This window comes from Plecotus auritus, assembly GCF_963455305.1.
Source record: "Plecotus auritus genome assembly, chromosome: 8".
In the NCBI taxonomy this organism is placed as follows: Eukaryota; Metazoa; Chordata; class Mammalia; order Chiroptera; family Vespertilionidae; genus Plecotus; species Plecotus auritus.
In genome coordinates, this window is record NC_137782.1 from 64583038 (window position 1) to 64654089 (window position 71052).

At 46.3% G+C, this 71052-nt stretch overlaps 2 protein-coding genes across 3 annotated transcripts; one reads left to right on the plus strand and one right to left on the minus strand.

Moving 5' to 3' along the window:
• Positions 1-27790: 27790 nt before the first annotated feature.
• On the minus strand, positions 27791-37531 carry REM1 (RRAD and GEM like GTPase 1). Its single transcript, XM_080684100.1, has 5 exons — positions 37364-37531; positions 35985-36363; positions 34671-34753; positions 30813-31014; positions 27791-29615 (listed from the first exon to the last, which is right to left on the minus strand). The coding sequence occupies exons 2-5, from the start codon at positions 36325-36327 to the stop codon at positions 29344-29346; spliced, it is 900 nt and encodes a 299-aa protein (XP_080540226.1). The 5' UTR covers positions 36328-36363; positions 37364-37531; the 3' UTR covers positions 27791-29343.
• On the plus strand, positions 36006-44935 carry DEFB124 (defensin beta 124). Of its 2 annotated transcripts, none has more exons than XR_013961408.1 (2): positions 36006-36143; positions 44585-44723. XR_013961408.1 is itself a non-coding variant. In XM_080684101.1 (2 exons), the coding sequence occupies exons 1-2, from the start codon at positions 40951-40953 to the stop codon at positions 44740-44742; spliced, it is 216 nt and encodes a 71-aa protein (XP_080540227.1). In that variant the 5' UTR covers positions 40563-40950; the 3' UTR covers positions 44743-44935. The 2 variants fall into 2 exon arrangements, 1 of the variants encoding a protein (XP_080540227.1); XM_080684101.1 differs by lacking the exon at positions 36006-36143 and adding an exon at positions 40563-41008 and having other exon boundaries at positions 44585-44935.
• The last annotated feature ends 26117 nt before the right edge of the window (positions 44936-71052 follow it).

Below are 71052 nucleotides of genomic sequence, written 5' to 3' on the forward strand. Positions count from 1 at the left end.
TAATTTAGAGAGGCCTCCCTCTCTGGAACCTACTACACGTCTGTATATGGCTTGGGCCAGGGTGGTTCCAGACAGTTCCACAGGATGAAGTTCAGGTGGCTGTCTCTGTAGACGAACAGCCCTGTGGGGCTCCCGTTGTGTGTGTGTCCAGCGATGAGGAGCAGGTGTGGGCCTGGACTTCGTTGCAGACCCATGTTGTCTGGGGCTCCTGGCTATGTTACTGCTGCCCTAGTTAAGAGCTGGAGAAAGTGTGCCAAACTGGAGAAAGCTGCAACGTGCAGGCACTTAGCATTGGCGCAACTTTGAGCCAAGCAGTGGGCAAGAAAGCACGCTTTCCAGAACCCAGGAAATGAGCCACCTAGAACCAGGAAGGGAAGATCCGTTCTCCTCCAGGGCCTTCTAGTATACTCTACTGAAAAGGTTTATCGTGCCCGCTGGCAAAGGAGAAATCTTTTTTTTTTTTTTTTTTTTTTACTGTAAGAGAACATTTATTTGGTAAATTTCAGAGGTAGAAGTAATTCCTGGAAGAAGCCGGTAACCGGAACGGTGAGCCGAGGTTTTTTTCCCCGGGGTCGTGTCTCGAGACACCAAAGAATGAGCTCCGTGGACCAGAAGATTTAAGCAAAAGTGTGGGAAATTATTACAAGCTGATTCAGACTCCACAGTAATGGACTGTCCGTTAAAGCCTTGTAGTCCGGGGGTAGATATTTGCTACAAGCCTGTTTCTATATCCATGTCATCACCTGACTGAGTCCCTCAGTTGTTCTTGCCCAGCAACGGACCTGAACTTTCCCTGTTTCTGTATGTTCTTTCTCTGTCTCTATGCTGAACTTCCCCTGTTTCTGTATGTTCTTTCTCTGTCCCTATGCTGAACTCTCCTGTTTCTGTGTGTTCTTTCTCTGTCTCTATGCTGAACTTCCCCTGTTTCTGTGTGTTCTTTCTCTGTCTCTATGCTGAACTTTCCCTGTTTCTGTGTGTTCTTTCTCTGTCTCTATGCTGAACTTTCCCTGTTTCTGTGTGTTCTTTCTCTGTCCCTATGCTGAACTTTCCCTGTTTCTGTGTGTTCTTTCTCTGTCTCTATGCTGAACTTTCCCTGTTTCTGTGTGTTCTTTCTCTGTCTCTATGCTGAACTTTCCCTGTTTCTGTGTGTTCTTTCTCTGTCCCTATGCTGAACTTTCCCTGTTTCTGTGTGTTCTTTCTCTGTCTCTATGCTGAACTTTCCCTGTTTCTGTGTGTTCTTTCTCTGTCTCTATGCTGAACTTTCCCTGTTTCTGTGTGTTCTTTCTCTGTCTCTATGCTGAACTTTCCCTGTTTCTGTGTGTTCTTTCTCTGTCCCTATGCTGAACTTTCCCTGTTTCTGTGTGTTCTTTCTCTGTCCCTATGCTGAACTTTCCCTGTTTCTGTGTGTTCTTTCTCTGTCTCTATGCTGAACTTTCCCTGTTTCTGTGTGTTCTTTCTCTGTCTCTATGCTGAACTTTCCCTGTTTCTGTGTGTTCTTTCTCTGTCTCTATGCTGAACTTTCCCTGTTTCTGTGTGTTCTTTCTCTGTCTCTATGCTGAACTCTCCCTGTTTCTGTGTGTTCTTTCTCTGTCTCTATGCTGAACTCTCCTGTTTCTGTGTGTTCTTTCTCTGTCCCTATGCTGAACTCTCCCTGTTTCTGTGTGTTCTTTCTCTGTCTATGCTGAACTTTCCCTGTTTCTGTGTGTTCTTTCTCTATCTCTATGCTGAACTCTCCCTGTTTCTGTGTGTTCTTTCTCTGTCCCTATACTGAACTTCCCCTGTTTCTGTGTGTTCTTTCTCTGTCTCTATGCTGAACTTCCCCTGTTTCTGTGTGTTCTTTCTCTGTCTCTATGCTGAACTCTCCCTGTTTCTGTGTGTTCTTTCTCTGTCTCTATGCTGAACTCTCCCTGTTTCTGTGTGTTCTTTCTCTGTCCCTATGCTGAACTCTCCCTGTTTCTGTGTGTTCTTTCTCTGTCTCTATGCTGAACTTTCTCTGTTTCTATGTGTCCGTACACCTTATTGTTGCAGGCCCTCCCTTGGTTCCCCTTGCCTCCCACTCTGAGTCCAGAAACATTTTGTTACTCCTGCTTGTTTGGTTTCTGTGATTGGGCTGCTCAAATGGCCGTGTCTGCCCTGGCCTATGTCCCACCTGCCTTTGTTTTCCACTGGACCCCTGCCCTGTCTGCCTGCGTTTCAAGTTAACCCTCTCAAAATGGGCTTAGGAAACGAGTTATGGAGGAAAAGGAAGGGCCCTTGGAGCTTGGGAGAGAGGAAGCTAAAGGTGATGTGCCTGGGGGAAGGGAGAAGGGGGGAGGGGAAGGGAGAGAGAAAGGCGTGGGCAGGCCTGCTTCTGGGAGGGAGGGAAAGCACCTAAAGGAGAAATCTTTACAAGACTCAGCTCCAGTATCACAGAGCTGGCAAAAAAGTGGGTTTAAAGTGGAGAGGCAATGAATTGATAGACGGCACGGATGGTGTAAAATCATGTGGCTTGGTCCAAGCTTAGCAGGTGGTGAGGAGGGGCTGGAGCAAGGGTTCATGGTGAGGGGAGACAAAGGCAAGGAGTCAGACTATAGAAGTTTGAATAGTAGGGTTGTTTGCCGAGTGTTTTTCCAGGCACTGTACTGGTAACTTTATGGGTGTCTTCTTTGATCCCAATAATGCTAGTAAGGGATGATTGGTCCACTTTTACAGATGACTAAACTAAGCCTCACAGAGGTAAACTAGCTACTCCAGGTCATACAGTCAGCAGTGGGAGAGGAGAGACTTGAACGCAGGTCTGTAAGACTCCAAAGACTGCTCTTTCCGACATTCTAGCTACACAGAAGGCGAAGAAGTTTGGACCATGGTAGCTTAGTTCTGGGCAGATGGTGTCAATAAGCTGGACATATCTTAGTGAATGGGAGAAGGCAGTGTGCCTGATGAGTTCATTCATCAATAATTCAGGCAACTGGCCCTCATGGCTCTGAGCCGCCTCATCTGAGAGCATAAATCGGAAATCAGAGACACCCCTGCGTCGCGCTAGGCCGAGCACTGGATTTGGTTTGGCCCAGGGCAGATCTGGCCATCTCCCTTTACACTCCAGGGTGGGAGATTGTGAATATGACCCAGGGAACTGACGGGCTGACCCAAGTTCAGAAAGCTCCTGTCAAGGGTTGGATTTCCGGCTTGGGTCTACCTGTCTTGATATTTTCCAGAGATAGGGATAAGACAGTCTGAGGCTGGGTGCCTCCTGTATAAGGCTGCTTTTCCAGAGGAGATCTGAGCTGACATCAAGAATGGAGGTTGTTTAGAGCCTGGGATAGATAAATTACCAAATATTTGTTCCAAAGAACAAATGCAGTCCTTCCCCCACCTCTTTTCACTTATTATTATACTAAGCTACTCAGCAGATAGGCCATTGAAAATTCATGCACTCGGGGCGGGGGCAAGGAGGGGGGCATCCCTTAGCCTGGCCTGCACCCTCTTGCTATCCGGGACCCCTCAGGGGATGTCCACCTGCTGGCTTAGGCCTGCTCCCCGGGGGATAAGGCCTAAGCTGGCAGTCAGACATCCCTCTGGCAGCCCTCGGGGGACATCCTTAGTGCTGCCGAGGAGGCGGGAGAAGCTCCTGCCACTGTTGCTGCACTTGCAGCCATCAGCCCCGGCTTGTGGCTGAGCAGCGCTCCCACTGTGGGAGCGCACTGACCACCAGGGGCAGCTCCTGAGTTGAGTGTCTGCCCCCTGGTGGTCAGTGCGTGTCATAGTGACTGGTCATTCCTGGTCATCCTGCCTTTAGGGTCAATTTGCATATTACCCTTTTATTATATAGGATTCAGTCACTATGAATGCATTTACAATTTTAAAATTTTTTCCTCATACACACACACACACACACACACACACACACACACTTGGCACACAGTATTACATGCTTAAATAGTTCTGAAAATAAGAAGCAAGGATCATCAATGGATACTAAAACTATTGAGAGAAAGGCTGTTAAGGAACAGGAGATTTGTACCATTTTAAAGTGTTGCCCCACAGATTACTTATTAATTATAAAAGAAAGATGTTTCCTTGACATGGAGTGATCTGGTGGGCACTCCCCTAACAAAAGGATCAAACTTAGCATCACCAGATAGGATGGAACAAAATGGCAAAATACAATGCAATGTGGGGGACACCACCTGTGTAATCTTGCCAAACATGTTTAAACTGCATCTACACATGAGGAAACCAGAAAAGTCAGGATTGTGGCACATTCTACAAGACAGCCTGGACTCAAAAAAAAATGCCAGTGCCGCCCGGCTGGTGTGGCTCAGTGGTTGACCCATGAACCAGGAGGTCACAGTTCCATTCCTGGTCAGGGCACATGTCTGGGTTTCAGGCTCGATCCCCAGTAGGGGCTGTGCAGGAGGCAGCCCATCAATGAATCTCTCACATTATTGATGCGTCTGTCGCTCTCTCCCTCTTCCTTCCTCTCTCTGAAATCAATAAAAATATATTTTAAAAAAAGTCAGTGCCATGAAAGAAAAAATCAATCCATGAGATTGTTGTAGATGAAAGGAGACTAAAGAAAGGTGAAAACCAAGTGTAATGTATCATTCTCGATGACACCATTTTTCTGAAGAAAACGCTCAGACAAGTGGGGAAGTTTGAATATGGATTGTTTGGATGTGATAATGGTATTGTGGTTCTGCACCCCTTTTTAATCCAGGTGTGGTCCCCAGATCAGCAGCATCAGCATTACCTGGGAGCCTATGCAGACTCTCAGGTCCCCCCCAGACCTACCAGGTCTCCAGATGATCCACATGCACTTTTAGCTTGAGAAGTGCTAGTGTAGGAGAACTTCCTTGATTCATAGAAGGTATATCCTCTCATGAGCCAGGTGGTGCTGGGTTTTGATCCTTGTGAGAGAATGGGCTTGACAGCAGTACAAATGTTTACTATTCTTATTACCTGTTGAGACCACAGGGCCTTTAAATACGTGTGCTCAGTAAATATTTGTATAAATGAATGAATACATTGTTTCCTCCACTAAACCTTTTTCTCACCCCACAACCCTGGTTAACCCTGACTCATCCCTCAGAGCTGAGTCAAATGTCATCTCCTTGGGGAACCTCAGGAGCTCCTGTCTTTCCAGCAGGTGGAGCCCCGCTAAATGCCACAGGGATTTTACTAGGGCAGAAGCAGGGAGAAACACTGTGCCCCATGCCTCCTTGCATTAGGGCTGAAATTCTCACTTGGGAAAAGTTTTTGGAGGCCAAAATAGCTCATGTGAATTGTGTCTTTAGCGCCACAATCCTAGAGAAATTCTCGAACAAGTCTACTAGGGGACATGTCCGAGGATTTCTCTGCAGTTTTGTTGTAGTTATTTGTTAGTAGCAGCAAGTTAGAGCAAACCTAGGTGTGTGTCACTGGGGAACAAGTAGACAGAAGGTGCTGGATGTATACTGTGGGATATTAGGCGGCAACGGGCAGCAACAAGCCAAGTGCATGTTGGTTAGTGCATGTCCTGGTTTGGGCAGGATGGCCATGGTTTCTGCCCTTCATCCTGGCTCAGTTAGTAATAGAACCCCTGGCCCTCTTAAAAGCATCCAGCTTAGATGATAGTGTATGGTCACCACCATAGGTCAGATTCCCTAGAAGCAGAGCCTCTATGGGGATTCTTGTTTAAGGGATTTTGGGGAAAAGCGTACTTAGGAGGAAGTGAATGAGGGAAGAAAAGGCTAAGGAAGTAAAAGGATAAGTGAGGAGGGGGTCTCAGCTGGAGACTCACTTCAGCCTGAGCCCCAGGGGAGCTCTGGGCACACGCTGCAGCGCGGAGTTGTTCCCTCCTTGAGGCTAGGCCCTTGCATCCCTGGATCTCCCAGGCCTTGGCCACAGTCTAGGGAAGGGGGTGAGGTTGTGCCTCTGGCTAGTTGGCTTCTGTTTGGCAGTTCTCCAGAGAAGGTGACAGCTGTGAGTGGCTTTTAGCCACCACTCAACGACAGCTGGGGGTCATGCCACTATGTCACTAAAGGGCATCTGGTTGATGCACTAAATTCATCTCTTACAATCCCCCTAACATGTATAGATCTTTAAAATGCAGAGCTGAGCGTGAAGAAAAATATGCGATATGATTTATATAAAATTTTTTTATTTATATAAAAGTACATATTAGCCCCTGGCTGGGTGGTTCAGTTGGTTGGGCATTGTCTTGTACGCCCAAAAGTTGAGGGTTCAATTCCCAGTCAGGGCACATACTTAGGTTGTGGGTTCGATCCCTAGTGGGGGTGTGTACAGGAGGCAGCCAATCTATTTCTCTCTCACATCAATGTTTCTCTCTCTCTCTTTCCCTTCCTCTCTCTCTGAAATCAATAAAAACATATCCTCGGGTGAGGATTTAAAAAATGGTACATATCACATGGCAACATTGCAAAGCTAACAAGAATATTTACATACTAAAGAATACATATCAAGTACATTAGAATGGTTGCCTATAGAGGGATGGGAATGAGAGTGGAAACTGGTAATTAAAACAAAAAAATGTACATAAGTAAAATGAAACAGGGGCCTTGGGGAAAATGGTGATGACAGTCTACCAAGAAGGAATGAGTATGATGGACACATCCCTCTGCTCCTGACATGCAAAAAAGAAAATAAAAGAGCCTTGAAGACTCATAAACAAAGCCGTCATTTCAGAGTTCCCTTTGTCCTTTGTTGGTAGGGGACAGGCTGGACTTGCAAAGAGAATGGCAAGTGTGCTTCTGACAGTGAGGCAGGGCTCTCCGGTTTGCAGGGGCTGGAAGCCCAGCTCAGAGCACATTAGGTAGGAATGTATAGGCTCTTGAACTCCAGGGAAGAGGTGAATAACAGATCCTTGCAAAGGACAGGCAGGGACAGTGCTGGGCCTCAGTTACCCCCAACCACGGTGTCCATGCTGCCAGCATCCTCTCACTGCTTGTCCTCTGCTTTTCTCAGCATATCATCTTTATTTCACAGCTGCAAATGCGTGCTACAAACGGCAGCCTTCAGGAGCTGAGTTAACAGGGTAGGGTTTGCCTCCGGAACCCTGAGGCTCCTGTGTGTGCGTGAGCCTCCTTGGCTCAGCGTGGTCAGGGTGTCCAGCTCTCCTGTCACAGGCCTCTGGGTGGGTCAAACTTCCATTACATAGTTTGAGTCTGGAGTTAGTGAGGCTTTCTGTAATCTTGGGCCAATCCATAGGATGTTAGAATGATGGTAGAGGTTAGTATCACAATGTCTTCAAGGGTGAAAATGTTACTGCCTTGTCATTGGTATTTTTTCTAGGAAGGAATTGTATATATATCCTAATATATAAAGACCCTGGGTCCATCATGACCAGAGGCTCCACCAACTGGAAGTCAGTCCTGCAGTCAGTGCTGGGTTGCCGTGGTGACCCAGCACTGACTGCTATGGCAGCAGGCTTGGTGACCCAAAACTGACTGCTGAGGGAGCTGCGAATCAGGACCGGAGAGAGGCCTGAAGAGACAAGCAGGGTCTGATCTGTAGCCTCTGTGGCAGCTGTTGATCAGCACTTGCCTCTCTTTCTCTCCAGGCATCCACCAGGGCTGCTGATCAGCCCCACCTTTCTGATCAGGCGCTGTTGATAGGCCCAGAGATGCTGACTGGCATAGAAACCGACCAATCAGAACCAAATCCAGGTGAACTGTGAGGAGCTAATGGCTGCCTAGGAGGCAGAGCTTTTGATACTGACTGGCATAGAAACCAACCAATCAGAACCAAATTGGCTGGCAAAGGTGGGCAGCTGGGGGTGAGATCAGGCCAGCAGGGGAGGACAGTTAGGGGTCATCAGGCAGGCAGAGGCAGTTGGAAGGACAGTTAGGGGTCATCAGGCCGGCAGGGAAGGGCAATTGGGGGCGAGATCAGGCCGGCAGGGGAGGGCAGTTGGGGGCAACCAGGCCGGCAGGGGAGGGCAGTTGGGGGGAACCAGGCCTGCAGGGGAGGGCAGTTGGGGGCCATCAGGCTGGCAGGGGAGGGCAGTTGGGGGGGACCAGGCTTGCAGGGGAAAGCAGTTGGGGGCGATTGTGCTGGCAGGGGAGCAGTTAGGTGTTAATCAGGCTGGCAGGGGAGAAGTTAGAGGGTGATCAGGCTGGCAGGCAGAAGCGGTTAGGAGCCAGCAGTCCTGGATTGTGAGAGGGATGTCCGACTGCCAGTTTAGGCCCGATCCCCTGAGGGGTCCCATACTGGAGAGGGTGCAAGCTGGACTGAGGGACACCCCCCCCCCAGTGCATGAATTTCATGCACCAAGCCTCTAGTGTGTGTGTGTGTGTGTGTGTGTGTGTGTGTGTGTATATACACACACACACACACACACACACACACACACACATATACATACATATATCTATATATATAAAAGGTTAATATGCAAGGTGTCCCCATGGGAGTTCAACTGGGAGACCAGGAGTTCTATTGCTCGTTATGACATGCACTGACCACCAGGGGGCAGCACAGAATTAAGGGAGGCTCCAGCCAGCAGCTGGCAGCCAGGGAAGGAAGGCCCTGGCCAGCAGCTAGAAGGCCTGGATCGGCCTTAATTGCCGGCCAGGCCTAGGGACCCTACCCGTGCAAGAATTTCATGCACTGGGCCTCTAGTACTTATATAATATATGTATGTTATATATGTATATATATACATATATGTATGTGTGTGTTTGTATATCATGGGAAGATTAGAGGCCTGGTGCACAAATTCGTGCACTAGTGGGGTCCCTCAGCCTGGCCTGTGGGATCGGGCCGAAAATGGCTCTCTGACATCCTCCGAGGGGTCCTGGATTGTGAGAAGGTGCAGGCCATGCCAAGGGACTCCACTGGTGAACGATCAGGACTGGCGAGGGACCATGGGAGGGCTCCAGGGCATGTCTGGCCCATCTCAGTCAGTCCCAGCAGCAAGCTAACCTACTAGTTGGAGTGTCTGCCCTCTGGTGGTCAGTGCATGTCATAGGGAGCAGTTGAGCGGCCTTAGCATATAATTAGCATATACGCTTCAATTGGCTGAACGGACGACCGGAAAACCAGACACTTAGCATATTAGGCTTTTATTATATAAGACAATGACAATCTGCTTGAGGGCAATGCGAAACCTTAAGAACTCTGGGTGGTAGATGCCAAAGAAACAGAAATGGTCAATCTGCTTTGCATTAGAAATGAACAGGGATTTGTGGGAGGGGGAGGATGAGACAGACACAAATGAAGGAGGATAGAGGAAGGAGAGGAGCCAGTGAGATGGTGTGAGGCTGGGACACCACATGGAGAGAGGAGTGGGGAGGTCAAGTGCCTGCTTGTGAGGCTCAGAGGTGAGCGCTCCTGTTCTCCCGCATCTTCGTAGCTTTCCACACCTGCAGAGAGCCCTGGGTGGGTGGGCCTGTGTGTATGTTTGGTCAAACAGTGGTTGATATGAGAAGTTATAAACTGAGGAGAAAGGTTTGTGGAATCACAGGATGTCAGGAGCACTCTGACTGTGGAGCAGGAACTGGATTGGCCAGGACAAGAGTAAAAGTGAAAAAATAGAGCAAAGCAGTGATGGTGGTGGCTTTGGCTAGGGTGGGGCCGGTGGGGATGGGGAGAGCGGATGGGATTAATAGATATTGAGGAAATTTATGATTTATGATTTTATTTTAAAAATAGAATCAGCAGGACTCCCTGATGCAGAGGAGAAAATGAGTTCTTGGTTTCTGAATTGAGTTACTGGATGACGGAGATGCCATTAAGTGAGATGGGGAAGATTGGTGGGAGACAGGCATCCTCCCTCTTTCAATCTGGAATTGGGAGGAGGGCCCTCTTTTGCCAGCAGAGGGCAGCCTAGACCAGTCAACAGGCAGCCCTGGTGGTCTAAGATGGGCCCAGGCACACTGGCAATGGGAAGGCTACTGCATGGCTATGGAAAGCATCAGGTCTGCTCTGTGGCTTAAGTCCAGCATTTGACATAGAGTTCGACCAAGACACTGAAATCTGTGGCTATCTATGCCCAAGGCTGCTGGCCCTCCAGGCCACATGGTCTCTCCTACGCTATTTCAACAGTTTCTCATCTCCAGGAGTCAGCTCCACATCACACCACTCAGCTTGAAAACCTCCAATGGCTCCACATTGCCCTCAAGATAATTTTACGATCTTCACCATGGTCTTCGAGGCCCCTTGCGAGCTGCATCTGCCTAGATCAGTGGTCGGCAAACTCATTAGTCAACAGAGCCAAATATCAACAGTACAACGATTGAAATTTCTTTTGAGAGCCACATTTTTTAAACTTAAACTTCTAACGCCACTTCTTCAAAATAGACTCGCCCAGGCCATGGTATTTTGTGGAAGAGCCACACTCAAGGGGCCAAAAAGCCGCATGTGGCTCGCGAGCCGCGGTTTGCCGACCACGGGCCTAGATGTCCAGCTCATCCATTACTGCTTGCCTCTTTGGCATCAAGCTCTTTCCTGTCTCAGGCCCTTTACATGAGCAGCTCCTCCCTGACTGGTTTCCTTTCTCCCTGATGTGTTTTTGTTTTTTCTTCATTAAATATTTTAATTTTTAAAATTAAAAACATATATTTTGGAATGCCTTTCTGTATCTCCGTGATGTTTTTGTTGAGCTAGCTCCTTCTCCTGGGTCTCAGCTTCAATGTCACCTTCCCTAACCACCTTCCTATTCTTTATCTCAGTTACTTATAAAAAAGTCCTCGTAGCACACAGCACTTCAACGTGCAATGCGCCATCTACCAGGGTAATTTGATACATTCATTTGCATTTTCTCCTGCCCTTTCTGTATCTATCACCTAGCGGGGGTTGGTCATGGGTTCAAAGCAAAAACTGCCTCCAGGACTCTTTCCTTTCTGGCTTCCATTTTTGATACGTTTCAACAGAGGAGATATTGCAAACCGCCAGTTTCACGGGCCCAGTCCTGCTCACAGATGTGTTTTGTATGACCTTCACCAAGGTTTAACAACTGTTTTCACTCAGTTGCCAATGTTAAAAAAAAAGAGCAATTTCAAAATAAAAAGTTGGCTATCGGACCTCTTTTGAATATTTAGAGGATCTGGCCATCTCAGCCTGCATTTTCATGTGAGGGGTGCTGATACTTATTGAGTACCTACCAATGTCAGGCACCATTCGAAGTGCTTTCTCACATGAAGTCACATGGATATGTACAAGTATTATTCTTTTTCAGGGTTAAGAAAACTGGCACAGGGTGGATAGGTGACTTGCCTAAGAACTCACAGACAGTAAAGAGCAACCCCAGAATTTGAACCCAGGCAGCATAGCTCTAGAATATGGTCTTCTAACCATTAGGCAACACTGCCTGATGGCATCTGGGTGAGCTGAGCTGGGCTGTCCCCTCTTCGTGGATCACCAAGTCTCAACTTTTTGTTAACTACCTGGGTCCTGGAGACTGAGTTTGCCAACCCTGGTGTAGAGAGGGTGCTCATTGCTTCTGAGGGAAGGACAAGGGGAGAGAAAGGAGCTCTTGGAGGTTCTGAAGAGAAGGAAGGAGGAAGGAGTCTGGGATTGGGGAGATCTTCCTGTCTCTTTCTTGGCAGTGACCCAAGAGGTGGCCAGACTCTGTGGGGATGAATGGACAGTGTACCTGGGAGGCTGGACCCAGGCTTCCAGCAAGACTCCCTCTCTTGGCTTGGAAGCGGGGGCTGCTGAACTTCAGGGGCAGTTGAGGGTTTGGACGCTGTGGTTAGAGGCCTCCCGTGGTCCAGTGCGAGGGAGAGACCCTGGTTTTCCTCCTTGTCCCCTGGCAGGTGAGGATGGAGAGTGAATTTCCCTCCAGTCCAGAAGGGTGGAGTATAGGAACAGAATTTAATTTTTTTAAAATTTAAATTCTTTATTGTTTAAAGTATGACATATGTCTCCTTCCCCCCCACCCATTGACCTCTCCCCAGCCATTCCCACCCCCCAGCATATGCCCTCACCCCCATACTGTCAGTGGATGCTCATATGCATGCATACAAGTCCTTTGGTTGATCTCTTACCCACCCTCCTCCCCTGCTTTCCCTCTTAGGTTGGATGGTCTGTTTGATGCTTCTGGCTCTATTTTTGTTCATCAGTTTATGTTGTTCATTATATTCCACAAATGAGTGAGATCATGAGATATTCATCTTTCTCTAACTGGCTTATTTCACTTAGCCTGATGCTCTCCAGGTCCATCCATGCTGTTGCAAATGGTAAGAGTTCCTTCTTTTTTAGCACAGTATGGTATTCCACTGTATAGATGCACCACAGTTTTTTAATTCTGTCATCTGTTGATGGGCACTTAGGCTGAGTCCAAATCTTAGCTATGGTAAATTGTGCTGCTCTGAACATAGGGGTGCACATATTCTTTCTGATTGGTGTTTCTGTTTTCTTGGGATATATTCCTAGAAGTGGGGTCACTGGGTCAAATGGGAGCTCCATTTTTAATTTTTTGAGGAAACTCCATAGTGTTTTCCACAGTGGCTGCACCAGTCTGCATTCCCACCAGCAGTGCATGAGGGTTCCTTTTTTAATTTGGTTTTTGAGAAAATAAAGAAATGAATGTTTTTTTTTGCACACCTGAGTTGGGGGGGGGGTGATTAAGATTTACATTTGATGCAACAATTTGTAATTATTTTTATTATTTCTATTTTTTTGAAGTTGGTCTTTTTAAGTTTTTTTTCTCCCCTATTAGACTGTGAGCCCCCTGAGTACAATGTTCACACTGTACATGTACTGAGCCCCCTGAGTACAATGTTCACACTGTACATGTACTGTTGAGAGGGCATCAGGCACATAGTAGATGTTCAATAATCATCATGATAATTACAATGCACATTCATGGAGAACTTACTCCCATGCAGGGTGCTTAACATTTACATGTATTAATTCATCTGACCCTCACACCACCTATGTATGTAAGGGTAGGCATCTTTTCTTCCTCATTTTGCTTTTATTTTTTTAAATCCTCACCTGAGGAATAAGGATATTTTTTTCCATTGATTTTTAGAGACTGTGGAAGGGAGGGGGAAGAAGGGAGAGAGAGAAAAAAATATTGATCTGAGAGAGACACATCAATTGGTTGCCTCCCGTTCTTGCCCTGACTGGGGCCGGGGATTGAACCTGCAACTGAGGTATGTGCCTTGACCAGGAATCGAACCTGAGACCTCTCCATCCACAGGCCAACATTCTAACCACTGAACCAAACCAGCCAGGACTCCTCCTCATTTTACACATGAGGAATCTGAGGTACAGAGCCGCTAAATGATTTGTCCAAGGTCACACAGCTTGGATTGTATCTAATAAATATTCATTGAATGACCGGATGAGTGAATGATTTCCTGGCATGCACCATGTTTTCTTGCCACCAGGCTGTCCCTCATCCTACACAGTGGTATGCTGCAGTATTAAAATTACATGGGTTAGGCAGGAGGCTGTCTCAGAGCCTTCAGTGAGTCCCTGAGGCCCATGGGGCAATGTCCTCACCCCTGGGATTTGATGATTAATCCTCTCCTTCTAGCTTACTCTCTCTTCCTCCCCAGCGTTACACCCTACACTTCAATGCACTAATTACTCATAGGTCCCTAGATTCTTCTCAGCCTCCCTGCTTTTGCTTAAGCTCTTCATCATGTAGGGACCACCCTTTCAATCCCGAGGTTCCATTATTCTAAAAGGAGGTACCAGAAAGGTAGGCCAGTTCTTTAAACCACAGCACTCCCTTGTTTAATAATACTAAAATGTTAGATTGTATCTGGTCGCCAGCAGCCTTATGATGGTGGTGGTGAGGGGCCGGTTATAGAACAGTGTTCTCATCCCCATCTCTCTAGTGAGATATGGAGTCCCAGAGAGAAGAAGGGGCTTGATAAAAGCAAAACATTTGCCCTGGGTGGTGTTTTTCAGTGGTTAGCGTATTGTCCCTTGCACAGAAGGGTTATGGGTCTGATCCCTGGTAGGGCATGTGCATGAGACAACCGATCAATGTTTCTCTTTCACATAGATGTTTCTCTCTCTCTCTTGAAAAACATGCACTTGGGTGAGGATTAAAACAAACGAACACTTTTGATCAGATTTAGTGGGGCCCAAATCCAGGCCACTGGCCTCCTAGCCCAGAGCCCGTTCACAGTGGGCAGCTGCTCTAGTTGACGTTACACAGAGAACAGGGCCTGACTGCCAAAAAGAGCCTCAAGCCTGAGCTAACAGTGCTTGAAGGTCCACCATTGGAGATGATTGCCTTTGGAGGTAAAGGGTGTTGAAGGCTTTCTGGTCTCCAGGGCGTCTCAGCTGCTGATGGAAACCCCTGCAACGAGTCCGACATTCAGTTCATGTCGACCGTTCCCAGGAGGATGAACTGGCTGACAGGCAGCCAAGGGTGAGATGCCGTGGGAAGGAGATCCTGCACGAGGGCTGGAGGAATGTGGGAAGCACCAAGGCAGGCAGAAGGATGGGGGCAGGGAGGTCAGCCATGGACAGGGTGGGGCTGCTGTGAGAGCCTTGGGCTGGGGAGGCTTGGCTTCGCCACCACTTGCTGTGTGGTGCTGGGCGAGTCTCTTTCCTACTGGGAGCTCTGATCTGGGTCAGTGCTATGGAACAGACTTGTTTCTGGGTTTATCTTAAGGCTCTTGGTGTCAGGAAGTTGGCACCCCCCACCTCCCAGGGGTGGTTACCATGACAACTATCTCTGTGGCACTAGTGACCAAGGTGATTGTTGCTAGGACTACAATTACAAGGTACAAGGGCCAAGTGATTGGCTATCAGTTCTGCCTTCAGACAGGTTCCTCCCCTTCACCTCCTTCAATCACCCACTGAAGTTCAGTGTGTGGGGCCAGATAGTTGACACCCAAGGGAAGTGTCAGGTGTCAAGGACCTGTGTTCTAATGTCTTTTCTTATACAGACAGGCACTGTGGCCTTGGGCAAGTCTCTGCTTTTCTCCAGGCCTTAGTTTCCTCATCTGGGAAAGTAAGAGGTTGCACAAGGCCCTTTCACTTCTGAATGTCTACCAATTTGCCTTTCAACAAAAGGCAGTTTTAAGCCAAAGGGTTGTTTCCAAGAGTAATAGGAAAATATTTACAGCCCAGCCGGTGTGGCTCAGTGGTTGAGTGTTGACCTATGAACCAAGAGGTTACGATTCAATTCCGGGTCAGGGCATATGCCCGAGTTGCTGGATTTTCGGGCTTGATCCCCAGTGTGGGGCGTGCAGGAGGCAACTGATCAATGATTCTCTTTCATCAGTGATGTTTCTATCTCTCCCCCTCTTCCCTTCCTCTCTGAAATCAATAAAAATATATTTAAAAATATTAACAGCTGTTATGATTGTCATTCACCAATCTATCCACAGGACCTGGACTATACTGCTATGGCAGGTGTTAATCTTTCAGTGCCTGTAAGTGAGGAGGTCTGGGTGGTCCCAGAGGGAGGGACTGCAGAGGCCTTTATGCTTGGAGGGTACTTGGAGGGAACTTGGGACCGGGCTTATTAACAACTAGTTAAAACGTAACTAAATATTTTGATGACTGGTATGGCCATGCCTTTCCATACTGAGCAGCATTGTGAGTATGTACGGTGGTGGGATAACAGGCACTGTGAGCAGTGAAGGGAGGTTTTCTGAGCCGAGGGGCCACACTGATATCACAGAGCTCTGGCTGCTGATGAAGCCGATGGATCACGCTCAAGGCAGCTCTGGTCACGATCTCCGAGTGTAGGATCAATCCTCCTTCCTGGCCACTGCGCCTCCCTGAGTCAGCCGTGCACAGTCCCCAGAGAGTCAGATTTGCCAGCGTCTCAATTCCAGGATGGCCGATGCCCAGATAAGTGGGCAGGGCACAGCAGGAGCTGCCAGAGCAGGGGAGCCCAAGGAGGAAGCAGGAAGCTCGGGAGGCCTGCTCCTCCTCTCCCAGGAGACCAGGCCTTGGGCAGATGCCAGATACTCAGCCTCCCAGAGCTATTCCTCTCCCCCCACTCCAGGCCCAACACCCTCCCCCCCCTCACTTACCTCCCTTGCCTCTTTCAGCAGGACTTTGCAAACAGCTTCCCCGGATGGATGGGGCTGCCGCCTCCTCCCTGCACACTTTCCATTCCCAGCCCTGAGCCTCAGCCAGGGTTCCTCAGGAAAATTGGCTGAAAGAGACATTTTCCATGCTCTTGACTCCTCTGCCGGGTGGCTGTCCCTGCCTCCACTCCTGCAGTCTCTTCTCCAGCGGGTCACCCAGACCCAGGAAAGAAAATATTTAGTCAACTGGTTGCTGCTCACTCACCATTTAACTTAGTATGTAATGTTATCTCTCTGGGCCTCAGTTTCTTAATCGATGAAATGAGCTAGCTACCCTGGGAAGCATGCTGGGGAGGCAGACATTTTTTATTTAGACCTTAGCTCTGCTGATGATTGTGTGACTTTGGACATGATACTTACCATCTTAGAGCCTCAGTTTTCCTCGTCTATAAGATGATGTTGTCTCTTACTGTTGTGAGGATTAAAGAAATGATCTGAGAAAAGGGCTTAACTCAGTGTTCTGCACATGGCATGTGCTCAATGAATACTTTTTTTTTAAAGCCAGTTGACTTCTTTTTTAAAAATATATTTTTATTGATTTTAGAGAGGAAGAAAGAGGGAGAGAGAGATAGAAACATCAATGATGAGAGAGAATCATTGATTAAGGGCCTCCTATACACTCTCCACTGGGGATCAAACCCACAAAGTGGGATATGTGCCCTGACCAGGAATCGAACCATGACCTCCTGGTTTAGAGGTTGATGCTCAACCACCGAGTCATGCCAGCTGGACTGAATACCTATTTTTAAAAAATTAATTTGTTATATTAGTATGTACTAGGTGCCAGATGCTGTGCTAGGCGCTTTACATACCTGCTTTCTAATCCATCTAACACCTGTGCAAAATGTTTGTCATCATTTTGTAAAGCTGAGGCTCCAAAGGTTCAGAGAAGCTAAGTAACTTGCCCTCAGTCACACAGCTGTCAAATGGCTGAGCCAGAGGGAATCCAACTCAGGTTTGGCTAATTCCAGACTCCCTGTTCTAACCAAGGCTCTGGTAACTGGAAGAAAAAACACATCCTTCTACTCTAGGCAGATAATGAAGAGTGGAATAGCCTAGGCTAATAATTTAATCCAGCCCTAGCCGGTTTGGCTCGGTGGATAGAGCGTTGGCCTTCGGACTGAAGGGTCCCAGGTTTGATTCTGGTCAAGGGTACATGCAGGCTTGATCTCCAGTGGGGGGCGTGCAGGAGGCAGCTGATCAATGATTCTCTCTCATCATTGATGTTTCTATCTCTCTCTCCCTCTTCCTTCCTCTCTGAAATCAATAAAAATATATTTAAAAAAAAAAGAATTTAACCCAGCCCTCAGGAACTGTAATTTCAAAGCTTCACTGGAGTTTTGGACAGCTAAGGGCACAGTCATGGAGAGAAATATTGCTCAACTTTGTTATAATTAGGGAAATACAAAGTAAGCAATGAGACACTTTCTTTCCCAAGAGAATATCAAATGAGAAAAGATTGGTCTTTTGGTGTCCTGAACCCAATTCCTGTACGTGTGTACGTGTGTACGTGTGTGTGTGTGTGTGTGTGTGTGTGTGTGTGTGTGTTTCCCCAGACTAACAAGCAATTCTCAGACTATCTACCTGGAGATAGCATCAGACTCCACAAGTAAAGGGCTCAGTCCCACAAGATTGCCCTCCAATTCAGACTCCAATTGCAAGCTGAGGTTGTTACCTGTGCTTCTGACTGATCAACTACAGACAGGAGGTTCCAATGACCCCCTGCAACTCAGGATGCCAATCGCAAGTCCAGCGTGTTATCTGTACTTCTGACCAACTGGCTATACATCAGAGGTTCTCATGACCCTCTCTTTGCATTTGATTAATTTGCTAGAATGGCTCACAGAACTCAGGAAAACCCTTTACCAACAAAATAGTTGATTTATTTTACAAAAGGATGTTAAAGGATACAAATCAATAGCCAGACGGTGAGGTCCCAAACAAAGGAGCGTCTGTCCTTGTGAAGCTTGGGGCCCTGTGCGCTGGCTCGTGGGCGTGTTCTGATTCTCCAACCGGGAGGGTCTCTGAATCCCCTGGAGGCTGCATTATGTAAGCGTGATTGAGTAACTCATTGGCCATGGGTGGTTGACTCACCTCTAAGCCTCTCTCTCCTCCCAGGAAGTCAGGGGGTGGAATTGGAAGTTCCACACCTCTATTCATGGTGGGTTCCTTGGCAGCCAGACCCTGTCCTTAGGTGCTTTCCAAAAATCACTTTCACTAACATAAATCCAGTTGTAGTGGAAAGGGGCTTGTTATGAATAATAAGACCAAATATTACATCAAAAGATGCTCCCATTGCCTTATCATTCAGGAAATTTCAAGGATTTTGGAAGCTGTGAGCCAGGAATTGTATGTGTGAAGACCAGATATATCTGAGAAATATATTTTGATCATCTGAGTGATCACACATGTATATTTCTTGTAAGTTATAATATTGAACTAGTGATAACTAATGTGGATCCTGGTGTGGGGAACTGGGCACTATTGGTGTGAATATAAGCAAAACCAGTCCTTTTGGAGGGCCATTTGGCAGTGTCTGTCAAAATGTAAAATGTACATGCCCTTTGACCTAGTAATTTTGAATTTGGTAATTTCTATGTGTGCAAGAATATTCAGTGCACACTATAAGGGCAAACTATTTACAATAACCTTAATGTCCTTCAATGGGGGAAATATGTATATCCATACTGAGGAATATTTTGCAGCAATGAAAAAGAACAGGGAAAAGAAAAAATAGACAGACCAAAGGAGATTTCAACATTCCTTTCTCAGCAACGGATAAGACAAGTAGGCATAAAATAATTTTGGATATGGAACACTTGAACAGCATTATCAATAACCTTGACCTGATCGACATTTTTAGAACTCTACAACCAACAATGGCTGAATGCATATTATTTTCAAGTGCACACGGAACATGGATCATGAAAGACCACATTTTGAACTATAAAACAAGCCTCAAATTTGCAATAGAATTAAATTATAAATCAATAACAAAAAGACATATAGAACTCCCACCCCAAATATTTGGAAATTTATACACTATATGTCTGAGTAACCTATGGGAAGAAGAAATCACAGGGGAAATTAGAAAATATTTTAAACTGAATTATAATGAAGATACAACACACCAGAATTTGTGGGATGTATCTAGAGCAGTACTTAGAGGGAAATTTAGAGCTTTATATAACTTACATAGCTTTTTTCTAATATAGAGTTAAATGCATATATTAAAAAAGAAGAAGGTTCTCAAAAGGTCTAAAAAAGAACAAAATAAATGTCGAAATAACAAGGTACATTTGTATATATTGGCTTGCATAGAAAATCAGGATAAATTGAACAAAAAAGCAAATTACATCGAATATTTACAGTGTCATGGCAGATACATATTGCTCGCTGCCCTTCAATGTCTGTCCTATCGTTCCTTGAACATAAAATCCCTGATTTTGAGTTGATATATAGCTATTTAGAATAAAATACCCTAGACACCTTTGCAATGAAGTGTGGTGATGTGACTAATGAGGTGTAAGCAGTGGTAATGTGTGCATCTTCTGAGAGGCGGGCCTTTTCTGGGCTCCTCACCACTTCCTGCTGCTGGAGTTTAGGATGTGATGGCTACAGCTTGAGCAGCATGTGGGATGGAAGACGGTGACCCCGAAAGATAGAAGGAGCCAGGTTGTGCACTGTGGAATGCATGCCAGCCTTGGACTGCCTGCTTCTGAACTTCCTTTCCGTGAGAGGGAAATATACTGCTATCTTGTTTCGATCACTGCTATTTTGAGTTTCATCCTTTGCAACTAAATTCAGTCCTAACGCATATAAGTGTGATCCCATTTATGTGGGGAAAAAAAAGCCAAGTAAGCCCGACTGGCATGGCTCAGTGGTTGAGCGTTGACCTATGAACCAAGAGGTCATGGTTCGATTCCGGTCAGGGCACATGCCCGGGTTGTGGGCTCGATCCCCAGTGTGGGGCATGCAGGAGGCAGCCGAACAACGATTCTCCCTCATCATTGTTGTTTCTATCTCTCTCTCTCTCTCCCTCCCTCTCCTTTTCTCTCTGAAATAAGTAAATAAATATATTTTAAACAACCAAATTAAACCTATATACGTCAGATGATTTTGACTTTGGTACAGAAATCCTCAAGATAATTTGCTTCAGCACTGAAAACATATTATCTAACCTAGCAATAAGTTCAGAGGTGGGGCAGCCTCAGGAATGGTTAAGTCAGTGGCTGGACTTCATTGTTAGTGACTTAGGTACTTCCCATCTTCCTACTTTGCTATTCTCTGACTAGATTCCGTCATAATTTCAAGATGTTGGCTATAGTTCCAGGCATCACATGCATACATCTCCATGACCAGTAGAAGAAAAGGGACTGTCCCTTTCTGCTGAAGCTCTTCTTTTGTTTGTGTCTTAGCACTTTTGTGAGAGCAAAGAAACTTTTTTTAGAACCTTCTAGCCAACTTCCCTCACACCTCATTGACCACAGCTGGATTGTAGTCCATCTTTAAGCCAATCTCCGGCTTAGAGCAATCAGGTTTATTCTTGACCCATGAAAAAGAGAAGAACAGCAAAATCGCAGCCCTGACAGCGTGGAAGAAAAGAAAAATTGCCAAATGTCTGCTTCAGCGTATATGTAAGTAGGCAAAAACATCTGGAAGAATACATCATAAAATGCCAATGGTGGGTAACTCCAGGAAGAAGAGTGGAACTGGGGGAAGAATAAAAGGAGTTCTGTGACAAGTGCCAAATCCACCCATTCAACGACCCATAACCACTTCTCCGTTGCTCACCAAAGCCATCTTGTTAGGGCAGCAAGGGATGAATTGTAATTGGCCCACGCCAGGTGTGGCAATCTCATTCATTTTTGCCAAATAGTTGCTTTCCCAACCTCTCTTGCAGCTAGAGGTGGCCATGAGACTCAGTCTGGCCAGTGAGATATAAAGGGAAACTGCTGGGAGAACAACTTCCTCCTTGGTAAAAAAAATAACGTCTTTCTGACCTTTCCCCTTCCATTCTGACTTGGGATACTGGTGTGAGAATGTGATGTTTGGAGCTGTGGCAGCCATATTGCAACCATGAAGAAAAAGCCTAGAGAATTACGCAGCTGCACACTCAGTGTCCTGGCATTTTCAGGCTGATGAATCAACCCTAACATTGCCTACCTCTGGACTCTTGTTAGAAAATATCCTTACAAGGATTTCTATCATGTGTAGCTGAGAGCAGCTTAACAGACAAATGCATCTATTTTCTATTGTTTTGACATATCCTTATAATTAAAGTCTATTATTTCTGTAATTCAAAGTTCAATTTAAAAAATATACCAGTGGGCCTGGGCACCTTTGATATCCCAACAGGCCTGGAGAGGCACCCATGGAAAGGGGACTGAGAGGAGTTGAACAAAAGGAACAAGCTAGCCCTAACCGGTTAGGCTCAGTGGATAGAGTGTCTGTCTGCGGACTCAAGGGTCCCAGGTTCAATTCTGGTCAAGGGCATGTACCTTGGTTGCGGGCACATCCCCAGTAGGGGGTGTGCAGGAGGCGGCTGATTGATGTTTCTGGCTCTCTCCCTCTCCCTTCCTCTCTGTAAAAAATCAATACAATATATTAAAAAAAAAAAAAAAAAAAAGGAACAAGCTGTTCTTTATAATCTGGTATGAGGGGTGACCTTGCAGGCCGGGGGTGACTGAGACTACATTTCTCTATCACTATCTGGGTTTGGATCAGAGATTACAAACTGTCAGCCTCTGGTCAGAATTTGGCTGGTGGACATATTTTGTTTCTCCTGTCTAGGGTTTTTAAAAACTGGAATTAGCAATAATGATTTAAGAATTGAGCCCTAGCCGGTTTGGCTCAATGGATAGAGGGTCAGCCTGCGGACTGAGGGGTCCCAGGTTTGATTCCAGTCAAGGGCATATGCCCAGGTTGTGGGCTCGATCCCCAGGAGGCGGTGTGCAGGAGGCAGCCAATCAATGATTCTCTCTCATCATTGATGTTTCTATCTCTCTCTCCCTCTCCCTTCAACTATGAAATCAATAAAAATGTAAAAAAAAAAAAAAAAAAGAATTGAGATACTTCACACAAATATCTGGATTGCTGGCTTTTGTGGAAAAAAAAAGAAGAAGAAATATTTGGCAACACGGCGTTCATATCCTCACAGCAGTAATAGGCGGTTTAGTTGTGTCCCTCCCCAAGGGGCAGGACAGGTGTTTCCAATTTGCCACAGACCTTGATGTTCCTTAATATCCTTCACCCAGTCTACTTCACGGATTTATATTACCTTTCTGATACAGTGAGCATTTGAGTTAGTGCAGTTGTGTGTAATATTCAACAATTACTTTCTAGGCAATTGGCCATGTAAAATGGTCACACAGGTGGGCAAACCTTGAAGAGAACTGGATTTGGAGTGTCACACTCTGGACTGTCCTGTAAGACTAGAAGAACTAAGAACACCCTTGATTGTCCTGCTGGGGCACTTGGAGCCTTAATCTACCCCCAATACCTCAGACTTCTGAAGATGTACTGCTCGGGAGGGAGATAATTCAGAGGCAAGACTTACATTGGTGGGTAGGGAGCAGGGTTTTCTAAAAGGCAGATGGAGATTTGCCCACTGAAGTTTTGAAGAAGCGGGAGCTCTTGAAGAGAAGCATGGACTTGAGGAAGAAAAGTAAGGCCAGACTCTGGGGACAGCATCCCAGAGCTCCTGACATTCCACTAGGAGGCTACCCCTTTAATGTAGGGGTTCTCCATTCATTAAAACACGGTGGACTGTATGTGCAGAGAGAGAGAAAAGACCCAGCCACGCCCTTCCTCCATCCCTCACTGTCTCCTGTTACGGTAGGCAGAATAGCAGCTCCTCGAAATGTCCATGTCCTCCAATCCCTGGCAAAGGCGGATTAAGGTCAGAAATGGAATTAAGGTTGCTATTACACTGACTTTTAAAATAGGGAGGTTTCCTGAATCATTCGGGTGAGCTCCATGTAATCACAAGGGTGGAAGAAGGAGGCAAGAGAGGGAGAACCAGGGTGGCAGCATGAGGCAGACTTGTCCCGACCTTGTCGGCTTTGGAGATGGAAGAAGAGGTCATGAGCCAGGGAAAGTGGGAGGCCCCTAGAAGTGGAAAAGCAAGGATATAGATTCTTCCCTGGGGCCTCCAGAAAGAAATGCAACTTTGTGGACACCTTGATTTTAGCTCAGCGACACCCATGTTGGACTTCTATTTTACAGAACTGTAAAATGATACATGTGTGCTATTTTAAGTCATCAAGTTTATGGTAATTTGTTATAGCAGCCATAGGAAACAAATCCACCAGGCCACGTGTAGGTGACATTCCAGCTCCTGCCAGTAGCAACCTCCAGACATGTGAGTGATGACACCAGACCTGTGAGAGAAATCTAGTCACTCCAGTCCCTTAGTTGCCCCGCTGAGTCCCCAGAGAGAAGCTGTACGCATTTTGCCCAGATTCCTGACTCACAAAATATGTAAGTATAATAAAATGACTGTTTTTATGCCACTGAGCTTCGGGGTGGTGTGTTTGGCAGCACAGTAACTGGAACAGCCTTCTCTTCCAGCCTTGAACTTGAACCAGATGGGACTGGGGCAAACTGCACACACTGCTGAACCCAGAGCTCCCATTCCATCATTCGTATTATTTTTAACTGAACCCTGAACTGAACAGAAGGGAACACGGCTGAAATTGAAACTGAACTTGTATATTTTTTCAAGCTGTGGAACTAGAGTATTCAAATATTCTCGAGACAGCATCACATAGAGGATTCTGCCTTAACCCCTTCACTCTGTGTATTTTTATTTGCCTGAGGTCACACGCTCATGGCAGAGCTGAGAGATTCATACTCTTTATAGAGCCAGCGATGACCCTCTCTACTCTCCTTCCCTTCCCTTGTCAAGGTTTGCTGAAGGAAGGATTGAATTGCCCCAGGAGACGTGAATTTCCCACCATCCAAGGATGGGGAGTCCCAACCTGACCCGGATTCCTTGGGGGTCCCTGAGTGGAAGTTTTGTGTCCCTGGCTGAGATATTGGAACTTTCCATGAAGGTCAGTGATCCTCATATCTGAGCAGCCCGGCTGGGGTGTGTCAGGATCCAGGTGGCCTTCATCTCATCTGGATCAGGCCGGCACAGTTTGTGGCAAGGGGGGTGGGGCTCTGAGGAAACTTGGGGCCCCTGGGAGACGTTCATCTTTCCAGAGCTTTATCATTTTTTCCATAACACCACCCTCCCTTAAGGTGGAAAGTCCCAGCTGTCAGCTGAGGATACTCTCAATGTGCTTTTGTTCTCCACCCTGCCCCCAGCCCAGGCAGCAGGGTGCTGGCAAAGGACACCTCCCTCTTTATACCAGGCTGCTCCAGACTCACTGTACCGACAGACAGTGCAATAACACCACGGGACTAGATTTGTCAGGTTCAAATCTTGGCTCTGCTATTTGCTAACTGTGCAATCTTGGCAGGGTATTGAACTTCTCTATGCTATAGTTTCTCTATCTGAAAACTGGCATGGTGATAATATTGACCAGTTTTTAAAAAATATTTTTTTATTGATTTCAGAGAGGAAGAGAGATAGAGACATCAATTATGAGAGAATCATTGATTGGCTGCCTCCTGCACACCCCCTACCAAGGATCGTGCCAGCAACCCCATCATGTGCCCTGACCGGGAATCAGAACTGTGACCTCCTAGTTCATAGGTTCAACCACTGAGCCACCGCAGCTGGGAAATACTGACCAGTTTTGAGGATTTAATATATGAAAAGCACTTAGCACAGCACCTGATACATAATAAGAGTGATATAATTGTTTGCTCTTATTATTACACTAGAGGCCTGGTGCAAGAAATTCGTGCATGGGTAGGGTCCCTAGGCCTGGCCAGTGATCAGGGCCGATCTGTGAGGTGACTGGCAGGGCGATGGGGGGGGGGGGGGCCCTGCTGGCACCCGCTTGGCTAGGGCCTGCGGGCTAAGGGCAGCTCCTGCATTGAGCATCTGCCCCCTGGTGGTCAGTGCGTGTTATAGTGACCAGTCATTCAGCCATTTGCATATTAGGCTTTTATTATATAGGATGACTTTGGACAATTCATCTCCTTTCTCTGGGCCTGTTTCCCTAATTGTATAATGAAGATAGCAGTTTCTTCCAGTCTGAGAGTAAATCCTGAATGCCCTTTCCTGCTGTGTGGTCTTGGACAAATTTTTGGGTTCTCTTAACCTCGATATGCTCATCTTTGAATGGTACATACCAAGTAGGTGGTTATGGTGATGATGAGATGAGAAAATGCATAGCAAGCACATAGCATGTGGCCTAGCACACAGAAAGTACTAAAACAAAGTTAGCATCCCTCCCCCACACACACCAGTTTGTTTTTATAGATGAGAAATAACTTTCTAGACTATAACTGGCTGTGTCCCTAGGAGGAATATTGTGGTTTTCTCACATGCTTTCCCACCCATACCTTATTCACAGACTCCTAGAATCAGAGAGGTCAGGTTTGGAAGAGCCATTTTACAGATCGGCTAATTAATCCACTAAACAAATATTTACCGATTGCCTATTATAAGCTAGGCACTACTGTAGGTGCTCGGGAGGGAGCAGCGTTGAGGGCCCTGCCCTCACGGGGCCTTCATTCCTGTGGGGGAGGCAGACAGTAAACATGAGTATATGAATATGTAATACAAGTTCAGATTCAATCTCTTTATTTTATGTGTGAGGAAACTGAGGCTCAAGAGGGGAAGACATTTTCCTAAAGTTCTCCAGTGTCATAGCAGGGCAAGGACTTCAAGCAAGTCTTCACAGTCTCAGAATACCCTATCCTCAACAAACCCTGGTTTCCCCAAGGTCTTATTATATAACTAGAGGCCTCGTGCACAAATTCGTGCACCAGTGGGGTCCCTCAGCCTGGCCTGTGGGGATCAGGCTGAAACTGGCTCTCTAACATCCCCCTAGGGGTCCCGGATTGTGAGAGGGCGCAGGCCAGGCTGAGGGACCCCACCAGTGCACAATTGGGGCCAGGGAGGGACGGAGGGAGAGTTCTAGGGTGTGTCCAGCCTGTCTCACCCAGTCCTGATCAGCAGGACCCCAGGAGCAAGCTGACCTACCAGTCAGGGCGTCTGCCTCCAGGTGGTCAGTGCGCATTGCAGCGACTGGTCAAATGGTCGAAAGGTCAGAGGGACAATTAGCATATTAGGCTTTTATATATATAGATAGCAGGAACCAACATTTAGTGAATCTTTCTAGCTGTGGGAACTGCTTTAAGTACTTTACACATCATAAGTCATTTAATCCTCACATCAACTCTGAGGGAAGGAATTGTCATGAATCCTATTTTATAGATGGGGAAACTAAGGCACACAGGGGTGTAGGAGAGTAGGGTTTGAACACAGACCCCTTGGTTCAGGGTCCTTGACCTCAAACACGGTGCTGGCTGCATACTATTCCCCCCGCCCCCCATTGGTCTGCACTATTTCTTTCTTTCTCCCCTCCCTTTCCACCCCCCTCCCCCAATCCTGGTCTCAATGATTTCTTTCACACCCCCAGGAGCCTCAGGTAAGCCCTCTCCCTCTCTGGCCCTCAGTTGCCCCACCTATGAGTTGAGTGGATGGACTGGATTGTCTTTAGAGCCCTCTATGACCACCCTGACTTTTAGCTCCTTCTAAGTTTGTAATTATTTTATTCACTTGTTTTCCATCTGCTCTCTTCCCCCATCGTCCCCCCGCCCCTTCCCTCCGCGCCCCTCCCTCCCCCCCCCCCCCCCCCGGCCCGGTCTCTGAGCTCCAGGAACAGCGTCATACTCATTCTATTCATTGCCATCTCCCCAGAGCCTGGCACTGTGTCCTGCACTTAGTAGGCCCTTGATAAGTATTAGTGGATGAAGAATGATAGGATAGTCCTCAGTTTTCTCAGAAATAGCTTCTGTGCTCTCTCCCTGGCCCCTCTTCCTTTCTCAGCCTGTGGGGCCCCATCCCTCCCTCTCTTCTGCCCTCCCTCCTTCTCACCTCCCAGGGCCGACTCAGGCCCTCCATCCGGCCTGCATTTTTCCGGGTTTGATATCATTTTTTCCACTCTCCCGGCTGCTGCCGGCTGCCTCTGCCAACTTTCCACAACTACAGCCCCTCCCCCATGACCACAGGCTGGGGACAGCTTGGGTGGGGGAAGACCCTCCTCCCTTTCCTTCCCCAGGCTGGAGTTGGGACAGGGAAATCAGTGCCATCGGTGCCTGGCTGGCAAGATGGTCAGGGTGGGGGAGTGAATGTTACAGCTGGAGGCTATGGCTTGCCTGCCCCTGCTTTACTCTTCCTTGGCACTCTGTTCCTGGTGGCACGGACAGGGCCCATGTGGGGGGGGGGAGGGGCTGAGGCATCTGGAAGGGCAGCTGTTTGGGGACAGTGGTGTCAGGAATCAGGGACACGTGGTCCAAACTGTTTACATCTTGTTCTCTTTTCAAATTAGTGACACCCCTTCACCTGAAGCTGGAAACTCCTGACCTGACCCCAAGACCCCATCCCCAGCCAGAGGCCTCACTACCTCCTACTTCCTGCACAGACATAGGAGAAGGCTGGGCCCTGGGGTCTCATCCTCACCCTCACTGGCTGGGTGACTCTGGGGTGTTCACTTCCCCTCTCTGGGCTTCAGTTTCTACATTCTGAAAAATGAATGAGTTGGACTAAATTGGGGGACCATCCTGGGGATAAGTGGATTGAGCTTCATGGAGTCTACTCCCTGCCCCTCCTTAAATTGTATGCAAAATTGTGTTTGAAAGTCCATTTCCCGGGGGCTCTATAGCTTTTTTTTAAAAAAAAATATATTTTATTGATTTCAGAGAGGAAGGGAGAGGGAGAGATAGAAACATCAATGATGAGAGAGAATCATTGATTGGCTGCCTCCTGCACGCCCCCCACTGGGGATCAAGCCTGCAACCTGGGCATATGCCCTGACCGGGAATCGAACCGGTGACCTCTTGGTTCCTGGGATGATACTCAACCGCTGAGCTACACCAGGCTGGGCTATTTTATTGATCTTTTACAGAGAGGAAGGGAGAGGGATAGAGAGTTAGAAACATCGATGAGAGAGAAACATCAATCAGCTGCCTCCTGCACCCCCCCTACTGGGGATGTGCCTGCAACCAAGGTACATGCCCTTGACTGGAATGGAACCTGGGACCCTTCAGTCCGCAGGCTAACGCTCTATCCACTAAGCCAAACCGGCTATGGCTCTGTAGCTTTTTAACACATTCTCCAAGAGGACTGGATAAGTTGGGTACAGACTCTAGACCAGCCGTGGGCAAACTACGGCCCATGGGCCGGATCCGGCTGTTCTATCCGGTTCTCTTGCTCTCCCCTCCACTCCTTTACTTTGAATTTATATTAGTTCACACAAACACTCCATCCATGCTTTTGTTCCGGCCCTCCGGTCCAGTTTAAGAACCCATTGTGGCCCTCGAGTCAAAAAGTTTGCCCACCCCTGGTCTAGACTGACAAGATGGAAATCCTGGCCACTTCACTTACAGCAGTTGTGTGATCTTGAGCAGGAGCCTTCACCGTCCTGTGCCTCGGTTTTCTAATTATTGAACAGGGGTTGTGAAGATTAGTTAATAGTTGTGACGTCTTAGTACACAGACAGCTCCCAACAACACCAGCTATTTTATTGCCAGGATGAGTGCTGAAATTCTTTCCAGATAATATTTTATGACTCTATCATCTAAAAAATGGGCTAATGAGAAACTAAGAGGTCATCACACTTCACTGTGGTTGTACTCCACTGTGTCTCCCTCAAAGGCTGGGGCAGGGGTTGTGCCCAGGGGCTGGGAGAAGACCTGAACGCGTAATGGTTCCAATGACTTTATTGACCGACCCTGACACAGGTCAGCAGGCTAACCCAGTCTGTAGCCAGTGTAGACGGGAGAGTAGGAGGTGGAGATGCCCGGATGAAGCCCAAAGAAGTCTGGGCATTCAGACGGGACATCCTTCTAGTCTGTGGTGTTTTTTGGGGGGTGGGAAGATGGGGGTAGTGTTTCTGAGGGTTGGCCAGAGCCCGAGGATATAGAAAAGTTGTTTTGTTTTTTATAAAAAGACACAAATCGTGTAAAAAAAAAAAATCCCCTACTGTGTGCCGAGCCTGGGCTTCGGCCCCCGTAGTCGGTACATCGCTTCCCGTGGCGGAGGGGCCCCTGAAGCTGTGGCTCCAGGAGATGTTCTGGCCCTCAGGGCCGCGGTTAGGGAAGGTCCACGACGCGCACTCCAGGTCCCTGCGCCTTTGCCCCTCGGTGGCCCCTCCCTCGGTGGCGTCAGCAGAGCGTAGTGCACCCCAGTGTTCACCACCCTGGGCAGGCGGGCGGGCGGGCGGCCTCAGAGCACGGCCAGGTTGTGGCAGGACTTGGAGCGGGCCTTGAGTGCCCGGCGGCGGGCGCTGCGGGCTGTCAGGCGTGCCAAGAAGCGCCGAGCTCGCTGGCCGAAGCTCGCCCGCCGTCGTGGCGCGGGGGAGGCCCGGGTGCTGCCGTCCTGGCGGCGCAGGCGCAGTTGGCGCACCACGCCCTCGAAGAGCTCGGCCACGTTGTGCTGCAGGGTGGCTGAGGTCTCGATGAACTTGCAGTCGAACACTACAGCGCAGGCGCGTCCCTCTGGGAGGCGGGGACAGGCGGGCGTGCAGGAGGAGATAAAGGTAGGAAGCGGAGTGTTCAGTCTGGATGGGAAGCAGTTTTTTCTTTCCCGAAACATTGTGCCAGGGCACTCAGAAATAAGTCAGATCTGGCTTTGAGGAAGTAGTTCAAAGGCTAGGGACTGATACTGGTGGCAGAATGAGGTTGGGAAGACGGGGGTGGGGTGGGGTGGGGCTGGGCCTAGGTAGGGAAGAGTCTTGAATGCCAGGTAAGGAGTCTAATTTGTGCTTCAGAATTATCTGGGGAGAGATTCTGATTCAGTAGGTTTGGGATGTGCTCTGGGAACCTGCATTTTAACAGAATCTCCTGGGAGTTTTGGGGGTCTGCTCACAAAGCATATGGTCTTCTATCTCCAGGATGCCATTGGGCTGGGAGGCAGGGACCTGAGTTCTAGTCCTCAGTGGCTGGTGACCCAGTGGAACTGGCTTATTCTCTCTGGTTCTCAGATTCTATAGTTTTTAGATTGTTCCCTGTCAATAGGGCCATTTTTAGATCTTTATGAGTCCCATCTGATACGTCAAACATTAAAATATTCCCCACCTCACTTTAAGTACTATTTATATATACTAGTAACTTACATGTTTTGTTTTGCAGTTGCTGGATGGCACAATGTCATGTTTTATAGACCATTAAAGCTTTCTGAATTTTGAATTTATAAATTCTTGCTCTATTTTGCAGCCAATAGATGGATTTTTCAGGTCTCAATAGTTGAAAAGCCTGTAGGTCTAGGTCTATTAGGCCTGGTGGATAAAGTGTCTCTGACTAAGGGCATGGGAGAGCAAATGGGAATTTTTAAGCAAAGAAGTGACAAGGTCAGATCTGGTTCTGGGAAGCTGTGGCAGCTGTTGAGGAGAACTGGTTAAGTGGGGATATAGAATTAGGGTGGAGGCTGGCCCAGGCTAAAGTGGAAATAGCGGAATGAGTCAGAGGCTATGGGAATGAGGTGAAGGGACTGTGGGGTTAAGGGAGGATTTTGGGACTGGTTTGGGAGAGTGCGAGAGGAGACAGGAATGGTTCCTAGCTTTCATGCAGAGAAAAGTAGATGCAGAATGGGGATGGTAGGTGGCAGGCAGTCCCTGAGATGAAGACACTAGAGGAGGAACAGTGACAGTGGGGCTGAGAGGAATATGGAGAAGGAGGGTGGACCAGAGGGCTCACCTTCCACGGAGACTTCCCGGCAGCGTGCCAGGTCCGCCTTGTTGCCCACCAGGATGATGGGCACATGGTCCGCCTGATGTGTGCGCCTTAGCTGAATGCGGAGCTCAGAGGCGCTCTCGAAGCTGCCTCTGTCTGCGATGGAGTACACGATGACGTAGGCACTGCCCACCTGCAGGCAGGACTCCTGGCTCCAGCTTTCATCCTGTAGGGGAGGGACCCCAGGCCCATCCTCAGAGGTTACCTAGGCCTTGGCTGAGAAAGGGGCTGGGATGGTTTAATGAGTGGGATGGAGCTAAGGTCTATACTTCGGATAGGTTTGAGGGACAAATTCTGCCATAATTCCCTGTTCTCCTCTCAAAGTAGTGATATGCTGATCATCTGTGAGCCTGTTTCTCTGCTTGAAAAATTGGGCTAATGACACTACCTCACTACATTCTCTCATTCATTGGTTCCTTCTGTAGGCTGGGCACTAGAGACAAAAAAAAAAAAAAAAAAAAAAAAAGGTGGTTCCTCTTCCAGCTAAGGAGGGTTTGCTGTTTAGCTGTTCTGGCTTTGCCTGTTTAATGGGTTCAGGCATATTAGACAGTTCTTTTGGTCTTCTATAGTCTCCTCAAAAGAGAAAAAAAGGGAGAGAAGTGAGGATGGAGGCTGATTTCAAGGGAAGGCATTTTCAGGACAGTTCTAAAGAGATGAAGGAGCAACTGTGAGGTGTAAGGATAGGGGGTGGGAGAGGCACAGGCTATTTTAGAAAGTGGAGTTCTTGCAAGTTTTTTGACCAAGGAAAGGAAAGAACTGGAATGATTTTGATGCTCCATTTTGGATGGTGATCTGTTGTCAGGGACAGCACTCAGACTGGACCACCTGGGTAACAACTTTATAAGACACAGTTGTTGCCCTCCAAAAGCTCATGGTCTGGAAGGGAGGCTATGGAAATGGAGAGTTATAATGCACTGTGATAAGTACCCATATGAAAGTAGCTGGAGAAGCCATGGGGGTGGGGAAGGGAGGCCAGAAGAACTCAACCTGGTGGAGTGTGGGAGGGTTCACAGTGGACCTGTGAGTGGGATTTGAAAGGATGAGCAGGTGGAGCAGGAGAGAAGAGAGTGGGCAGGAGTGGGAAATATTGAGTGTGGTGGAGGAATTGTTTGTGAGGGGGAAAGAAGCCAGAAAAGTTATCTGATAACCAAATAAGATAGTTGAATAGAAAAGCATCAGATCCATCATCAACAGCATTGTCAAAGGGGATGAGTTTTCAACAGCCATATCGATCCTTCCTCAGGTCAAATAACGGTGGGCTGAGTTAGATGGTTGTTGGTGCTCATTCTGGGTTTTCAACCTTGACTATGGACAGGTCCCTTCCTCCCTCTGGGTCTCAGTTTTCTCATCTGTTGAATGAGATGGTGAGTCTTGGCCATTCATTCATTCATTGCAGAAATATTTATGAAGAATTTGCTCTATGGTTAGGATCAAAAAAGCCAGTTGCTGTATGGGTTGGTTCTTACCTCTTGGGATGTGATTTTAAAATATAGATTCCAGGATTCTACTTATACAGGTTCTTATTCATGAGGTCTGGGGTGAGGCCTGAGAATTTGATTTTTAATTCTCTCTCCAGGTGACCCTGATGGTTAGATACTAGTAAGTGCGTGCGCTACTGGATGAGCCAAAGGTCCACCCAGTTCTTTCAGATTCTGCCTCTCTGACTAGCCCAACGATGGAAGGAATGGAAGCTTATTCCAACAAGGCTGCTACTGTATGGGCCCTGTTTGGGAGTTGCCTTCATAGTCACTGACCAGGGACACTGGTTCAGTTTTCTTTTTTTTTTTTTTTTTAAATATATTTTATTGATATTTTACAGAGAGGAAGGGAGAGGGATAGAGAGCTAGAAACATCGATGAGAGAGAAACATCGATCAGCTGCCTCCTACACACCTCCCACTGGGGATGTGCCCGCAACTAAGGTACATGCCCTTGACCGGAATCGAACCCGGACCCTTCAGTCCGCAGGCCGACGCTCTATCCACTGAGCCAAAACGGTTTTGGCTGGTTCAGTTTTCTTATTTTACTTGTAGGAAAACCAAGGGCCAGAGAAAACTTTCTCATGGCCAAGCAGAGAGCTGGGCTCAGAATCCCTGCTTCTAGTCCAGTACTCTTCCTCCTCCAGCTCCCAAATGGAACCCCCATGCTGATCACTCTTCTTAATCCACTGGACTCTGCCCCATAGGATCCTCAAAGTAGCCCCTCCCTTACCAGCATCCAAAAAAATAACCCCTCCCTTAGCAGCCTGTGAGGTCCATGAGGCCAGAAAACATGTCTACCTTATTCACTGCTGGGTCTCCAGTGTCCTGGCCAATGATATATACCCAGCAAGTGCTTTTGCTTGTTTTTTTTTTGTTTGTTTGTTTTGTTTTTATCCTCACCCGAGGATATTTTTCCATTGATTTTTAGAGAGAGAGTGGAAGAGTGAGGGAAAGACAGAGAAATACTGATGTGAGAGAAACACATAGTTGGTTGCCTCCTGCACGTGCCCTTGACCAGAATCGAACCGGGGACCCTTTGGTCCACAGGCCGGTGCTCTATCTACTGAACCAAACTGGCTAGGGCAGCAAGTGTTTCTTAATGAACAAATGGGTGAAGGAGTGGAACCTCAGCTGGAGGTTCAGAAGGTGATGCTCCCAGGGGAGATGAAGGGGCTATCCTAGTACATAAAAGTGGGTTCTTACAGATCTGGGTTTGAATCTCACTTGCTGAGAACTTTGGGCACATTACTTAACCTCTCTGAGCTTCCATTTCCTCATCATAGAATAGGGATCAGAAGAACGCTCACTGTATAATTTTTGTCTTGACTGAATGTCATAATATATGTTCAGTGTTTAGCACAGGGGCTGACACTTAGGAAGAGGGTGCTACATAAATGTCAGCTGCTGTTAAGAGCATCATCATCATCATTATGTTCATTTGGACCTGGGTTTCCTTTTACGCTTGTTAGAAAGAATTGGCTACACAGCTCTTTCATCCCCAGCCTTTGGGCCTGTCACTAGAGCTGTCAGCCATTATTGTCAATCACCCAACACAGCCCTCCTAAACCCCCTGCGGCCAGGCCCTCCCTGAGTTTTAGGGGAGGAACCTACTCCTTAGAGAGATGGAATCTCCGGTGATTTTTAGATCCTTCTCTTTGTTTGGTTGTATTTCTTCAGAGTTCTATAGTGAGCATGTACTACTTGTATAGCAAGAAAAACAGAAAACTCAAACAAGATAAGAAAAACATAACAGGGACATGCCCCTGCCTGCTGCTCTCTTCCTGCCCGAGAAGGGGCTAGGGAAGGACACCCTTTGGTTTCCTTTTTCCCTAGCTACTAAATTATAATTAACAAGAATTGTCATTATTTATGATTCTTCATCCATGTTCAGCATGTTTTCATGCTCAAAACTGCTCAACTCTCTGAAGTTGCATAAGAACTTAAAGAAAACAGTTGGTAAAGAAGGCAGGAATGATCGACCCATTTATCAGGTGAGAAAACTGAAGCTCAGAGCAGGTAAGTCAACTGCACAAAGCCACACAACTGGTAAAAAAAAGGAAGGGGGTTGAACCTCAGACATTTTGATGCTAAATTCAGTGTTCCTTCCTCTGCACAACGTAGGTGAGTGGAGTGGGATGAAGGGGCTAAAACGAGGGGGCGGCTTGCAGGGGAAGAAGCACATCCTGGCATGACTGTGGAGAGGGGACCAGAGGAGTGAGGAAAGGAGGTGAAGGTCATGAGGTTCTGTCTTTGGTTGGAAAGGCTGCTTAGGAGCTGTGGGTTTTGGAGGGTTCTGGTACGAGGCTCAGCACCCATCTCCCCAAATCCTGCTCGTGCCATACCAGTTTCTCAGCCTCCCAGGTGTCCATGACCAGCAGTGTGGTGTCTTCTCCATCCACTGTGAGGGTCCTCTCGTACACGTCTTCTGTAATGAGGGGAAGAGCTGGATCTCAGGAGGAAGGACAGGCCTGCGGAGGATGTGGCTCCCTAGCCCCTCTTTATGGTCACTGCACCCCCTCTACTTCTCCTTGAAGTGTTCACCACACTCCCGTGATGCCTGTTTCTCCTGATAGGTCCAGAAGCTCCAGGAGGAGGAGCCCATGTCTCCCCAGCTGCCAGCATAGTATGAGGCGCACAGTAGGTACTGAGACAGCATTGGTTGTTATTGTTATTGCTGACTGAATGAATGTGGGGTGGTGGGGTTAAAGTTGGGCTGGGAATTCTCCAGTCCTGCTCTGTCCCTGGCTTACTGTATACTTCAGGCAGGTCATGTTACCCTCCCTGGGCCTCAGTCTCCCCATTTGTCACACCTACAGGTGCACCTATGCACACCTCTTGCATGGGTTGTCACTCCTCAAGAGACAGAGCCTGGAGAAAGGGCCTGGCTAGAGTGTCCCCACCTTCTCTCTGCTTTTAACCAACTCCCCATCCCACTTACCCTAGTCCTCTCAGCCAGTCCTGCAGAAACCTATCTTCATTTCCTCTGTCCTATCCCCATCCCCCATCATCCTAGGGCCTCTGCTCACGGCATCTCTTGGGAATTCAGGAACCCAGGGCCCAGAACTTGGCGTCTGAGAGTCTCCATTTTGGGCAGGATTTTAGTTTTGCCACATGGGTGGTTATCTATGGAGCTGGGGTGATCCAAGAGTCAGGGGAGAGTTGGGGCTAGGGCAGGGGTGGGCAAACTTTTTGACTCGAGGGCCACAATGGGTTCTTAAACTGGACTGGAGGGCCGGAACAAAAGCATGGATGGAGTGTTTGTGTAAACTAATATAAATTCAAAGTAAAGGAGCGGAGGGGAGAGCAAGAGAACCGGATAGAACAGCCGGATCCGGCCCGCGGGCCGTAGTTTGCCCAAGGCTGGGCTAGAGGTTTCTAAGCGAGGTGGAAGTCCACCATTTCTTTATACTTGAGTGTCAATCCCATATCTCTCACCCATGAAAACTGGCAAAATTCTCACAATTCAAGGAATCTCTCTCCCATAGCCATTGTGCAGGCTGTGCCCTGCGTAACTCTAGGGGGCATATTCACGTCATAGTCTATGTGAATGACGCCCCTATGAGCTGAGCAGTGCATGAGTTGTACAACTGTTATTGGCAGCCTTGTGCCCTTGGTCACTCCTTTGGCCACATTCCAGCCCAGCCCAGTGTCCCTACCTCCCAGCTGTTCATGGAGCTCCCGCTCTTGCTTCCCTGCAAAGAGGCTGGCCAAGCTGGTCTTCCCTACGCCAGGATCTCCCAGCAGCACCACGCGGTAGAGGGCCTCCCAGGAGCCTTCAGAGTCGCTGGATTCAGAGGACCAACCGTCGGGGGCAGGTGAAGGTTGCTGGGTGGGAGGGTTGAGGGAGGCCGACTGGCCCAGCCGTGGGTGCCGGGATTGTGTGGAAGTGGAAGGTGCTGCGCACAGGCCAGGCTGGCGGCCTCGGGAGGACAGGGGCAGCGGGGTGCTGGCTCGCCGTCGCAAGGGCGTCTTTGCTTCTTGCTGGGTGTTTAGTGTCATCGTTGGGAGGGGGACTTGGCTCCTTCCTTCCTCCTTCTGTGAGTAAGAAGGGGAGTGGGCGGTGAGCAGGTTCTGTGAGCCCCTTCTGCAGGGCCCTGAGGTAGCTTCCTCCAGAGCCCCTCCTGTCCAAATGGGAGGAGCAGACGCCTCCCTCCTTGGGGTGGGGGCTTTCCGGCTTCAGGCCCAGGGTCTGCCTGGGTCAGGCTGGGAGGGTGAGTGTGCAAGCTGTGCACACACATGTATGCACACCCAGAGGCCGCTTCCTGTGCCTTGAGGATGACCCCTCCCCCAAACACACGGACAGCAGAGGGGCAGCAGCGAGGTGATGTCCACACGAGCACGCACACACTGTGTACACTGACCTGCCTCTCCCACTCAGAACACGAGACCCACGTTCTGAAAGGATGTGAATTACCCGGTACGCCCCTTCCCACAGGTCTCTTCCCCACGGTTGGGAGATTGGGGGTATGGAGGAGGGGTAAGGGCCCCTGGGGAGGGGTCACTTCCGCTGCCCCGCCTCTAGAGGGCTGAGGAAGAGGCAGGAATGGGAGGGCTGGGACTCTGAAGCGCATAGGGGTCTGGGGGTTCCCTCCGCTGTAACCCGAGCGCCCTGGTGCCATGGGAACGGCGTGCCCGGCCCGCCCCCTACGTGAAAAATTCAGCAGCGGCTGGCACTGCCTCCAGTGGCTGTTGGGGGGCGGGGGCTTCGAGGCTGCGGGGGCCAGGCCTGTGACAGGACAGGGTCCTGGCAGGGGGTGGAGAGGGGACCTCCGGGGCCGGGAGTGCATGTGCCATTCTTCGAGTCAGAGTCCCAACTTGCCCAGCCCCGGGCCCTGGTTGTGAGTCCCCTGATCCGGGCGGGGTTCTTGTCCGGGGCTACCCAACCCTCTGGGCCCCAGTTGGAAGGACCCTCACCCCTGGGATGCGAGTTGGAGGCCCCCCTCGCCCCGCCTGCCCGCAGAATCCCCCCATGCAGGCGCCGGGCGAACTCCGCTCCAACTTGACTAAGTTGGCGGCGGGCTGCGCGGGCCTTTACCTTGGCTTGGGGAGGGGTCCAGGGTCCCCGGCCCGCAGCTGCCGGGTGCTCCAGGCTGTACCACCGCCTCGGCGCGCAGCCCCTCCGGCCTGTCCCGCCCAGCCGCCCCGCCGCCCCGGCGGGGGAGGAGCCGCGACCCCGCCCCGTCCAGCCCCGCCCCAGCGGGACAGCCCCGGGGTCCCCGCCCCGAGGCCTTGGCCGCTGAGTGACTTCACACAGGGGTCAGCTGACCCGCCCCCTCACGGCCTTTGTCTAGGGTGGGGGTGGCAGTGTTGGGGTGCGGGCCAGAGAGAGGAAGGAAGTGGGTCTGGATCATCTGTGCACCCACAACTACCCACTCCAGCAGTGGGGCGCCCCGACAGCCTTGGTCCTTACGAAAACCACTTGGGGAGCTTGTTGAATGTTCAGAATCCCAGGCCCCACCCCGAGGCAGATTCCGCAGTCCTGGGAGGGGTTCGGGGATCTGCGTTTTAAACAAGTGCCCAAGTGATCCTGGTGCAGAGTTCGCGGACTCCACTTCCAGAAACTCTGCTTTGCATGGACGGAGAATTAATTTTGGAAGGCGGCTTGAGGGGCGGAGGGGAGTCCAGGAAGCCTGCACTGGGGAGTTCGGAGTATCTTATTTTTGCACCATTCATTCACTCAACAAATTCTAGGTTAAGCACCCGAGGAAGCTAGGCCTGTCCTGTACCTGGAAGAATGGCTGTCCAGTCTCCGATTCATATTTATTGAGCACTTGTGCTGTGCCTGGTATGGACTGAGCACTCTGCCTGGATTTAATCCCCACGCAACACTAAGGATGAACATACCCAGGCTTACCTGGGCCTGCGACTCAGGAGCCTCTTAGCCTACTATACCTTTCTATCACAGGTCTATAGCTTTTTTTTTTTTTTTTTTTTTTTAAATCTTTTCTTTTCCCAGGCATGTAGGAGGAGGAAAGAGACACTGTGGTCTTGGTTATAGAAGAGAAGTTGGCTGTAGGGAAGTGAGTTTGGCCATCTATGGGCCAGGATCTAAGCTCTTGGGGAGGGTGCTTCCGTTTAGGTCAGGAGGGACTGGAGCAGGTATGTATGTGAGGCCCCGGGAGACTGGCTGTACCTGTGGGTGGGGCTCATTGTCATGGCTGAACGGGTCCAAGTGTCCGGCTCAGGGCAACTGAGCCCCTTCACGCCTGGCTTCCTTCTGTGGCTTGGCCCTCTAAGCTCTCCTTCCCCACCTACAAGATGGGCTGGGAGTGGTGCAGTCATACACTGTCTGGGAGTGAGGCAAGTTTAAGTCCCAGCTCCGCCTCTGTTCTTTGGATTTTGGTTTCTTTCTTTTTTTTTTTAATTCTCGCCCGAAGTGGGTGGGGAGGGGACCCTCACCCAAGAATATTTTTTCTATTGATTTCCAGAGAGACAGGAAGGGAGGGAGGAGGGGGAGAGAGAGAGAAACATTAATGTGAGAGAGACACATTGATTGGTTGCCTCCCACAGGTGCTCCCACCGGGGCTGGGGGACCCGAAACTGAGGTGCATGCCCTTGACTGGAATCAAACCCTCTACTCTTTGCCAGTGCTCTAACCACTTAGCAACCTGCCAGGGCTGGATTTCTGTTTCTTTATTTAAAAGTCAAATCTACAAGTATTTGGTGACAGAAGATGATTTGACTTTGGGTGGTAGACATACAATGCAATATACAGATCATGTATCATAGAAATGCATACTTGAAGCTTATATGATCCTATTAACCAATGTCATCCCAATAAATTTAATTAAAAAAATAAATTAAAGCCCTAGCCGGATTTGGTCAGTGGATAGAGCGTCAGCCTTTGGACTGAAGAGTCCCGGATTCAATTCTGGTCAAGGGCACATGCCTGGTTTGCGGGCTCAATGCCCACTAGGGGGCGTGCAGGAGGCAGCCAATCAATGATTCTCTTTCATCATTGATGTTTCTATCTCTCTCTCCCTCTCCCTTTCTCTCTGAAATCAATAAAATATATATATATATATACATATATATATATATAAATTAAAAAATAAAGGAAAAGAATAAAACAAATCTAAACAGATTACACCTTTGCTACAAAACTTCCAATTGTCTACAATAGAAAAGCCTGAACTGGGTATTCAAGGCCCATTGTAAATAAAAGCAGGGCAAAGGGGTTAGCGTAGTGGTGCAGGTGGGGTGGTGGGAGGGGTGAAAGGTCTCGAAAAAGTTTTAAAAATGTTTATTTCAAATGTACATGACAGTGAAAGAATAATACAAGAAACAACTCGAGTTTTTAAAAAACATTGTATTATGGAAAAATGGAAACATGCAAAATAATGTAATGATGTGAGTTTTAAAAAGAAACTGTCCTTTCAGGGTCATTTCCAATCTCCTCTCAACAAATTCCTTGCTCTGGCCATGCCCCACACTTCAGGCACATTATGTTTCTTCTGTCTGGAATACTTTCCTCTCCTCATCTTTCAAGATGCAACTCAGATGCCTGTGTACCAGACGCTGTTCTAAGCTCTGTACACATATGATCTATCTCCGGGGTTCTCAAACTTTAGCAATATGCTCGAATCAGTCAGAGGGCTTCTTAAGCCACAGCTTGCTGAGACCCACTCCCGAGCTTTTGATTCAGTACGTTTGGGTAGAGCTTGAGAATTTTCACTTTTAACAAGGCCCAGGTATTTCTTGCTGCTGCTTGCAGGTCTGGGTGCCACACTTTGTATTATTATTATTTTAAATATATTTTTATTAATTTCAGAGAGGAAGGGAGAGAGAGAGAGAGAGAGAGAGAGAGAGAGAGAGAGAGAGAGAGAGAGAGAGATAGATAGAAACATTAATACTGAGAATCATTGATTGGCTGCCTTTTGCACACCCCATACTGGGGATCGAGCCTGCAACCTGGGCATGTGCCCTGACCGGGAATTGAACTGTGACCTCCTGGTTCATAGGTTGACGCTCAACCATTGAACCACACTAGCTAGGCCACACTTTGTATTATTTTGTTTAATCTTCTCAATGAGTTAGGTAACAATTACTCTCTGTTTGGGGGAGCTATTACTCTTCTCATTTCCTGCATAGGCCTGAATGCATGCTCTTTGGACAGCTCAGTGGGTTCTGGTTTCACCTCCTTGGCTTCAGGAAGGGAATCCTCCTTGCAGTTAGCTTTGCAAGGGGGGGCTTGTGATGATTTCCTAGATGATAGCCTGGGGCTCAGAGAGGCTAAGTGACTTGTCCAAGGTATCACATCAGTTAGAGGGAGTAGCTGGCATTGAAGCAGGTCTCTCTGAAGCCAAGGCGTTCCCTCCCCTCTCAGGTGGGGAAGCTGTTCAGTTTCTGACCCCAGACTTGCTTCAGGAAATTTTGTCCCCAGTTTCAGAGCTCAGCAACCTTTGGAAGGTGTGTCCAGCCAGTTCCCCACATATCTGGCTGAGGTCCAGCTGCATCCTTGAGACCACAGGCCTCCGACTCCCACTTAAGTCTCCTGCTGCCCACACTCCGGCCTTGATCTGCAGTTGAATAAAGGCTGGGCCCCCTGCAGCCAGGCTTGGTGGGCTGGGCTCCTCTCCTCTTGTGTTCTCCGGACAGTGGCCCCCCAGGAGCCCTGTGGCCATGACACAGCTGCTGCTGCTCATTGTGTTTCTCCTGGTCCTGGGTCATGTGCCTCCAGGTAACATCACGTGTGTGTGTGTGTGTGTGTGTGTGTGTGTGTGTTTAGAAATAGGAGTAGGTTCTCAGCTCCTGGGGAACAGAGGAGGCCTGGACCAGTGTTTAAATTCTGGCCCCATCACTGGCTTTCTGGGCAGGTTAGAATGGGCTGCTAGATCAGCCTGCACCTCAGTTTCCTAATCTTTAAAATGGGATTCACTCAACAAATGTTCATTTGAAAAATATTTACTGTGTGCAGGCACTATTACATTGCTGTAGTGAGAGACCCAGTAGTGAGAGAAAGCATGGAGTTGATATTTTAGTTAGTGGAGACAGGAAATGACCAAATAAGCATATACTATTTCAGGTGGTCATAAGAGCTAAGAAGAATAAACGCAGGGCAAGGGGTTAGTGTGGTGTGTGCATGGGGTGGTGGAAGAGCTGAAAGGCCTCGGATAAGTTCTTTTTTTAAGTTTTTAGTTCAAATATATCTGAAAGTAGACAGAATAATATAAGGAACAAGTGAGCTTTAAAAAACCTTTTATTATGGAAAAATGTAAACATTCAAAAATAGAGACTAATGTAATGATGTGAGTTTTAAAAAGAAATCCTTTTATTTGAGAAAACTTCAAACCTAAATTTAAAAATATGGTATAGAAAACTCCCCGTATCCATTACCCAATCTCAACAATTATCAACTTGAACCAATCCTGTTTTGTTGTTCACTTGCCCCTTCTGCCCAGTGAATTATTTTGAAGTAAATTTCAGATCTCTTATCATTTTATATAAGGTAGGTTTGAGCAATGATCTGACTACAGTGAGAATACAGCGGGCTTCTGATTAACGTTGTTTGGTTATAAGGCTGATGAGGTGCTGTAGGAACTTAACTCTTGTATATATCAATTAGCCTGTGGTAAACTTGGTGTCTTTATATATTTCACTTAAAGTCACAGAACCTATTGGTGATGTTAAGTGAGGACTTACTATATAAGGATGATCATCCTTGACAGAGGGAGCAGCAAGGATGAAGGAGGCAGGAGGGCGATAGATGATAAATAGATGATAGATAGAGAGATAGACAGACTGACATGTTTCAGGAGCAGTGAGGAGGCCAGTGTGGCTGGAGTGGGAGCACAGGGAGAAAAGTGGAGGGAGATGAAGTCAAAGGAAGGGATAGCAGATCATGCAGGAGAAATAGCGGCTGTATCTCAGGGTGGTTGGAAGGCTGAAATGTGATGATGTGTTTATAGTAGTTGTCGTAGGAACTGCCGCAGGCTGGGAGTTAGGATCTTGGGTTCTGGTACCAGCCCCACCACTTACTGGGCTGGAGAAGGTGGGCAAGTCCCTTCCTTTCTTTATTTGTAAAATGAGAGGGTTGGCCTAGCACAGTGGTCGGCAAACTCATTAGTCAACAGAGCCAAATACCAACAGTACAACGACTGAAATTTCTTTTGAGAGCCAAATTTTTTAAATTTAAACTTCTTCTAACGCCACTTCTTCAAAATAGACTCGCCCAGGCCGTGGTATTTTGTGGAAGAGCCACACTCAAGAGGCCAAAGAGCCGCATGTGGCTCGCGAGCCGCAGTTTGCCGACCACAGGCCTAGAAGAATGAGCCTTGGTTGCTTCAACTCGCTAAGCTGTCATTCTGATAAACTCACTTGGCATTTATTGAGTATTTACTATCTGCCAGCCACTGTGCTAACATGATTAAAGCCACTATCACTGCCCTCTGAAGGAAGGATGTACAGATGAGGAATCTGAGGCCCAGGCCACGCGGCTGGGAAATGGCAGAGCTGGAATTTGGACTCAGGGGGTCTGAGCTGGGTGCACACCACACTGTTAATCAGTATACTACAGATCCCCTTTGGCGTGTAGGTTCTCTGCCTCATAGAGATTTTGAGATCAGCTCTGTATCATTCTAAATTCTCTACCTTGGCAAGATAAAAGGATGGACTGGTTGACAGGGCTGAATAACACCCATAGGTGTCATGTAAAGATTCTGTGGAATCTCTTTTAACTCAGGGAGAGGCACTTCTCCCCTCCACCTCCCATTCAGCCCCAGTTCTTCTGAGTTGCCGGGTCGTATGTGTAGAAATATCGCTGTAACAGACAGGCCTTGTAGAAGTGGTCCTCCTCCCTCCCCACTTTCCCACACCCGCCCTAATTGGCAATTTGGCACCCATTACTTCCTTCCGGGCACTTACCACCTCTACTGCCAGTGCCTCCTGTTTGCTGAATAAATAAAGGCAGCTGCTTCCCCACCCCCCTGCTGTGACCAAAGACCCTCGGAGAGGGTACAGGTCCTAGTCCCCCAAAGCCTTACCATTTATGGAAATTCTTTCACTGAATTTTAATATTAAACAGGTCTGTAAGTGTGTGAGGCAGGTAATGTTAAAGGCTATGAGTTTGGATTCTGGAGCCAGATTGCCTGAGTTTGAATCCTCGCTCTGCTACATAATGGCTGTGTAACCGTGGGAAAAGTTGTTAATCTTTCTGTGCCTCAGTTTCCTTAACGGTATAACAGGAGTTGTTATACAGTTAAGGAAAGACCTAACAGGAGTTGTTATACAGTTAAGGAAAGACCTAACAGGAGTTGTTATACAGTTAAGGAAAGACCTAACAGGAGTTGTTATACAGTTAAGGAAAGACCTAACAGGAGCTGTTATACAGTTAAGGAAAGACCTAACAGGAGCTGTTACACAGTTAAGGAAAGACCTAACAGGAGCTGTTATACAGTTAAGGAAAGACCTAACAGGAGCTGTAATACAGTTAAGGAAAGACCTAACAGGAGCTGTCATACAGTTAAGGAAAGACCTAACAGGAGCTGTTATACAGTTAAGGAAAGACCTAACAGGAGCTGTTATACAGTTAAGGAAAGACCTAACAGGAGTTGTTATACAGTTAAGGAAAGACCTAACAGGAGCTGCTATACAGTTAAGGAAAGACCTAACAGGAGTTGTTATACAGTTAAGGAAAGACCTAACAGGAGCTGTTATACAGTTAAGGAAAGACCTAACAGGAGTTGTTATACAGTTAAGGAAAGACCTAACAGGAGCTGTTATACAGTTAAGGAAAGACCTAACAGGAGCTGTCATACAGTTAAGGAAAGACCTAACAGGAGCTGTTATACAGTTAAGGAAAGACCAACTACAATAACATAGTGTTATTTTGAAAAGTGCTTATAGTATACCTGTGGTGTGGATTAATCTGGACAAGAAATTGGTCTCTAACTTATAACCAGTGGTCTAACTTGTGACCTGTGGGCTAACCTGAACTGAGATCTGTGATCTAAATTGTAACTAGTTGTCTCTGGTAGTCTAGCCTGTTACCTCTAGTCTAATCCTTGACCTGTGGTCAGAGGTCATGTACTGTGGCCTGACTTATGACCTGTGGGCTGCTCTATGGCCAGTCATCTAACAAATGACTAGAAAGCGAACTGGTAACTTATGATCTAACCTGGTCCTGTGGACTAACTTGTGGTCAGTGGTCTCACCTGTGACCTGTGGCCTCACCTTTGATCCGTAGTTATATATGTTAACAGTGGCCTAACCTGTGACCCCCGGGCTATTCTGTGACCTGTGGCCTTCCTCTTCACAGGGAGAAGTGAATTCAAGCGGTGCTGGAATGGCCAAGGAGCCTGCCGGACTTACTGCACCAAGCACGAAACCTTCATGCACCTGTGCCCGGATGCCTCCCTGTGCTGTATCCCCTATGGAATCAGGCCTCCAGTGCCCCATAAGCCAGAGAATGTGTAGCTGGTTCTGGGGCTGGCACACTTGCTCTTCATAAAATACATGCTGCCCGTTGTCTCCTCTTGCTGCTTGCTCACCACCCTCTACCCCCACCTCCTCCAGGGCTGGGGAGGGAGAGAGGGGCGGTCCATGATATAGAAGAGATGGTGGGATGGTTGGTGGAGGGAGTGAAGTGCCCGAGGAGAGAGGGCATTAATGACCATTGGAAATGGTTCTGGTCTTGCCTGTATCACATTTGCTCTGTCCAACTTGGGAAAAAATTGCTCAATTTCCCTCAGCCTCCCCAGTCTTCTTGTCCATAAAGTGGGGATAATTATAATATCAGGAGATTAGAACTTTATAGAAGGATTGCAAGAAGAAAGGTAGAGTTTATAATAGGAGTTAATTGTAATAAATCACAAGAACTAACAAGAAAGTGAGTTAATTATAATAAGAATTAATAATAAAGTTAAAACCACATTTCTGGCATGCAGAACGAGGTGGTGCATTAGGCTTGACAGGTAGATCCTACTGAGAGTGAAAGGACTTTTTCTATGTTCCTTTATCTCCTGTCTTAGCTTTTAAGAGCCTGCCTGCCCAGGTAGAAAATAAGGATTTTATGAGAGCAGAGTTTTCATAGAAACAGGAGGAGCAATAGAGGAAAACGCTGCCCTCCTAGGCCCAGGGAACTGTGGGGACAGCACGTCAGGGAGAAGCCATGAGCAGAGTCGGGGAGGTGGGTGGACAGACACGCATTCTAATGTTCCTGGATCAGGATCCTGTTTGGCTGAAAAAACAGAAAACTTAATTTTCAGGAACTTCTTTTTCTCATGTAAAAAATCTGGAGGAGGAGGAGCCCTGGCTGGGTGGCTCCATTGGTTGAAGAGCTGTACCTACACCAAAAGGTTGAAGGTTCAATTCCCAGTACCGGAGGCAACCGATAGATGTTTCTCTCTCTCTCCTTCTCTCTCTCTCTCTCTCTCTCTCTCTCTCTCTCTCTCTCTCTCTCTCTCCACCCCTTCCTCTCTCTAAAACATATCCTCACATGAGGATTAAACATAAAATCTGGAGATAGGTAGCAACCATGTCAGGGCAAGCATCTCTGGGGTCCTCTCGGGTCACATAACTTCAGGCCTCATATCACTGTTTTACTTTAAAGCAAGAAGTGGGGGAGGGTTGGCACGGGGAGTCTCTCACTTTTACCAGGAAAACAAAAACTTGCCCTGGAAGCTCCCTCACAGACTTCTCCTCACCTTTCACGGGCCAGCCTGTGTCTCAGGGCTGCTCCTGACGCAGGGAAGGCGGGAGGAAAGGGTTTAGCTGTTCTAGCCTCTAGCATAGACTTCAGCTTGGGAGGAAGACAGTTGAGGGACCCTCAGTGTTGGCCCATCTTCACCCTGAGATGGAGCCCAGAAGGGGGCAGGCATGTGGGATAAGTTGAGAGGAACCCCAAGGGCGGAGAGGCTGTTGTCTACTGTCCTCTGAGACTTTTCAGAGAAGCCTGGGGTAGAGGTGGAGTAAGAGAAGGGACCCTGCGTGGCCAGGCTGAGAAAGGAGCGGGGGAGTTCAAAATACCTAACATCAGACCATCAGAAGGGATGCTGAGCAGAGTCTTGGAGGTGACCTGCTGTGCCAGGTGTTAACCCTTTAGTTTCTGGTATGAGAGGGACCTGGGGATATGCCAGAGGCAGCTGGAGTGGAGGAGGAAAGACCGCAGCTCTTTCCCAGCCAGTGGGGAGCGTTCAATTGACCTAATAACAAAGCGTGCACCTGCATCTCAGTCCTGCTCTTGAACCTCCCTTAGGTTCTGAAGACTTGACCTGGGAGCCACGAGGCCTGTTTTAGGACCCAACCTGGTGGGGGCAAGGTGGACATGGTCAAAGGTGGTCAAAGCCTAGAAACAGGACAAGATCAGAACCCCAGAGATGACCACAGAATCACAGAGAGCTGCTCTCTCCACTAGGCCTCAGTGGGAGGCCAGACCAGTTCACCAGTAACCAGCCATCGCTGAAAGCCAGTGACTGGCTCAAGCCACCTAGATCCCAGCTGCACCCAACCATTGAATCTTCCCACCCTGACCAGCCTTCTTTTTTTTTTTTTTTAATATATTTTATTGATTTTTTACAGAGAGGAAGGGAGAGGGATAGAAAGTTAGAAACATCGATGAGAGAGAAACATCGATCAGCTGCCTCCTGCACACCTCCTACTGGGGATGTGCCCGCAACCAAGGTACATGCCCTTGGCCGGAATCGAACCTGGGACCTTTCAGTCTGCAGGCCAACGCTCTATCCACTGAGCCAAACCGGTTAGGGCCTGACCAGCCTTCTTATTGGGAGGAGCAGGGGGAGGAGAGGAGGCATCTGAAAGACAGAGCAATTATACCAGAGACCAAGTTTCTCCGAACTCAAGAAACCTCAAGAGAATATTTAAATTGTTGAATTAGACCAAGTTTTCAACTGGATTGAACTAAATTTAGCTCTGCACTCTGACCCTTCCCTCTCAGTTGTTTTACAGAGAGTGATGAAGCTAGGTTTTCTTTGCACAGTCTCAGATGTAGTTTGAGGGAATTTGTGACCTTGTTGCAGAGAAGATGGTGATGATTTCTGGGAGTGAGGAGTCAGACAGACTCAAGTTCAGACTCCAGCTCTGCCACGTACAGGCCACAGGCCGTGTGATCAGGGCAAGTCCCTTCCTGTGTCTGATGTCAGGATTCTTCTCTGCAAAATGGGCTCGATGACAGCTCTTAATGGGGCAGCTGAGGGGTCAGATGAGATCATCTGGCACTTTGTAAGTGCCCAGTAAAAGAAATGCTACAACCGCTACCACTTCTACTGAGCAAGAAGGGCGCCACTAGCCTTCTTCTCCACATAATTTCAGACTTACAGGAAACCTGTAAGAATAGTCCAAAGAATTCCCATAGACCCTTCACCCAGTTTTTTCAAATATTGACAAATATTGGCCTGGCCAGCGTGGCTCAGTGGTTGAGTGTCCACCTATGAACCAGGAGGTCACGGTTCTATTCTTGCAGGTCACAGTTCCAGGGCACATGCCGGGGTTGCGGGCTCCATCTCCATTAGGGGCTGTGCAGAAGGCAGCCAATCCGTGATTCTCTCTCATCATTGATGTTTTTATCTCTCTCTCCTTCTCCCTTTCTCTCTCTGAAATCAATAAAAATATATATTAGAAAAAATCCGCACAAAAAAACTAAAATTGACTTTCACCTTACCATTTCTCTCGCTCTTTTTTCTGCTTACTTGACTGTATGAATACAGTATATAATACATATAACATTTAAGAGAGTGTTAATTGTTTACATTTTAGTAAGACTTATGGTGAACAGTAGTCTATTAGTAGTTAAGTTTGGGGGGAGTCAAAAGTTATATATGAATTTTTTACTGAAAATTTTACTGTGTGTGTATATATATATATATTTTTTAAACTTACAAACTAGTGTGTATGTATGTGTGTGTATAATATATGCATATTATTATAGGTGTCTATATATTTGATATAGCTATATTATATATAGATATATTTCTATGGACATATTGAATATGTATAATTTATATAAATCTATATGCATTTTCACATGCATTGAGATTCTCCTGTTGGAGTAGAGATTAGCGGAGTTTCTCATTCCGCTGATCAGGTGGCTTCCTTTGGGCTTACAAGAAAAGAACAAGGGAGTTACAACGATGGCTATTGTAGGAGGTCAGGTACGATATGGTGACTCCTCACTCTCTTCCCCACTTGGGTTGTTGTATTTTGTTTTTGGTTAATCTCACTGGAGGATATTTTTTCCATTTTTTATTTTTATTTTTAGAGAGAGAGTGGAAGGGAGGAAGGAAGAGGGAGAGACAGAGAAACATCAGTGTGAAAGAGACACATCAATTGGTTGCCTCCTGCATGCTTGGATCCAACCTGCAACCCAGGTACATGCCCTTGGCAGGATTCAAACCCGAGACTCTTCTGAGCTGGGGCCGGGGCGGGGGGCGGGGGGAGGGGAGGCTCTAATCAGTGGGCACACCGGCTAGGGCCCCACTTGGGGTTTTGATGGCAGAGTGTTGAGTGGAATTGTTCATTTTACCAGCATTACCAGTACATTTATGTTTGAGAGCCAGGCGACAATCACATATAACTCAAATTGCCCTTGAAAAGCACTCTGAAATGTGCCTTTTTGGAGACTGACAAACACAGCAAGTTTTTCTCTATCAATGGAACACATTAAAGCAAAGGAACTGATTGGTTATGTTTAGGGGCCATTTTTACGAAAAATAAATATCTCTCCACAGTGGGATCCCACAATGCAGTGTGATGCCTTCATTGCCAGGTGCTTTTGCTGCAACTGAAACGGAGACAATTCTCATCTCCACTCAGGCACTGGCTCAAGGAGGGATTCCTTTGGCTTCTTTGGACTGTGATTGTTCATATTTACTATCTACCTATCTATCCATCCAACAAAGGACTCATTTCCAGAATGTATGAAGAACTCATAATCAGTAAGAAAAAGACAGCTCAATAATAGAGTGGGCAAATATTTGATCAGACATTTTACAAAAGGAGGTAGGTGAGTAGCAAATAAGCCCATGAAAAGATTCTCAAAATCATTAGTCTTCAGGGAAGAGCAAATTAAAACCACAGTGGGATACCAGTACACACCTACCAGAATGACTAAAACGAAAAGCAAGGCTGACCACGGCAAGTCCTGGTGAGGATATGGAGCAGCTGGGGTGCAAACACATTGCGAAGGGCATGTAATGTGGACAGCCACTCTGGAAAAACAGTTGCAGAGTTACTTATAAAATTAAATAGAAATATGCACATATAAATATTTCTCTATTAATGCTTATAGCAGCTTTATTTATAATGTCCCATAACTGGAAACAACTCAAAGGTCCAATAAGTAAATGGATACATTGAGTTACATCCGTATGGTACAATCCTATTCAATAAAAAATAATAATTTACTGATACACACATGAATTAATCTAAAAAACAATGTTAAGGCAAAGAAGTCAAATGTGTACACACTAAATGACTCCACTTATATGAAGTTTAAGAAAGACAAAACTACCCTGGCTGGTGTGCCTAGTGGTTAGAGTGTTGGCCTGCGCCCCAAAGAGTCGGCGTTCGATTCCTGATTCGATCCCCTGGTAGGTATATGGATGTTTCTCTCCCCTTCCCCTTCCTCCTTTCCTCTCTCTCTAAAAATCAATGGAGAAAATATCCTCTGGTGAGAATTAACAAATGAGCAACAACAACAAAACAGAAAGGCAAAACTAACTTGATTTAAAAAGTGAGAAAAAAAAAGTTTCAAAAAATCCCTGAAAACCTTATTTCTCTCTGTTTTTATGAGCACATGTGGTTGAATTTGGGTAAGTGACCTGTGCTTGTGATGCAGCTGCACTTGTCTCAGAAAGAAGACAATCCAGGAAGGGAACTCTGCTAATGGCTAGATCAAAGGAGAGATACTGCCCTCTAGGGGTTGTTTGGGGAATTTGCTGGTGGCATTTTTTTTTTTTTTTTTTTCAATTATCAAAATTAATGGGGCCGCTACTGGAATTTAGTAAGTTGGGGACTCAGGATAATTCTCCGGCCTAGAATCAAAGGCTGTTTTGTATTATCAAGGGAGGCTTATAGTTTGTTCTGGTTAGCACTTTGCCCAAAATGTTCACCATTTTGGAAATTCAGGACACAGACAGCAAATGCTTTGGGTAGTATTTGAGGTGTACACTCAGCACACCCTTTTATGCCTGCATTTGTAGCTGTTACACTCATGCTGTGTATGGTACAAGATCTGACTATTTTATTAGGTCTTAAAATGCCATAATACATATTATTATAAAAGTTTCTTCTATCCTCCTTTATATTATAGTTAGCTCTTAATTTGATTTTTCTTGAAATTATGTGAGTAGATAGGTTATAATACTTATGAATATATTAAAAAAAACACCTCACTCAAGGATATTTTTTCATTGATTTTCAGAGAGAATGTAAGGGAGGGAGGAGGGGGAGAGACAGAGAGAAACATCGATGTGAGAGAGACACATCAATTGGTTGCCTCTTGCATGCACCCTTACCAGGGCTGGGGAATCTGCAACTGAGGTATGTGCTCTTGACCAGGAATCGAACCTGCCACTCTTTGGTCCGTAGGCCGATGCCACTGAGTCAAACTGGCCAGGGCATATATTTATGAATCTTATTTTAAGGACAAAAAGGGGCCATTGCAAAATATTTATTACTAGTAGCCCTGCGCACGAATCCGTGCGTCAGTAGCTCTCTGCGGGGCCTGGCCACTCTGCGCCCGCTGCCCAGAGGCTCTCCGTGGCCCAGAGGCCCATCGCTGTGGCAACAAAGCAAGCATTCTGCCAGGCCACTCACGCTGCCCACTGTCAGTGGCCGCCCCCTGGGACTGGGGGACTCCAGCAGGGCTGAGAGGACTGGGCACCGCCATCTTGTGGCTATGGGCGCTGCCATCTGTGTGACAGAGTGACAGTTAATTTGCATATTACCCTTTTATTACATAGGATAAAAAGGAAGCATTTGGTCCAATAGGACCCAGTGAAAATCAAGCTCTCACCAACAGATTATGAGACCTCACAAGGAGATGAGGAGAGGAGCTGTCCCCTTCCTCAGACTTCCACCAAGAAGGCCCATGTTTTATTGATGTTCATTTCCCTCTAAGCATAGGGGCTCAGGGTTTCATGAGGTGAGGAGCGACATATTCTTTCCTATAGAAGCTCATTGCAAAGATAAACGGAAAAGTGAATACATGGGACACTGTGCATGTCCCTCCCATTTATACTCTTCTAGCCCTGCAAACAGCCTTGGATGAAATGACAGGTATATGCAGACCAGGAAGCTACTCTCCCCTATGCCCCAGACGAAGTTGATTGGACAAGAGGTGGGCATTTCCCCAAACCAAGCTAATTCTGTAGCCTGGCCAGCAACCCACACACGAGATGGGTTGGTAAAAAATGTTGAATTGGATCAATCAGATTCTTTGTGACAAGGAATTGAATTGGGAAATACAGGGAGTAAAGTAATTCATAATTGGAGTTGAAGCTGAAAAGTTACCTTAAAAGTCAAGAGTGCTGTGGGTTGTGGGAGGAGGGGTGGAGAAAGCATAATTTGAGGAAGCAGAAGCAATGAGTAAATAGACGCAATTGGAGGTAAGGCAGACAGTCCTCTACGTTAATACACAATGTAGTAAATGTTTAAATCCAAACATCAGTGTTGTGGGGGCTGCCACACTGTCTACCTCATCTCGGATCTCTCTTTTCTTGTACACCAGGCTTTAGCCACATGTCATTCTTTCCATCTCTGGAACAAGCCCCTTGCCTCCTAAAAGGCCTATGCACATGCTATCTACCTGGAATATTCTGCAAACTCCCTCTCAACTCTTTGCAAACATGAGTTCTTATCCTGCAGATCCCAGGTCAAATGCCACTTCCTCAGAGGGAGGGTTACCCTGATAGCTCTCTCATAATCCCCCACCCCCGTTCTCAATTTTTATACTCTTCATAGCCTTTCCATCTTATGTGATTATGAAAGTATTTCTTTTGTTATTTTTATTTTTTTAAAATATGTTTTTATTGGTTTCAGAGAGGAAGGGAGAGGGAGAGAGAGATAGAAACATCAATGATGAGAGAGAATCATTGATCGGCTGCCTCCTGCACGCACCCTACTGGGGATCAAGCCTGCAACCTGGGCATATGTTCTTACCTGGAATGGAACTGTGACCTCTAGGTTCACGGGTCAACACTCAACCACTGAGCCATGCTGGTTGGACTGAAATTATTTCTTGCTTAATGCTTTTTCCTCCACAGTTTGTAGACTCCCCACAATGGCAAAGCCCATGTTTGTTTTAATACTAGAGGCTCGGTGCACGAAATTCATGCACTCAGGGGATGGGGGGTTCCCTCAGCCCAGCCTGCACCCTCTCATAGTCCAGGAACCCTCGGGGGATGTCCAACTGACGGCTTAGGCCCGCTCCCCACGGAGAGTGGGCCTAAGCTGGCAGTTGGACATCTTTAGCGCTGCCGCGGCAGTGGGAGAGGCTCCCACCACCACCGCTGCACTCGCCAGCCATGAGCCCAGCTCCCCCTGTGGGAGCGCACTGACCACCAGGGGCAGCTCCTGCATTAAGCATCTGCCCCCTGGTGGTCAGTGTGCATCACAGCGACTGGTTGTTCTGTAGTTTTGTCAATTTGCATATTAGCCTTTTATTATATAGGATTGTATAACTAGAGACTAGCATGGTGCCTGTCAAATAGCTGATCAACAGATATTTGTATATGACTAAATGAACAAATGAATATATGTTTTTCAGGAATTATGGTTCAGTAGATCTAAGACATGGTAAAAAAATTCTTAGCTTCACAATAGTCATGCATTGATTACGGATGGGGATATGTTCTGAGAAATGTATTGGTAGATGATTTCATCATTATGCAATCATTATAGAGTGCAGTTATGGTTAGAACGTATGGTACATTGAACTCCCTCGGAAACTGCCCAATTGTTTGCAAGTGGTGGTACTATTTCACATTCCCACCAGCAGCATATGGGAGTTCCAGTTGATACTTGTTCCTCGTCAACAATTGCTGTGGTCAATTGCTTTAACTTTAGACATTCTGATATGTGTGCAGTAATATTATATTGTAATTTTAATCTGCGTTTCTCCAATATTTATAAGTTTTCATGTTTTTATTTGCTACATACATAGTTTTTTTGGTGAAGTGTCAGTTCAACTCTTTGCTTATTTTGTTACTGGGTTGTTTGCTTTTTTTTTTTTTTAATTGAATCTTGAGAGTTCTTTACATATTTTGAAAAAAAATCTTGTATAAGATGTGTAATTTTCAAGTATTTTCTTTTCTAGGCCTTTTTGACTGATTTAGCTTTTTCATTTTTTTTTCTTCTGGTCTTACAATTCTTAAGGCACTTAGTGTTCATAGCTTTTATCTCTCTTTTTTTAAAAGCTTGATTTTTATTATTGAGAACACAAAAATAGTTAAAAAATATAAAAGTATAAAAACAATGATAACAAATATCTCTATTTCTACCAACCTGATTAAAAAAATAGAATATCAGCATCACTTCTTCCAATTTCTATATTCTAAGAGTTAGCCATGAACTTATATTTGTGCTTTATTGATAATTTTGTCATCTATGTTTATGTCTCTAACAAAATATTTGTTTATATGTGCACAATTTTGATTAAATTCTGGGGGAAATTTTTTAAAAAAGATTTTGGTTTGAATTTAATTGAAACTAGGAAACAATTGGTATAGCATTGACATCTCTAAGATATCGAGTCTTCTAATTCATGAACATGGTATACCTCTCTATTAATTTTGGTTTTGTATAAGGGCTTCTAATTTTCTGCATAAAATTTTGAACATCTTTTGTTTGAAATATTAACAGGTATTGTGATATAAGGTAGGGGCAGGGTAGACTGACAGGCTAACACAGGAATTAGCTGGAGGTGTTTATTGATAGAATTCAGGAATCCTTGGGGTTCAGACTTAGAATAGCTTCATCTGCATTTTTATGGCTTTAGGCTTCAGAGAACTCAGAATAACCAGGGCTGTTGTTTTGGCTGATGCTTGGGCTTCACACAGCATGGTTTGCTATTTGTGCAGTAAACATAGATCCTTTCATTCTTGGAGCATGTGTGGCGGCATTTGCCAAGAAGATTCCAGCATTTTTGGGTGCCACCTGACACAAAAAATGAAAGAAGAATGGAAACAATGTCAGTTCTAAGAAGAGATAGGTTCTGGATTTGAACGGTTTATAAAAAGGATTAAAACAGATGTGATAGAAGATCCTCAGTTTCCCCTGCTGTCCTTTTTCTTTTATTCTTTCCCTTCCTTTAAAAAAATTGTGGTAAAGTACAAATAATATAAAATGCACCATTTTAAGCATTTTAAACTGTACAGTTCAGGGGCATTAAGTACATTCACAACGTTGTACAACCATCATCACCATCTAGTTCCAGAACTTTCAAAATCATCCCAAACAGAAACCCTGCATCTATGTATGCTTATTTCCCTTCCCTCCAGCCCTGGGCAACCACCAATTTGCCCTCTATAGATTTGCCTACTCTGGGTATTTTATGCCAATGGAATGATATAATAAAATATGTGGCCTGTTGTGTCTGGTTTCTTTCACTTAGCATGATGCTTTTAAGGTTCATCCATATTGTTTGTTTGTCCTTTCCACATTGTTTTTTTTACTTGTTTTGTTAACATTCCATCACTCTATTCATAATTTAATTTTTATTTTGTTTTGTTTTTGCCAAGGCACCTCATCAAGAAGGTGGCTGTATTTAGTTTTGTTTTTAATTGTGGTAAAATACACTTACCATAAAATTTACCATCTTAACCATTTTTAAGTGTACAGTTCAGTGGTATTAAATACATTCACATTGTTTTGCATCCACCATTACCATCCATCCCCATAAGTAAAACTGAAATTTGTGGATGAAAGGGGCACATGCTGACCTGACAAGCAGCTCAGGGGAGGCCTGCATGACAGTCTTGCAAACTCAGAGACCTAAAGTAACCACAAAGGATGGTCTGAAATTAAACTTTAACTAAACGCAGTTATGGTGGGCAGTTACATCCTAGGCCGGTATCTTCATGACAAGGTCAACCTTTATCTTAACTGAGCCTATCTGTCTTTTTGCATCTATGATAACATACCCTTGAAATGTCTGGGTAACTTGTAACTTCCCTTTTTCTGGAGCCCCTGGGGCACAACCAAATGCCAAATGTGGTGGGCACCAGGACAGATACCACAAATTCCTTCATTATCATGTTAATTGTTCCTGTACCCACCTAAGTATGTGTCCATCATTTTACTTTTTATCTAATCCTAGGGGTTTCCCACTGCTTTGCTTTATCCCACCTCCTTAATCTATCACCAATGAATTTCATGTAACCCACTTACGTCCCTCCTTTGATTGCAATGTATAAATACAAATGTAACCCGCCATTCTCTGGAGCATTATCTCAATTCATTGAAGTTCTGCTTCCCGGCATATGTTGACAGTTTGGCTCAAATAAACTCACAAAAATTCTTTACAGGTTTCAATGTTTTTTTTTACGTTAACAAACTATATGCGTTAAACATTAATTCCCCATTCTCCCTTTCCCTGAGCCCCAGGCAATAACCTATCCATATTATCTTTGATATCTTTCCTGTCCCAGAATCTTGGCTAACCAATAAACTACAAGGCTTGCAAAAATAGCTTTCAGAAGAACTGTTTGGACAGTGTTGGGGTAGGATTGTACCAATGGAGTCAACCACAATGCACAAAAATCTGGAACAGTTCCCAACTATTCCAACCACAAGTTTTATAGCAGTTAAAGATGAAATCTGCTACTGGAGCCAAACAATGACATTATCCCTCTCTTCCTTATTCTGTAAAAACTCTAAGCCAGCTCAGAGTTGGGTTTCAGGTGCTCTCTGATGTCCATCAGCAGAATAAAGCCTGTAATCTCTATTTGTCTCAGCTGAATTATTTTCTTTAGACAGTTTGGTGCCATGACCACTCTCTATTTCATTAATTTATAATTTACTCTTTGTTGTTTCCCTTTTTCTGCTAAAGGTTTAGGCCAGATTTATTTTGTGGTCAAGAATAAGTTTCCTTTGAGATTATCTTTTGGCCAATATGGGGAAAATTTGTGCTCAATGAAAAACTATGTGTTGTCTGGAGCAGTGCTTTCAACAGGGTGATTTTGCCCCTCAGGGGGTGTTTGGCAATGAAACATCTGGAGACATTTTTATTTGTCACACCGGTGGTGGTGGTATTGGGGTTACTATGGCAATTACTGGGTAGAGGCCAAGGATTCTTTTTTTTTTTTTTTTAAATATATTTTATTGATTTTTTTACAGAGAGGAAGAGAGAGGGATAGAGAGTTAGAAACATCGATGAGAGAGAGACATTGATCAGCTGCCTCCTGCACGCCCCCTACTGGGGATGTGCTCGCAACCCAGGTACATGCCCTTGACCGGAATCGAACCTGGGACCCTTCAGTCCCCAGGCCGACGCTCTATCCACTGAGCCAAATGGGTTAGGGCGAGGCCAAGGATTCTTTTAAGCATCCTGCCATGTACACTACAGCCACAACAAAGAATTATCCAGCCCCAAATGCCAATAATTGCCAATAGTGTCAATAGTCCCTGGTCTAGATATATCACAACCTTCAGAGCTAGCTGATTTTGATCACGTGGGAGTTATTTTACAACTCTATGAGCTTGTTTGTCTTTCCCAATTCTCAAAAGAGCCAAACTAAAGTGACAGAATATAGATTAGTGGTTGCTGGTGGCTGGGGGGGGGGGGGGGGCAGGGGAGGTAATTGATTGCAAAGGGGCATGGTGGAAATGTATTTATACTGATTGTGGTAGTGGTTACATGAATGTATACATTTGTTGAAGCTGACATTTTATACTTAAAACTAGAGGCCCGATGCACAAAATTCGTGCAAGAGTAGGCTTTCCTGCCCCTGGCTACCAGTACCGACTTCCCTCTGGCACCTGGGACCCGGGCTTCCCTTGCAGCCCCGGCTTTGTCTGGAAGGTCATCCAGTCTAATTAGCATATTATGCTTTTATTATTATAGATGTGGGCATTTTATTTTATGTAAATTTGAATTCAGTAAAAATGATAAAGAAATAAGAGAAAAATTCAATAGAAAGTGACCACCATTGAAGATAGGCAAAGGAGATTCAACATAGAGACAAGAAGAGAGATTGAGGGAAAAAAGCAGAGCAAGATATCAGAAAAAATACTCAAAACTATAATTCAAGATGTTCTTTAAATAACAGATGACTTGAAAAAGCTGAAGTTGAAGAAGTACACAGTGTATCTGAGAATGTTGGTGTGGAAGAAGGAAAATACAGAAGGAATATGGAATATTTTGACTGCAAATCCTGTAGTCCTCACTTTGACTAGAAAGTATCAATATGAATTCATGAGGTATTTTATAGACATTTAAATGTGTTGATTTTCCCTCCTAGCTCTGTCTACTGAAAAGAAAAAGAAAGGACCAACTTAGTAGCATTGAATATCTCTAACACTAGATCATAGTTCTGAAATACCATTTTCCTATTTTAAAAAATCAGAGCTTAAAGAAATGGCTTTCATGATCTGCAGCAGGAGTGTACAAGATGAGCCTAGAATATCCTGTCATGCCAGATAACCAGATAAGTTCTAAAGACAAGAAAGGGATGAAGATGTAACCAGTACATTAAATAATCTTAAGGGACATCAGATTTTTAAAGTGGACATGACAAAAATAGGATGTCTAGGGATGCATCGTTAGCAATGAAACCATAAAGAAATGCAAAGACTTGAATGCTATAAAAGTCAAGATTTTGCTTAATTTGGGGAAGGGAGATAGTTGTGATGGGGGGCAGGTGGGGTTTTTGTGGGTGTCAATGTTCTATTTATTGATCTGGATTGTGGTTACTAGGTTGTGTGCTTTATAACAATTCATTAAGCTGTGCATTCATTTTATGTGGTTTCATAATCTGTAATTCTGTGTTTTATTTTACAACACCCCCCAACCATTGCAATAAAATCTCAATTTTAAATTTAAGAGTGTCAAGATGAACTGTTGGTGAGAGTGAGAGGAAAGAGGGTCTTATACACTTTGTTTTGGCCTCCTTGGTGGCTACTTAGCAATGACTCACACACTTTAATAGTAGGCACAGAATTTACCTAGCAATTTTCTTTCTAGATGTCTATCCTAGAGAAATACTCACATGGATAGATTGAGAATATATTTGTATTGGAGATACAACTAGAAACAAGTTAGAGATAGACACTGCCTAGAATTTCCAGTCTAGTGGTGGTGATGGTGGGGATAGCCATTAAAGAAATAACTTCCCAGATATTTGATTGATTAGAGTTGTAATGAATGTTATAAAGGAAGAACTCTGGGTGCTATGAGGAGGTATAATGGAAAAGTAGGTGACATGTCCCACCTACATCTAATGTCTGTTGGGTTCTCAGGCTTCATATATATGTCCAAAATTTCCACAACTAACCCAACTTTAATAATTTGAAAATATTAAAGTAATATGTATTTCATTCTTCTTTAATTTTGGTTGCCAACAAAGCAGAATTAAGCTGTTCTTGGGCTTTAGAGAAATAGTAAAGAACAGTTAGAATGACAAAGTCATTGCTCAGCTTAAATGAGATGAGTAGTTTTAGTTCATGGCAAGACAATGGTTTTAAGAACCAAAATTTATCAAGAACAGTCAGGATTTCCAATTTCAAAGAGCTCCTTTACATATTATTAAGTGAGCCTGATAGATTCAGATAATACTACCTTATCATGAGCCATAGGAGGCAAAGGCTGAGGGTCTGGCTAAAGAAACTTCCATTCAGTCTTTGCCACCATCACACCCAACAGAAAGTAGATGGGAAATGCTCTCCCTAAGAGAAAGTGGGCACTTAAATCCACTTCTTGCAGCAACAGCAGCAGCTACAGGCCTGAGACTCCCACTAAAACCTCATATTTCACCTCAGCCAGCCAGGCTGATGGTGACCTATCAGCAAGCTAGAATCCAAGGTTTTCCACCCCTTCCCCACTATTGGCCTGCTGGTCCACCTAGGACATAGAGACAACTAACTTGAGAGAAGTAGGGGCAAGAGAATAAACACTCAGATTGGTCTGGACAAACGGCCAGCATTCCTTGCCTGAGCATGGCCCAGTTATTGCTAACAGACTGGACACAGCACATCATGGCGCCACCTGGAGGAGGATTAGAAGTGGCTGAGCATCTCCCTCTGCTTTCCTGTGGCATAAAATAGACCAGAAGGTCCCTAATTCGCTGTGTCTCTGGTTAGGAAAATCAGTGAGAAGCTAAGAGCCTGTGGGACTTATCAAGAGTAGACCTCTATGCATAAGGCAGTGGGAAGGAGTGTGAACAGACTAAATCCAAGGGCCAGATGGAAGGTTTGGCTGAGATAAAGGGCTGAGCCAGTGGGGCTCTGCCAGGATTTATCAGCCATGGGATCCAGGCGCAAGTGCCAGCAGGGACACTCACTGACCATAAACAATGAAGGACATCGTCCTAAAAGCCGGTGAAGGTTCAGTAAAGGGCCCTATCCCAATTCCTTATGCTCCTGACAGGGCTTTTGCACCCCCAGATTGAATGTTCTACCCCACAAATCCACATGGCTTATCCCTTATCCTCCCTCAGGTCACAATGAGCCATTCCATGAGCACACCTTTAAAATGGCAAATCCATCCCACTGATATTTGCTATCCCCCTTATTCTGTTCATTGTATTCATCATTTGACATTCCATATGTTTCATTTATTTACACTTTTTTTTTCTGTCTCCCTCAATAGAATGTCCTCCAAGAAGACAGAGATTTTGCTTATCTTGCTTTGTTCTGATTGGTTCACTGCTCTTTCTCTTGTACCTAACACATTGCCTGGAACATTAAATCTATCCAACCATGTTTACTGAATGAACCAATTAATGAAATCATGATATATCAAGTTACTTTCTCTTAAACCCAATTCTATTCTGGGAAGGAGAAGGGGAGCATAAGAAAGGAGAAATGCTGAAAGACTGAATATTTATTCAAAGGGACAGAATGAACTTGGTAACCAGTTTAAACCAGAAAGGATGAATATTTAACTGCTGAGTTTAGGCACAGCTCCTATGCTCCATCTCCCTCCCAACTGTCCCACCAGCATGATGGAAGTTCCAGGGGGAATTCAGATGAGTTACACAAAATAGAGAAGCTACATGTTTTTGCACACCAAAATTTCAGTGTGTTCATTGCTGTTCCCTCAACCTGGCATTGCTACACAGGCACTATTGCAGCAGGACATTGAAAATGAGCAGCCGGGTTGCTTGTTGGGGGCAGTTTCTAACCGGGTTCTGGGGTTCTCCTCTTTACCCCAGGTGAGCCGTTTCAGGCATTTTCCCACAGGCAGATACAAGGGCTGAGGTCAGCTTGTTTGAGGAAATTCACACGTTCCCACACCTGGGAAGGTTAGAGGACAGCCTGGGGTGGGCAAAGCTCTGGCAGCTGAGCAGGAGGGGCCAGGTGGCTCATGCTGGAGTGGGCGGAACGGGCAAGTCTGACGATGGCCCTTCTCTTCGTAAGCCTTCCCATGGCTCCCTCCCTGGCATTCCAGGCCCAGCCTCAGCTTCACCCCTTGCCCCGCGCCTAACCCATGCCTCCAGTTGTGCCAGTTCCCTAAAGGCACCGCGATCTCTCCCACATCTTGACCTTCGCAGAAGGTGATTTCTGCCGGGCACCTTTTCGACTTCCACCTCTTTTCCTTCCCCTTCTAATTTCTGCACATTTTTCAGGACGTGGGAGGAGCCCTCTGGGAGGATTCCCCTGGCCCTCAGGCTGGGCTGGTCCCCCACTCCATGTGCACCCCAGCCTCCTGGCTCCCTTTATCATGGCTGGAGTCACTCTGGGTTGTAAATGGCACTTGTCATCGCCCCCAGCGCCATGCCATTTACCTCTTGACCTTGGCTCCGCACACACGCTCTGGCACAGAGACAGCAAGAGGAAACAGGAGCTTTTCTCTCCTGTTACGGGGGCTGTGACCTTTACTCAGCTAGATTATTCTGGGGACTATTTTGCGAAAGGGTCACTACTGTCCTCTGCTCTTCCTGCTTCTCTTGCCCACCCCTTCCATTCCCTCTCATGGGGCTAGGCCACCTGGCCATGCTCCCTGGGGAGCAGTGATGGCTGGCTGAGATCTGCACCTGCTGGTGATGGTGCCCCCTCCAGCCGGCTCTGAAAGGTGACCTACCTGGAGTGAGCTGGGACAAGAGCAGCAGTGCAGTCACAGTCAGCAAAAGGAGCTTCATGGTTGGAAGTGGCCCAAGGTGGAGTTGCAAGTCCCAGGAGAAGGCAAAGCTAATGGGGGAGAGCTCTGGCCTCTCTGGCTTGCGCTCCCTTTGACCAATCGGAACAGCTGCCACCCACACGTGCCCTCAGCCGCCCACAGGCACAGCCCCCGCGCCCCCTGAGCCGCAGTGTGCAGCCACGGCACTCAGCTGGCAGGCCGCCTTTCGTCATTTAGGTCAGCAGAGAGAGGTCGGGCAACAACAAGGCTCTCGGTCCAAGACTTGCACGCGTCCTTCCACCCAGCTGTAAACCAAGGGACCACAAGGGGGCGCCATGTACACGGAATCCTCCAGACTGCGTGTGGGGTCACAGAGAAGGTGACGCTGAGCAGTGTCATCACCAGACAGATGAGCCAAAATGGTGTTCCAGGCAGAGGAAAGGCTGTACAAAGGCTTATGTTGGTGTTGAAAATGAGAAGTATGACGTCCCTGGAGCTAAAACTGGAAGGAAAATGATAGTAAGAGCTGAAGCTCCCAGCACCAGCCTGGCTGTGCCCTCTCAGAATTGCCAGCAGCCACAGCCCCCTCCCTGCCCTCTGAATACTAACCACACACTAGGCCTTACCCACAGGCTCCTGCCTCTGGGCACCAGGCTGTGCCCCTTCTCAGAGACCCAAGAACCAGCTATTTGGGGTTTCTCCTCTGAACTCTTAGGTTTTGCCCTGAGGACACCTGCAAACTCGAGGCTTTGATGGCCTAGAGGTGAGAGGAAGAGAATTCAAAGGCCAGGCCCACTCAGGGTAAAGTTCAATAAGAGATTCTGTCTCACATTAAGCTGGGACTACAGAGATGCATACATTGAGAGTAAACCTGCTACCCCTCGCAGATGTTTTTGTTGTTGCTGATAAGCAGAGCAAGACACTAGAAAAGTCATTAGGCTGTTGTAACTACAAGCTAATCTTCAAGTGTTTTTGTAGTTCAACTACAGTACCAACTGAATTGTAAAACAAAACAAAACAAAAAATCCCAAGCTTTCGAGTTATGATTTTATTTGAAGATGTTCCCAGCCCGACCGGCATAGCTCAGTGGTTGAGTGTCGACCTATGAAACAAGAGGTCACAGTTCCATTCTCAGCCAGGCCACATGCCCGGATTGTGGGCTTGATCCCCAGTGTTGGGTGTGCAGGAGGCAGCCAATCAATGATTCTCTCTCACCACTGATGTTTCTATCTCTCTCCCTCTCCCTTCCTCTCAGAAATAAATAAAAATATGAAGAAAAAAGAGAAAATGGCCCTAGCCAGCTTGGTTCTGTGGATAGAGCATGGGCCTGCAGACTGAACAGTCCTGGGTTCGATTCCGGCCAAAGGCACATGCCCGGGTTGCAGGCTCGATCCCCAGTAGGGGGCGTGCGGAAGGCAGCCAATCAATGATTCTCATCATTGATGTTTCAATCTTTCTCTGCCCTCCCTTCCTCTCTGAAATAAATAAAAATATATTTAGAGAAAGAGAGAGAGAGAGAGAGAGAGAGAGTGTTCCCAAACTGGAAATGTTCCAGGCATTTGACAGAAGCAAAAGTGAATGCTCTCTAAAGGAAAGCAAGGTCATCTAGACCCCCAAGAAACCACAAAGTCAAGGACAATTAATAGTACATATTCAAGATTATGAAGCACACAGAGAAACAAGGCACCATCAACAAGAACCATAAGAACTACACCTACAAAACTTCAGTTGTTAGAATTATCACTGTGTGTGTGTGAGTGTGTGTGTGTGATGTTTAATATAAATTTAATCAGACTTCCAGAAGGAGAGGAGAGAAAACGGTTTCCAGGTTATTTCAGAGAGTTAATGGTGGAGACTTTTCTAGAACCGATAAAATACATAAATTCACAGATTCAAGAAGCTCAATGAATCTCAAGCAGAATAAATAAAAAGAAAACAACCTTTAGACATGTCATACTAAAATCGTAGAACACACACATGCAAACACACACATGATAAAAATATCTTAAAAGTAGCCAGACAGAAAAGACAGATAAACCCTAAGAAGCAACAGTTATGCTGACAGTTGACTTTTTAAAAATAATAATAATGGAACACAGAAGAGAATAGAATGATATTTTCAGTGTGCTAGATGACATATTTGGCCATATAACCAGAAAAAGGTTTTATAAGAACCAGGGTGAAATAAAGATATTTCTCAGCAAATAAAAATTGATCAAGACTGGTACCAACATACTAAAAGAAAAGTTAAAGGAGGTACTTTATGCAGAAGGAAAATAATCCTATGTGAAAGGTCTTAAGTGCAAGAAGAAATGATTAGCAAATAAAGTGACATGTATAAGAATAAACCTAAACAATATGGAAGCAACCTATGTGTCCATTAACATACAATTGGATAAAGAAGATGTGGTACATATACACAATAGAATATTACTCAGCCATAAAAAGAAGAAATCTTGCCATTTGCAACAATATGGGTGGACCTAAATTTATTTCATTTATTATGCTAAGTGAAACAAATCAGACAGAGAAGGACAAATACCATATGATTTCACTTATATGTGGAATCTAAAGAATAAAACAAATGAATAAGCAAAACAAAATTGAGCAGGCTTATAGAAAACAGATGACAAGAGGACAGGGGGAAGGGTGAAAAAAGTGCAATCTTTTTTAAAATATGTTTTTAAAAAAATTGATTTTAGAGAGAAAGGAAGGGAGAAGGAGAGATAGAAACATTGATGAGAGATAAACACAACACCGACGATCGGCTGCCTCCTGCACACCTGTACCAGGATTGAGCCCACAACCCAAGCATGTACCCTGACTGGGAATTGAACCGGTGACCTCTTAGTGCATGGGTCGATGCTCAACCACTGAGCAACACCGGCCAGACAAAAAGGTACAATCTTAGACACAATATTGACAAAAAAAATCCAGAAATATGTAAAAATGTTAACATTTTGTGACTAAAGTGGGTTGAGATCCAGAAATGCAGATTTGATTGCAAATTAATCGTTTTGGGTTAAAAAAATCAAACACAGAAATTAATAGCCTCTTCAGGCTCCAGAAATAAAAAGAGAATACAATTTTTTAAAACACACCATTGAGCTTTTTGGTAAAAATGGTGGGTTAAATACACACACTTTTTAGGCATTCAGTTCCCAAGTTGCACTTAAACTATAGCAACTACAGAGATTTTTAAAAGTTATAACCCAATAAATAAGAGGAGAATGAGATGAACAACACAATAACCATTTGGAATCTTAAAAGCAGATAAATGGGTTGGAAATAAATTAGCACACTAAAGAAAATGGAATTAAAGCTGGCAGTGAGGAAAATTAAGACCCAGCCCAATTTAAGCCACAGAATAAATACGAGCTGGGAATCTGGTGGCACCAGGCACATCTAGAAATAAGGAGAAACATGGAGGAGTTAAAATAGTGAGGTTTAATTAAAAAGATTTTTAAGAACCAGATCCTTAGATACTCAGCCTCTTCTCCCTTTTATGTAGAGAGCTATCACCTTAGACCTACAATATGCAGAACTCTAATATGACAAAAAACTTAAAGACTTTCTCTAGCAAGGGGATCCAAAGCATCATTGAAAGTAAGTTTAATAAACAGAAAATATGAGGATTAATTGAACCATGTGCTGAGAAGCCATTTAGCTAACAGCCTTCATTCCCATCCCAACCCCTAAAATTCCTAGTTGAGAAGGAGAAAGTACTTAAAGATACTGACGATGACATTTCTCACTAAATGGCCCAGTCAAATCACTTCATAATTGGCAAACCCCCTTCATATGAGCTTCAATCGGCGTTTTAGTACCTCACTTTTATTTATTTTTATTGAATTTATTGGGGTGACATTAGTTAATAAAATTATATAGGTTTCAGGTGTACAATTCTATAATACATCATCTATACTAATAATAGAGGAATATGCAAATTGTCATCATAGTAACAGTAATGACCACCTGGCTGCCAGGACAACAAGGCCAGCAGGGGAGTTAGTGAGGGACGACCAAACGATTGAACAGCAGGCTGCATGGGGTGACCAGGCCGGCGGGTGGGGGCAGTTGGGGGTAACTAGGCCGGTGGGGGGGCAGTTAGGGGTGACCAGGCCAGCAGGGAGGGCAGTAAGGGGTGACCAGGCCTGCAGGGAGGCAGGTGGGGGTGACCGGCCAGCAGGGAGGGCAGTAAGGGGCGACCAGGCCTGCAGGGGGGCAGGTGGGGGTGACCAGGCCAGCAGGGAGGGCAGTAAGGGGCAACCAGGCCGGCAGGAGGGGCAGTTGGGGGCAACCAGACCAGCAGGGAGGGAAGTTGGGGGCGACCAGGCCAGCAGGGGGGCACTTAGGGGTGATCAGACAGGCAGGCAGGTAAGCAGTTAGGAGCCAGCTGTCCTGGATTGTGAGAGCGATGTCTGACTGCCGGTTTAGGCCCGATCCCCAGGATCCTGGATTGGAGAGGATGCAGGCTGGGCTGAGGGGACCCCCCTGCGTGCATGAATTTTGTGCACTGGGCCTCTAGTCTGTATATAGTATTATGTGTTCACCACTCAAAGTCAAGTTTCCTTTCGTCACCATTTATCCCCCTTTAACCCTCTTCTATCTCCCCCGAGCCCCCTTTTGTCTGGTAAACACCATACTGTTGTCTGTGTCTATGAGTTGTTATTATTATTACTAGAGGCCCGGTGCATGAATTTATGCATAGGTGGGGTCTGGCCAGCAGGGGAGAGGGGCTGCAGGTGGGTTGGCTGGCCAGCCCCACCCCCAACCAGGGTGTGGGGGACTGATCGGGGCCACAGTGTGCATCAAAGCAACTGGTCATTCTGGTCGTTCCAGTCTTTCCAGCGTTCCGGTTGCTTGGCTTTTATATATAGAGATTTTTTTTTTGCTTAATTCCTTCACTTTTTCCTCCCAGCTCCCAAGCCCCCTCTCTTCTAACAGCTGCCAGTCTGTTCTCCATATCTATGAGTCTGTTTATACATTATTAGCTTATTTTGTTCATTAGATCCCACATGACTCTAGTATGCTCTACTCTCCCTTTCCTGGAACCCTAACCCTAACCCTAGCCCTAGCCCTAGCCCTAGCCCTAGCCCTAACCCTAACCCTAACCCTAACCCTAACCCTTTAAGAGGGCTCCTGTGTCTCAACTCCTGTCTCTCCCTGGCAGACAGAATCACCACTGATTTTCACAACCAGATGTTATGTAGGCACCTCTTCCCGGCTTTGGTGCTCTGGGCTGGGGAGCCCGGCATAGGTTTCAGACCCTAGCTCCTCAGGGGGAACCTATACAGTTGAGCTAGCTTCCTGAGAGTGGGGCCAGCCCTCTCACATCTCCGCCCTTCCTGTCAGTCTCAGGTGGCTTCTGTGAACCCTTGGTTATAAGGCTTCTGATCAGCTAGTCTTCAGTTGGTTACACAGGTTCAGTGTTCTATATTTTAGTTGTAATTCCAGTTTGGTCCTGGGAGGAAGTGAGTGTTACATTACCATCTTATATCCTCCGCACTTTTAAATATTAACAAATACCTGCTATCATGCAAGTCTCTCAAGAAATAGACATCAAAACCAAATTGAACAAAGCACTCATGGAATTTCTAATAAGCTTTGCAGTGTACACCCTTAAATATGAGTACATAGTTAAGGATCATGAGTCATGTGATCCTTGATTAGAAAAAAAGATCTCATTTAAAACAGACCAACCAATGATACATAGGAAATAGATTATGTAGGGAGGAAAATATCATTCAAATCCCCAGAGAAATTAGAGAAGCTACTACAACCATGAAACAGGAATAGGATGTTATAAAAAGAAAAAATCAAGGAATAACTAAGAACTCATCTATATTATAAAAAGCCAGTGGCCGTAATGCCAGAATGCCAGAATGATCAAACGACTGGTCACCAGGAGGTGCATTGATGGATCCTGCGAGGTGACAGGAGGGACTCTGGGTCCTGCGTGATTTTGCGTGCTGGGCCTCTAGTAGAAAATAAAAGTATGATAGCATAAAATAGAAAGTAAAGTTTAATAGAAGGATTGGAAGATACATTTGTTAAAATTTCTCAGAAACTAGAGGGGAAAAACCAAAGGAATGCAAAGTAGGAGATAAAATATAAAAAAATTAAAGAATCAGTCCAAGGAGCTCAACATCTGAAAAATAAAAATTTCAGAAATAGCAAACAGAAAAATTAGACAAAGGAGAAGAAATGCCAAAGAAATTCTGTAGAACAATGGATAAAAAATATAAACAGAAAATTCACACAAAAATAATAAAGGCACTTAAACATATGAAAAGATGTTCAATTTCACTCCTAATAGGACTTTTAAAAAATATATTTTTATTGATTTCAGAGAGGAAGGGAGAGGGAGAGAGAAGAAACATTAATGATGAGAGAGAAACATTGATCGCCGCCTCCTGCATGCCCCACACTGGGGATCAGTTCACAACCCCAGCATGTGCCCTGACCAGGAATTGAAATGTGACCTCCTGGTTCATAGGTCAATGCTCAACCACTGAGTCATGCCAGCCAGTCCCTAATAGGAATTTTTAAAAACCATCTGTTGTGGGTTGAATTATATGTCCCCCTAAAAGATATGTTCAAATCCTAATCCCAAGTAATGGTAATGTGATTTATCTGGAAATAGGATCTTACCATGTAAGAACAGGGTCTTCTATGATTCCTCATCTGTATCCCATGGACCCTATCCCGAAATAGCCTGGTGTGGTGAGACCCATTCAAGGATCCTGGAGAGAATATTAATGGAGAGAATATTAAGGCTTTATAATAACCAGAGCAAATCTCTGTGCACTGTCTACACAGGGAGCAGGCCCAGAGTGGGACTGTGGTTTGCAAATGCCATATAGCATATTGGATGTCAGGAACAAGGGGAGTCCTCTGACCCCAGTGTGTAAAGAGAGTTGGAGCCTGCTGAGGGCACCTTGAAAATCCTTAGGTGTAAACTCAATTAGCCTGGCCTATGTTGGTGGCAAAAATGCACAGCACTCCACATTCTGTGCCTTTTCAGCATCCAGAGAACCATAGCTTACTACAGCCCATCTGTTCCAATCTGCTCATTGGTGCAGTTAAAGCCCAGAGAGGGAAAGTGACTTTCCTAAGGTCACACAACAAGTGAGTGGTACAGCCAGCAGAAGGAGCTGGATATTTTCAACTCTTCCTTCTCTCACTCTCGATGACAAAATCCTTCCTGAAACTGAACATTTTAGACAGTGGGGACTTTTCTCTTAGAGAGAAAATAATCAGATAGACACATTCTTCCCAAGGTCTGAATGGGTGTCGTTCTTTCTCTACTCCTCTGCTCTCAAAATGGAAAATTAAATTCCAAAAAGGAGTTTGCCTAACTTACATTAAAATCACAATAACAGTGGATCACTAGACCAGATAAGGTAGGGCTTTGTAGAGCATAGTAAAGATTGTGCTTTTTTTTTCTTCTTCAATGTGGGATGTGGAGGATTTTGAGTTATAACAAGGGCTGACATCTATTTTTTTTTTTTTTAATCCTTCTGGCTGTCGTATGACTTCTCTCTGCTGGTCCCTAAAAGGTGAAGATGGATAAAAGGAGACAGATCAGCTCAGCGGTGTGAGTGGGGGATGCGGGGACATTGAGATAGTGACTGAGAAGTGCGGGGGAGGCAGGCTGTTTCAGGGCAGACTGTACCCGTGGGCAGCCGAGGGCACGTGTAAGTGACCCAGTTGATCATGTCCTAGTTGATGAGAGCGAGCAGAAGAGTCTAGAGCTCTCATCCACTTGCTTGTCACCTCTCGAGACCCAAGACTACTCCTTGGGCTACGCGAAGTCATGACGCCTTTTATGCTCACTGTGACTGTGCTGGTGCTCTTGTCCCAGGCCATCCCAGGTAATCTAGACCTCTCCAGGGAGGGATGGGAGTGGAGAGGGCCTCTCGGTCAGGGAACTCCAGGGTCTGGGAGGACAGGCTGGTAGGTGGAAATGTGTAACACCACTTATCTGGGGAAGAGGGAAGAGCCCCACCATTTATCAGCTCTGTGATGTCCCCAGAAAATGATGTGGCTCCAGTTGGTTTCAATGTACTCATTTGTCCATTTGAAATAATAAACCAGGTTGTGGAATCAACATGAACACACTAGAATTTTGGTGTGTAATAAGTGCAGCTTCTTTATTTTTTAAGCCCACCTAAGAGGGGACCTGGCACCCAGACAGCCATCCTTGCCAGGGACAGGTGGTAGCTCTTAGGAACCAGTAGTAACCCCCCAAACTGTTCCCTCAGCCACCCTCTCAGACCCACTTTCTTTGGTCAGCCCCAGGGATCAGGGACAGGAGGTCTGTTGTTCGAGGAGGAGTGGGGCTGGGCAGGGGAAACAGGAAAGAGTGGAGGCAACAGTGACCCTTTCTGCCAGTGGTCGCTGGAATTACTTGGATTTTGCACTATTCACAGCTGCCTTAAGGCAGCCTGTCAGTACCAGTCCCTGCACCAAAGCCATGGAATAGCTGTAAGTAGAGAAGGGCCCTCATCAAACTTGCCCAGGCCAGGGTGCTGGCACCATCCCCTCATCAGAGAGGAGCTCACCCACGTCCTATCTCCCCTCCCCCCACCCCGCCCCCGCCGCCGCTTCTCTCTAACTTTCCACAGGCCAGGATGTGAGGGGATTGCTTGGGAAGACTGCCTCACACCTTGTGCCTGCTCATGCCAGACACAGGCATGAAACACCATCCGCCTCCAAATCCTGGGTTAGAACCTGCTCCATCAGTTTTTAACTCTATGGCACCCGACAAGCCATTTGGCTGCTCTGAGTTCCAGTGTACTCATTTCTCAGTCCTATATAATAAAGAGGTAATATGCAAATTGACCATCACTCCAACACACAAGATGGCCGCCACAAGATGGCCAGCAGGGGAGGGCGGTTGGGAGGGACAAGGCCTACAGGGGAGGGCAGTTGCGGGGACCAGGCCTGCAGGGGAGGGCAGTTGGGGGCGACCAGGCCTGCAGGGGAGTGGTTAGAGGGTGATCAGGCTGGCAGGCAGAAGCAGTTAGGGGCAATCAGGCAGGTAGGCAGGCAAGCGGTTGGGAGCCAGCAGTCCTGGATTGTGAGAGGGATGTCTGACTGCCCGTTTAGCAGTTGGTCGGACATCCCTCGAGGGGTCCTAGATTGGAGAGGGTGCAGGCTGGGCTGAGGGACCAGTGCGGGCCTCTAGTGTGGAATAATATGTTAGCTTAAGGAGTCAATATTGGGGAAAATTTAGTGAATGCAGTTTGTAGTATTCTGTTGCCTTGACTTTATTTCTTCTTTGGTGCTTCCTGTTATTTGTATGTTGGAGTTCTTCTGCTTATCATCAATATTTGTAACTTTCTATTGATTTCTTTTTACCTCTTTCTTCCTTTCTTTTTTTAAAAATACATTTTAATTGATTTCAGAGAGAGAAAGGAAGAGGGAGAGAGACATAGAAATATCAATAATGAGAGAGAATCATTGATTGGCTACCTCCTGCATGCCCC

What these genes read in the sequence shown, in the direction of transcription:
- REM1 (XM_080684100.1), bottom strand. Translation starts at nt 36,327, where the DNA reads ATGACACTAAACACCCAGCAAGAAGCAAAGACGCCCTTGCGACGGCGA. An exon ending in GCTCCATGAACAGCTGGGAG is followed by an intron (nt 34,754 to 35,984) that starts GTAGGGACACTG and finishes CCCTCATTACAG; the next exon opens with AAGACGTGTACGAGAGGACC. An exon ending in CCTGGGAGGCTGAGAAACTG is followed by an intron (nt 31,015 to 34,670) that starts GTATGGCACGAG and finishes CCTCCCCTACAG; the next exon opens with GATGAAAGCTGGAGCCAGGA.
- DEFB124 (XM_080684101.1), top strand. Translation starts at nt 40,951, where the DNA reads ATGACACAGCTGCTGCTGCTCATTGTGTTTCTCCTGGTCCTGGGTCAT. An exon ending in CCTGGGTCATGTGCCTCCAG is followed by an intron (nt 41,009 to 44,584) that starts GTAACATCACGT and finishes TCCTCTTCACAG; the next exon opens with GGAGAAGTGAATTCAAGCGG.